This window comes from Coturnix japonica, chromosome 9 (genome assembly GCF_001577835.2).
Source record: "Coturnix japonica isolate 7356 chromosome 9, Coturnix japonica 2.1, whole genome shotgun sequence".
NCBI lineage: Eukaryota > Metazoa > Chordata > Aves > Galliformes > Phasianidae > Coturnix > Coturnix japonica.
Window position 1 is genome coordinate 9,366,751 of NC_029524.1, and position 72,089 is coordinate 9,438,839.

The following is a 72,089-nucleotide window of genomic DNA, read 5'->3' on the forward strand; positions in this document are numbered from 1 at the left end:
ACTAGTTTTTATAAGTAATTTTCACTAATGTGGTCATCATTTTAAAATTCCATCTTGATGTATCATCAGGGTGATACATCCAATGCCATCAGCCAGTACACCACGTTTCAAAGCAAATTACAGAATGATGTGAGTGTGAAAGCTAAGCCATGCTCTATTAAAAGCCAGCTTTTATCTGAGAGAGTTGTTTTTTTTTTTTTTTCTAACAGCGGAGAATATTTATGCTGAATAAAAATAATGGTGCCTCTGAAAGTAATCTGGCCAAATTAATACTGTCAGTTTCTAGGAAGCTGCATGAGGAATTTTTTGTTTCATGCTTCTCTTTGCTAAGCTCTAATGCCATTTTGTCCCACTTTATGTGTTCATGCTTCTGCAATGCTTATGATTTGACCACTTAGGGCTAATCTGGTGCATAATGTATAAAGTGAAAATATTTCCGTGTTATCCATTTTTATCCTAATTTGAATTCTAAAATAGTTGTTCAGCTGGCTAAATGGTGGCTTATTGGTATTTCTTTATTTGTCACATACAAGTTGGAACTTTCTATTTGTTACTCCAATCTCCTAATGCAACTGTCTGTAGGATTTTAATCACAGATTACTTCTTCCAAGAGCCATGAAGAAGTAAATATGTAATATATGCATGTTGCCTTTAAATGCAGGGAAGGTATGGCATTTAGATGAATGATAGGAGTAGAATTATTTTATGCAACAAGATGATCAAAGGGAAGTTTCTGGTAAAATATCAGTTGATAGAAATTTGTGCTGAGCTAAAAAAATATCTGCACATTTGTGAAGTCTTCTGAGAATCAATTTAAAATGTGAATTAATCTAGTACTGGCAATCATAAAAACTAAAACTGGGGAAGAAAGAGGCTCTATCAGCATGTTAGGGCAGTAAGATGATGAATTTTTTCTTGTTGGATTATAAAAGTAAAACCTGGTAGTCAGCTGACTGAGTGAATGCTAAGATATTATCATTAGAGGTAATGTTGGCACAAAATCCTATTACCTATTTTCCACATCTTTCTAGTTGGGAGTATAAGTACTCAAAAGTTTGTTTAAAAAAAAAAAAAGTAGATGATGTTTCGCAAAACAAAGTTACCCCATTTTCTCTCATCCAGTGGATACATAAGTGGTTACTAATGAGAAGAAAAAAAAGCTTGTCTTTGTCTGCAAGTCCTGGGGAACATTATGCTATGTATTATTGTTTTTATTTAGGAGAATTGGAATACTTTAAAAAGCAGAGACCTATGACATTATTAACAATACTAATTAAATCTTCCTATCAGGAAGCATCTGAAAACTAATTTAGAAGGACCGCTAGGACTATCTAGCACCATGAAAGCCTATGCCAGGATAGGCACTCACTGGTGGCAATGTGATCTTGTACTTGTTTAGTAAGGGCTGCAGTTTGCAACACCAGTCAGCACTGCCATTTTCTGTCTCTCTACCTGACTTGACCTGTACAAGTTAAAAACAGATATACTGATATCAAATAACAAAAAATAATCCCATTATATGACTTGCTGACATTAATGAGAACATGAGAGGAGGAGGGAAATTTCATAACTTGTAATAAGACTACGTAGGTATTTATAGGCTGCAGGGAAATCCTTTCTTCAGCAATTTCTGTTTGCATTACTTTCCTCTGATAACACTGAAAGTCTTTATTTTTATGAGAAAGTAAAGTAAACAAGCTAATTTGAGCTGAGGTCAAGTTCCTTATTCCTAAAAGGCCTCAGTTGTAGGTCACCTGCAATGCCCGTTCAAAGGTCTGGGCATGTGCATGGATCTTGCCAGCCTCCCACGTCCTTGACCTGGGACCTGGTAAAGAGCTGAACCCATCTCAGTCACAGAATTATGGCATATCTCAAGTTGGAAAGGACACGTAAAGTTCCTCAAGTCCAACTCCTGGTTCCACATAAGACCAACCGAAATTGAAACCATATATCTGACAGTATCATCCAAACACTACTTGAACTCTGGCGTGGTGCCATGACCATTGCCCTGTGGCACAGTGATGCTTTCCACAGATGGCCACACCCCGCTATTCATTTTCAAAGTCACAGGGATCTGATGACCTAAAAGCACTGAGTCTGCAGTTTCCTGTTCTGAACCAGTCTACTGACTGCTTTTTTTCCCCCTTTTTTTAAACTGTACCATATGGGATATCAGAATTGCAGCTTGATGTGACCATTTCATTAAATCATTATTTTTTGCTGCTTGTTTTTATCTTCCCATTTATTTATTTTAAAGAGAGAGCAAAATGTAAGTTATACATTTTTCTAAGGGGAAAAATTGGCTATAAGATGGGAAAAAGGATTTTGGACTTGTGTAAGACTGAAAAAAAATAAATAAATAAAAATCACTTGGTTACTCTTGATCCTCCAGTGAGTAACTGCAGGAAGAAAAGGAAGTCATGATTTTCTGCGTGCTGGGTGTTTATGTGCTTAACGGTATTCAGCTTCATAAGCTGCAATAGAAACTTCTTCTGGTAGGTCTTTCATCTCTATAAACAGCTTACTGCAGCCATCATGGTTAATTTGATTAGTGGCACTCAGACGTAAACGCGGTGAAATAGCAGCTTAAAAGCACTTTTGCAACTAGCAACTATATTGGGAATTCTAATCTCCATCAGAAATACACAGGAGGACATCTACATCTCACATTTCTGAATGTTTCTAAACTATTTTGAACACTTATGTGCTGCAGGAATGACATACAAAGGGTGAGAAAGATTATCACCTGACAGAGCTTTCTTGAATTAGGTCACTGGAGGCTGTTTCGTTTAACAGTTGTTCTTATGTGCTAAAAATCAAGCTTTCACTCTCCCCTCTTGCATAACACAGGAAGGTATTGATGTGTGAATGCAGCATACATGACTGTGGTGTAGGAGAAGGAACAGCAATACCTTTCTCAAATGCCCTCTAAAGGAAGGAGACGATCCATATTTCTTACATTATTAGGATTCTGCGTATGTTGCAATTATCAGCATGGCACAATGCTGTAAAATGTTTTCTCAAACTACAAATGCCCATTATTGGTAACTTTTATTCCTGAAATTAGATAACATAGCAGATATGTTTGTCTGTGGAGTTGATAAAATGACCTGATTTTGTGGATCCTATGGATTTGTAAATTGAAAATCTGAAATGCAAACTGTTGCAGTAGAAGAGAAAAGGAGAGAAGAGGTGCGTTTTTACATCTCATTAGGAGAGACTTTTGGTGCACAAGGGTATTGGCATCAATTTTGTTTGATACGGAGGTGGCAAAGGCAAATGCTGGTACACGGGAAAGGATATATTTCCTTTTTCTTCTCTGTTGTGGAGGCACAGTTATAAAAATAAATTTAAAGGCTGTACCTCATTGTATCTTGCTACAGGAAAACTGAATGGAATTAGCTTTTACCATAACATCTCCATTTTCCTCAAATAATAGTGTAGTTTTAATAATCACCGGTTTAGTATGTCTGCTAAAATGATCAATAGTGAAACAGTTAAAGTGACAGTATTTAAGCACTGCCACTTGATTTTACAGTTAAGACCTGCTGAGATATATTCAAGCTGCTAGCATGAGTTGCTATGAAAAATGAAAATATTCCCATATTTAAACTAAAGTTTAACTTCATTGACTTGACAAATATTAGGAAAGAGAAAAGTAACCAGTAGTTGATATGATGGAACATAGATGTTGTGCATGAGAGGAAAGGTTAAATTTCAGAAGTTTGTGAGGCCTGAATTGCCTTTCTGCTCATACCAGGGATTCCTGGGGTCCTTGTAGTTGGACAAAATACAGTGTTGCCAACATCCATACTTAGTAGAAAGAGAGAAGTTTTCTCTCCAGGTCTTTTAGTCTTAGTACTTTGTGGATACTGACCACAGAAAATTTAAGATGAAAAGGAAACAAAATGTTCATGATGAACCGCAATGCTTCGGTAAACATGACTGCTGCTGAAGAGAGATGCCATCAGACACCAGTTTTTCAAGACTTCAAAAGCTCTTTCATTAGAACTCTGAAAAACTGCTGTATTGAAATATACCTGGCTCTGCTTACATAATCTATCCACCTATCATAATTATGTATTGTAAAATTCAGGTTCAGCAGGTTCAGCATACTGCATGTACATTCCTGCTTGCAAGTAAATTGTGTATTTAAAAAGTTACAAGTACGGAGAAAGAAGAACACAAAAATCTTCTTGGGAGAGTTTGGAGGATTATGAAACTGATTCCCTGTCTTTAGCTGCAAAGAGAGTTCTTTCTCAGAAAATAAATGGTACTTTAAGTTCTAAGGTGGCACAAGCCAGCAAATTTAGGCAGCAAGCCCATCTAAGAAATCCATTTTTTGTAATCACAGTAAACTTGAAGCTAATCCTTTGAGTATTAAAAACAAACAAACGAACAACAGCCCACCTTTTTCCCTTTGCATTTATATAATGTAGAAAACCATTCTTGTGAGCAGACAAAAAATCTGACACCGATCTCTTGATCTCTGTCCTGCAAACCAAGAATGGTATCCATTAATTACTTCACCCAATACCTTTCTGCACTGTTTAATGAAGTCTACTGCAGTGTAGAAAAGCACTTGCTTCTGTATTTTGCTTCTTTGCAATTGAGGAAAAAGCCTTTCAAAAATTCTCTCTATGGACATATATACGTACTATCTTATGTGTACGTCTATGCGTGCGTATAACAACTACTCTCTACGTTGCACTCACAATGTGTTGACCTGCTTCCCATTTATGAATCATGGGGATTCTGCATATGATAGGGTTAAAATACAAGATTTTTCTTTTTTTGCGAAAGGCTCTCTTTTGCAGATTGCAGGCAGAGAGACTTTGGGAACTGCTGAAACTTTGAAGAGTTGTGAAATACCCATTTCTTTACCGGAAATTTTTACTTTATCTTTCTGCTCTCTTGTTTTAATTCTTTCTGCTTCTTAAAGAATTTCTCTCTGTCCTGTTTGAGTTCTGTAGTTCCTAAATTACTGCTTCTATCTGTAGTTCCGGTCATGCATTGCTGTGGTGTATGATTTTCAGGGGAAAAGTAATGGCTGTTATTTTGTTTTTATTTATTTATTTTTTAAAAGCAACTAATTTCCATACTTCTAATGATTCAGTCTGGGATTATGTAAATATGAGACTAATAAGTTTAATGAACCTATAGAATATCTGTATGAGGAGAAATGGAAGTAGCATGGAGCTATGGAAATGCATGTTATCATATGCTGTCCCAAAGCATTTTTTCAAGGAAAAATGAAATAATTAGGTTTTGAACCTGGCTACTAAAGAGCCCTCCTTAAAGGATACCCCTAGGCTGCTGCACCCTCCCTGCCCCAGCAGCAGACTGCAGTAGGACAGCTTAGTTATAAAAAAACCTGCAAGGGCAGTGGTAAACCAGCTTTGTCTTCTGTACATGCAGCCCTGAACATCAGATGCCTGCAGAGGCCAGCACATAACACCCAGAGGCACGTAGGCTGATTTTGATGATAATCTGAGGAGTGCCCTATTTAGTTTACTTATTCAGTAGCATAGTTAGGGAGTCAAAGTCAGATGAAAGTGTAATTCAGTGGTACTTTTTTTCTGCTTTTAGTGAAAGCTGAAAAAATATCCACCTGTTGCAGAGCATACTTGAGTATTTTCAGTTATTATTTCTGCTCCATTTAAGGGACTAATACCATGCTTGAGGGAAAGTATTAATCATGCATCAAGTAATACTGGAATTTGGTTAGTAGCAGGTTAGTTCTTGTTCACAGCAGATGCTCTTTGTAGCAGGGAGGCTTGGGAGGCAAATTCACAGTTAGCAGAGCACTCTCCCGTTGTTGCAATTGTTCTTTTGTGTTTTTCTTTCTCCTGAGTCAATCTGTGTTACAGTCATGCAGGAGTACAGGGTGACTAACACACTTCTAGGAGACTTCTTTCTCCTTTCTGGAGCTCAGCGTGTGGAGCAGTGGCTGGCATTGTGGTGAGAGCCCTCCCCTGTGCTCAGGGTGCCAGATCCCATCAGTGCCCTCCTGTGCCCTGTGGGAATCAGCATGACACAGCCAATGTGCAGGGCACCATGCGGAGCACAGAGCTCTGCACATCCTGCTTTTCTTTTCTACTAAAGCATAACCTAACTCAAATGTTATTTTATTTGTATAGCACTGTCCCCAGTCTTGGCACCTCTAGCAAATGCGTAGCGATAGGAACATTAGGAGCGATGCTTTTTATGTACAAGATGGATTTCCCAGAGAATTCAGTGGGTAGCTTCCCTCAGCTTGCAGCAGGCCAAAAGAGCTGCTGTCACCAACTCATTTCCTTTGCAATGACCCTGCTCTCTTTCCCAAGTTTTGCCTCTTTTTATGCCCAGCTTTCACAGTAATTTTTTATTGTTTTTGTGTAGCAGTGAGCGGAGAAGTTTTTGTTTACATAGTGTCTAAGACTTAGAAGCCACTATGGTGTTTATTATCCATGATGTTAATTTCACATCTCATCTGTTAAATGAGTGAAATGTGAAAATAATTATATTCTCATAGCATATAAAATGGCTTACAAGCAACAGGAATGGCTGGGGTTATTTTCAGTCTTCTGTGTCAGTGTCATTTAACACCAAACACTGGAAACACTTTCATCTTCTCGTGGCTTTGCAAGTGCCAAAGCTACAAAACTACCACAGCTCACAAAGCCACAATATTCTCAACAGCCATATTACGTGGTTTTTTTTTTTGTTTTCTTTTTGGTTTTTTTTTTTTTTTTTAATTATTGTTTTTATTTTAAAATGGTATCCATGGACAGAATCACTATTTTTGGATTGCTGGCCTCGCAAATAATCACAATTGGTCAAATTTTTTTTTAATCCATGAACAATGAGTACAGTTTTGACTGCAGCACCTTCCATTCGCTATGTACAGCAGTGTTGGGGTTGGTACCTGATCTCTAGTGAGTAAAGGTATTTGACTGGAAGCTGATTGTATTTCTTTTATTTTGCAATAGAAAAGGCAAAATTTTGGAAGGAAAAAGACAAGACTGTACTGTCCCCTATAGAGTATAGTGTCAAATTGCAGCCAGCATGGTGTTTAAAGATGCAGAGGGTAGATGAATTCATACTACAAAACCTCTTAAGAAAATCACTGCCATGTGAAAGTAGAGGCTAAGAATGGCAAAGTTAGGAAGTACATAATTTCCTAAGGAGTATTAGTGACATTTTTGAAATGAGACAAAGACTTAGGATTTGTTTATTTGGGATCTTCTTGAGAGCAGAATGTGTTTTAATTCTGGCATAATTTCCATTGTGAACATCATCTCTATAACCCTCTTGATTCTCTAGAAATGGTTGGTTCCTTAGAGCACTGCTTCCATGAAGTCTGCACTGTAGTTGAAAAGTCTGTAGGACTGTCTTTTGTTGAACATTATAGACTTCAGTTAACATGTCTGGTGCAAATGTCATGATGAATATTAGGACAACCAATTTGGTTGCATACCTAAATACATTTAAACCAGAGAGCTCCAGGTTTGCCTTTTAGATATCTATTTAGATATCTATGCCTGCTATACATCAAAGAGACACAAAAGTTGTGCTATGAACCAAAAATATTCATAATTACAGAGGGAAAAAAATGATATGTACTCAGCAGAACTGCAGTGCAACTCATTAGAAATTAAAGGAACTCACTGTGTAATCATTACAAAGACAAAGCACCCAAATTCTCTGGCCCAAGCTCACTGCTAGCCTAGAGGAGAATCTTACTGAAGGCTGAATTTATCTCCGGGTTTAAATGTTAGAAGACTGTGATTTTTACATGAGCAGGAATTGCAGAATAAGACACTAAACTTGAGCCAGTGGTATTTCTTTGAATTTGGAAGGGAATCATTCCTTCTGAAGTTGAAGAAAAGATAAAGTCAGATTTTTCTGTTACAATATTAATATGATAAAGTAGGATGCAAAAGTCATTAAAGGCTTGGGTTAATCAAGATATCTGTTATTTATAGACAAGATAGGCCAGAGATCTCTTCAGATTCAAGTGAGCTATGTTCAGTGACATTCTGGGAACATCATACAATGATTCAAGGTCCAAGTTCAGTCCTCTGTAACTATGCATCCATATAACTAAGTGAATCATGGTCAAATTGTATTGCTCCCTTTTACTCCTGCATATGTCAAATTTGTCTTTCCAAAGTGTTGATTTTCATATGGGAAATTATCTATCGATATCTAGATACAGTTAATCTAAAACTCACAGATTTTTTGGTCATGTTTGAAGGTGACTTATGAAATAGAAGACTAACCTGAAGCGCACAATAGGAAAAGAAACAGAAAGTCAAGGAACTTAGCTGTCAAATTCACAGATAGTTTCAGACATGCAAACGTGTATCAGTGCAGCTAACTGAAACTTTATGGTTATGTTGGACTTAGTTTCTCAAGTTGTGTATGGTAATAGTTCAATGTGGTAGTATTTTTTTATGTGGAGTAAGTTACTGTTACAGGAGATAGTGATTGAGTGGAATGGTTATCTGTGAAGGTAGAAGTATCACTGGAAGCTTGTCTTCTTCAGTCAGATTTGAAACCTCATCCCCTTGATATACAGAGACATACTTTCTAGCTGTTGTGCTCATCCTTTGGTCAAAACTTATGGTATGTTAGTCATCTATCTACAATTCTACATAGAAAGGAAAACCTTTATTATAAAGTACTATTTTGTTTCTTTTGAGATCAGTTTTATACTTTTGCTGGAGTGCAATGAAACAGTGTGTAAGTCACTTTCTATAGCTGTCTTACACAGAGTAATGCAGACAATTTTACATCTTCATTGTTGAGCTTAACTAACTGGTATCTAGAGTCTTGATGGTGGGGAAAAATGACTCAATAGGTTATGGAACTTAGGTACCACAATGAATAAATTGTGCTTCCAGTTATGTCATTGAAAATCCTTTCGAAGTCAGTGAAGTTGCATGGAAGTCAGTGATTGTTGCATAGGTGTGACTGATGGTAGGATATGGCCTATTAACTCTGCATTAAAGAAATGAATAATCTGAATAACTTTGATTACTGTGACTGAAAAAAGCTGCTCCTGTGGTGTATAGAAATTAATTTTTCTTGCTTTAATTCCCTCAACGGCAAAAATAAAATAGGAAAGCCAGTTTTCTTCCTGAGTAAATATCTTTTATGGAATATCTTTAGTTTCCATTTTCAGAGAGGCTGGTGTTTCAGGCCCAAGCAAATAAATGAATATGTTTTTACTTAGCGATATTGCCAAAGCCTTACCCCTGGAATTATGGGGCTGTCAGGGAGTGACTAACCTCCTCTATAGCTATAATAATGCTTTTTCTTTCTTTCTTTCTTGTTTTTGGTAGTATTCCAAGCCTCAGAGATGCTGTTGATTCCAAAGTAAAGCATTAAGAGTATCTATAAATAGAAAATAAACCATGATAGACCTGCAATGAAAGGGTTTCTTTTTCTCAGTTTTAATGCAGGCTAAAGTTTGTGTGTTGTCTTAGTCTTCTCAGAATAAGCCTTGCAGGATTACTGTCCTGAAATATTCAGGAAAACAATTTTGCAATCCACAGGGAATTTTTGAGTATCACCACATATTCCTGTTTCTCAGTTTCATGGAATATATTTCCCCTGGAGATTGAAGTGCATGTATGAAATAGAAATACAACTGCAAAATAAATCAATCTTAAAGTTTTATCATTCATTATTTTGATATCATTGCACACAGTAATTCAGAGAAATCCTGGGAAGAAAGTATCTCAAGCATTTTTTGTGATAGCTTTACTACTTTACTACATTTTCAACTTCTAATGCAGTTTCTTAGAAGAAAAATAGGTTACAACATAAATTTGCCCCTTGTATGTGAAAGTACAACTGTTACTGTGTTTCACAGCTATCCATATCGTTTTCTGACTTATTTCTTAGATCTCTAAGTTTTCTGTAAGTCTGAGTTTAAAATGGGTAGCGTTTCTCCCCTAATCATCAGGAGAGTTTAATGAATCTTTTAATTGGTACTGTTCAGAGTGACTGGTATCTGTATCTGGAATTAGGTACAGATTCAAACAATGAGGCATCCAGTAGCATTCAACTTAAGGAATTCTGTCTATGTTTTGAAATAGAAATAACTATTATTAATGGTTTTCTTTGCAAGGCTGTATGTTTTACAGATCTGTACATGTACCTGGCTAACTGGCCATAAGTGAAATACAGTTTAAGCCTGATCTAATTTATCTGGGCAGTTGTACTTTTCAGCTCAAAGAATCTTTTCTTGCTGCCTTTTTGGGAGTTAGCAGGTATTGCAGAAATAGAACATTTGTATTTTGCAGTAGCATTTGGCTTTGTTGTATGATTCTGCTTCCATCTTCCTCGAGCGCTGCTTGGTCCTTGGTTTCAGGATAGGCAGGAGCATGGGAAAAAGTCAGCTAAGCCTTGCCAGGAATAGAAGAAGCAAGATTTTGTGCAGTCGTCTGTAGTGCCAGCCTGAATAACACAGCTTGTTTCTGCACGGACTGATTCCTTAGAAAAATTTGTCAGTTTGAGGCCTTTTGCACTGGAGATGGAAAAAAATCCTTTATCTTGGGGGAGTCCTGTAACACTTTGTGCTTGAACATAGATTACAATATGGCAGAGCTGGAGAACCTTTGTTTATCTGGCAAAATAAGCAGAATTTTACTCTGCACTGTGCAGTGTCTTATCACTGCTAATACACACAAAGTGTTCCCTATGGATCTAAATATTTATTCAACAGGATTCAGTATGCCAGTGCTATGGATGTTGTGTTTCTCATGGTTTCTGTTTTAGAATCTTAGAATCATTTTGTGTCAGCTTGGTCAAATGAACAGATTTTCTCTCACTTTCTAGTTACTGGGCATATCTAGAACCTCTGACTGATTATTTATATGATTTATTTCATAGTGATTTTCTTTTTTTCTCTCAAATAACTGCCCAGAATTTGTCATTTAGAGTCTTTTCTACTGTCAGTAGCAAAAGAGAAGATAATGTTTTATTAGAAATGACTAATAGAACAGTATTGGAAAGGGATGAGGTGTAGAACTGGGGAAGAATGCTCTTGTCATCTCAGATTCTGGTGTGGGCAAGAGAAGAACCATGGTGTTATGTATTATAACCTCAGAGGAGACACTCAGAATTGTAATAGCAGAAATGCTTCTAATATGACAACAGTGATGCTGCAACTTAAAATAATTCATTAAATAGGCATTAAGCTTCAGGTCTTATCAGTTCTCATGCCAGCTGGTACATTTGAGGAGCTAAGTGTAACATAGTAGATTTTTGTGTATTCTTTTTTCAGACTCTTAGAACTATAACTTTAGGCTTTGGTGCATTAAGAGATGGAAAACCTGCCCTTTAATAAAAGTAGTTTGTAATGTAGGGGGAAATTTAATCAGAAGAATATTTCAAATCACTACTGAAAAGAGAATGAAAAGGTTAATCTATTTTGAATTATTTTGACTGTACAAGAGTTTACATAATTGAAATATAAGATGGATCGATTAATTGCATTAGAGCTATTATATTTGTGCTTTTTTAGTTTACTGTAAAAGTAATTATCAAAGAGTTTTTAATGAAATATTCTGTGACAAACCCAATGTATCTCACATTATCTTTGTTACAAAATAAATATTCTCTTATGCCCTAGTTTTAAATTCTTGATCACACTATTCATTTAGACTCCAGGAAATAAATGATATTAAATGCAACTGTCTCTTTTAAAGAGGTTTTTTTGTTTGTTTATTTTGTGAATACTTCAGGGATATGATGAAATGCTTCCACCAGTGTCGCCCAAATGATCCTATACAAGTTTTTTCATAATAGTGAGGGCACTTTAACTGTGTTGTTCCTGGCTATGTGCTTATAATATACCCTAAACTCTAAGGCAGATATTCTTTCCTAAAACTCAACTAAGTATTTTTCCTAGTATTATTTATCGTTATTAAGTTTCAAAGCTGACATGTTTAAAGAAAATCACGACTTCTGAGGGTAAGTCTAAAAGATTCTTAGAAGTAATCTAAGACAGACTATTTTTCTACTGACCTAACAAGAGAGTTAGAAAAGAGATAAAATGTATGGCCAATTTTGTCTCTAACTTCTCTGCCTAAGACTTTAAAAAGCTGTGTTGATTTAGTTGCTCAAACTCCACAGCTTTGTGGATTAGTCAGAGGATTTAATGGAAAAAAAAAAAAAAANAAAAAAAAAAAGAAAAAAAAAAAAAAGGAAGAAAATAGAAATAGAAATGCACATATGCATGCAGCTTGGTTTTGTTCCTCTAAGGCTAATCTAAGTAAGTGTCCCATCAGGGATTTTATAGAGCATCTAATATTCAGAAAGCATTAACCAGAAACTCTTTGAAAATTGAGTTTAAAAAAAAAAAAAAAGAAAGCAAGAAAAGGCTTAAATTCAGGCTTCCAAAAACATTTGAATGTTTGCAATGATTGTGCTTGGTCCTATGCAGCTGTGAAGACAATCCGTGTCCTGGAGAACTTGCACAGCAGATTGTCTCGGACAGAGTGTTATGTAATGGCATACTGCTGCCAGCACTGATGATAGCTTCTGTCTACAAGTGATCTCACTGAATTTAGTGAAGTACGATGCTATTATAAATGAGCCACAAACGGGACATAAAGTCCTATAAAACTGAGGGTTTTATTTGTACAAGTGTCTTATTTATGCTGATAATTCTTGAAGAATGTCAGTGTGTTAGGAAAAAAAAAATTCTACAGAAGCCTTTTACTTCAGATAGTTGAATTTTCAAGTATTGACTCATAAAGTTGATGTCTTTGTAGTGACACTGGCAAGTAAGTAGGAAACATCATTTAGGTAATTTCCTAGTGCGAAGTTAGCACAGCAGGAATAACTGCAGCAGGCTGTAGGCATGACTGAGTCTAGTTCATACATCTTTGGCAAAGAATCTGCAATCCCCGGATCAGTTAGAACTAATCAACACTTTTCAAGATACGAATACTGAACACTTGTCACAGTCTGACTCCTAAAAGTTACTTACTGAAATTATGCAGTGAATTGATTGAAGTCGTACCTTCAAGAAAATTGTGTTTTCTTGCTGGCAGCTTTTGAACAGGTAAAAGTGAAATTAATTGAATGAATGATTTGATAGGAAATAATTTCCCTGTGATAATTTAGATGTAGGGAGATGCTATTTCTTTTTCTTACTTCACTCAGGAAAGTACATTCCTGACATAGGAACACAATCTCAGAGTTGGCCATTCTTTTCACCTTATTGAGCACTTTGCTTCAATCATCAAACTCTTTAAAAGTGTGCTCATGAAGCAGCCTATAGTTGATATGATTTATGAGTTTTATATTGGTTATTATTCAATTAGAAATAGAAAATATTCATTTTATTATTTTTTACTGTTCCTCAGCTATACCATATTAACATTAGTCTACCACATAATGCTAGGAGGTGAGTTTGTTTCTGAGCAACATTTTGATGCGTTAATTTAATGCAGATTTTGCCTGATATCTGAAGTAATTCTACATCTAAAATATCATTAATATTAACAGCTGCCTACCATTTTCAGAAGAGAGAAATGAAGCACTCTGTCCTTGCTGATTAGCATAAAATTTCCATTTCCCCAATGTAATGTGTTGTGGTTTGCCTTAGAAAACAATTGTTCAGCCTTTATTAATGAACACTTACTTAGATTTAATTATTCAGTAAAACTGCAATGCATTCTGACTTGACTAGATTGAAAGTGGACGCCACATACCTCCCAGATATACCGTGTTCTGAATACAAAGGTACTTTGCATTGTATGGTCTTGGTTTGTCTGTAAAATATGTCCAAAATGTAAAATAAAGTCCTGTTTGCTTGTATATCTGTAAGGTATCTATCAAGATGACATCTTAACAGTGACAATGGGGTAGGTATGTTTTTTAGACCTGACTGCTTTTCACCTGCTCTCCTTGCAAGTTATTGCCCTTCTGTGGTGGATAATGCTAGATGGTTAGAGAAGTTGCATATCTGGAGGGATTTTGACCCAATTAATGAATTCCTCCATCCCTGATGTTACTGTACAGAATATAGGCTATGGGGAGCATGTTTAGAAGTAGCTATTGGCCTTTTCCTCCTGAAATCACAGAAATTTTACTGTCCCTCTTTGTGTTATGCTAATATGAATTCTTTTGAAAATCTGACTCTACCTGTCTATACAGGAAAAAAAAGAATTGTGGCCTACAAAGATGAAAGCTTGCTCAGAGAAACACTGGCATCTCAATATCACACTTGGGAAATGCTTGTTAGTGCTGTATTATTCAGCTTTGGAGGGCAAAACCAGGTTGCTTTGCTGTCTGCCAAACTATCTGAGGAATCCTAGAGCAGGATAGAATAAATATCCTCAGGGCCTTTGAAAAGATCAGAGGTACTATGGCTGAGATTTGAGACTGCAGTTTCCCAGGTTCTCAATTCTTGAAGCTCAGATTAACATTATTTAAACTAGAAGCTTTCTTCTTCTGTGAGAACAGTTTTGATTTGTTAAAACAAAGCTAAAGAAGAGTTGAGTAAGGAACAATTAAACATCCTCTTCCCCTGCCCCTATCCTGTGTAGGATCGGTTGTATTATTCTTGTCCTAACTAATTGCAGTAAGTTTGGGTTTGTATTTCCAGCAAGACCTATGGTGAGGAAAACCTTTGAACTGCTCTCCCACCACACAGTGCCAATTCTTGTGCTCTAAATCTAAAATACTTGCCTCTATTGTCAAACAGTGCAAATCAGAGAAATACTAACATTTCAGCTCTTATTTCAAGCTGCAGCTTCTGGCTGATTTGACATTATTCATTAAAGCTAATGTTTCCTTAGAGACCATGATGCATGCTTAAAGCAGGGACCACGCTGTGATCTGCGTATCTTTTTAATGGATGAACTCATTCTTATACCATGTGTTCTAAAAAAGGCACTGCTGAACAGGAAGTAAAACGTGTTTCTTTTTCTGCATTTTCTTGGGTTTAATTTGAATAAAGAGGATTACAGAAAGTTTTCTTTTTTACTTTTAATGAAGCAACTTTGAATGATATATGTAGCCAAGGCAGATAAATAAGCTGGCCTGTAGTCTGGGTTGGCTGAAACAGTCTCATGTTAGCTTTTCCATGGGCAGCTGTGGGAATGCCTTGACTGTTGTCTGATGGCTCTCTGGAGAAAAGGTATCTCACTGATCTGTGCATTCCTGGTTGCTGCTAGGCCTCTTCACCCCACTATTCTCAGACTGCTGAACTGTAGGTTTCTTTCAGCTTTGCCTAGTTCTGGAGTTTCCGCAAATATGACTTTCAACAATTATTTAATTTTCTTCTAATTATGATGGCTTTGATTGTGCCAAAATTATCTGTTTGGTTTAAATGTGCTTCCTGGTCATGTTCTTGCTGCCTTTCCAAAGTTCCATAGAATGGGGATGCTGCCTGGGAGGGCAAAAGCTGGGCTGGGAGTGCTGGCCCTTATTCTTGGTTTTCTCCCTGGCAGATCTGCCCTGATGTCATGGATATCAGGTTCTGAGGCACTGCTCTGTAAAAACCATGTGTTTTTTTTTGTGAGAAAGTAGGTAGTTGTCAAAATCTCATCTCCGATGAGATTTTTCAATCTGTTATTTTGACTTTGTGTTTTCTGCAGAGCTTTTCTGTTGAAAATATACGGTAGTTGTAATTCTAGTACTGTTATCTGCTTTGAAGATATTGAAATAGAGTAGCTGAAGAAATTTCAATTTCCCTGCTATGATTCCAAAAGAAATGTCATCCTTCCTAAATGCAAACAAGTCAATATATTTGTTTCTATACTTTGAATTTAAACCAAGTCAACTCTAATTGCCTTAAGCTGAGTTTTACATCAGTGAAAGATACAATATTTGTGAACTGTGTAATGGACAACAGAGGCCAGCTTTAATTTTTTGTTTTTTCTTTTTTTTTCTTTTTCTTTTTCTTTTTCTTTTTCTTTTTCTTTTTCTTTTTCTTTTTCTTTTTCTTTTTCTTTTTCTTTTTCTTTTTCTTTTTCTTTTTTTTTTCCTTTTTCTTTTCTTTTTTCCTTTTTTTTTTTTTTTCTTTTCTTTTTCTTTTTCTTTTTCTTTTTTTTTTTCTTTTCTTTTTTTTCTTTCTCTTTCTTTCTTTCTTTCTTTCTTTCTTTCCTTTCCTTTCCTTTCCTTTCCTTTCCTTTCCTTTCCTTTCCTTTCCTTTCCTTTCCTTTCCTTTCCTTTCCAAGGAGAAAGAGACTTCAGAGACCCAAAGAAATGCTCGAGTGAAATAAGTGAAATAAATGGGACTTTTACTGCACTGAAAAACATTTTGCTTTTTCTGATACATACGTTGTTCCAAGCTCATTTTTCCCTTGAGCCTCAATGCAGTGTTGCCGCGTGATAAAGAGAATGGATCAGCAGTCAGTGCATGAATGCTGTGAGGGGCTCAGACTCATAAAACTATGGCCATATTACTAACAGACATACATAACGTGAAAGCTGTTCCACCAGCGTTAACCTTGGAATGTGCTGACTGTTGATTGCTGAGACTTACTTAAAGCTTCTGAAATTGTAAATTCTGAGCAAAATATACAATTATTTCAAGCTCTAATCTGCCATGGGCTGTGATTTAATAATATTGTGTGTGCATAAAACAGTTCTGCAGTGTTTCCTCTGACTAAGGTAGAACAAAAGAGCAAAGGCTGGATTTGCCATTATGAATTTGCTTCCAGCTTCATTAAGCACAAGACCTTATCTCCAGGGTGGGCCAATAGCTTATTATTCAAAGTCAAGCTAACACCACAGCATCAGTTTTTCCATCAAACCACGTGTTTTACTGCTGGTCAGAACAACAACAAAAGCTAAGCTTCAATTTTGCAGTAAGATTTCTAGTTCCTGTACTATGAGATACATTTTCTTGTTTATGTACACAACAACAGATTTTATTTCTGATCACTGATGAGAAAATCAAGTGTTCTGGTTTGCTTTTAAAGGTAAGACTGAGTTCCCTGAGAATACTCATTTAGGTTTCAGCTTTCTTTTGAAGAAACAAATCAGCCTTTGCAGGAACCCTGTCTCCTGACTGGTTATTTTGCCACCCTGGTGCCATCACAGTCAAATGCAAGAATGCCAGAATAATGCTGTACTGATTATTAGTTGGAATATAGCTATGAAAATGTACAGATAAACATTGCCATATGAAATGTATGCAAAGGAAGCAGTCAATTAATCTTTAAAAGCATTTGGAAGTGAAGTGAAAAACTGAAGTGGATAAGGCATTTATGAAGGGCAAATTCAGTACTTGGTTTTGTACACCACATTAAACTTGGGTGCAAGAGGAGTGCTTGCTGAGTGCTGAGACGACTTGCCATTGTTTCCCAGGAAACAGTGATAGCTAGGAACGTTCAGAGGAATAAACTTGTCACCTCATTGTATTAAAGCTCACTGCTTTAGACAGGGGCTGTGTCTTGATAGGAAAGATCAGAACAGGACATCAGTTATTTTGGTATTCTTTTAAGAAGAAGCATGTGTAAACTCTTTTCTCAAGAGTTTTGGTTTTGTGCCTCAGACCAGTTCCAAATGAGTTGTGAGCAAATGTTTGAGTTTCATCTTGCCATTTGTCTCAGACTTTCATGTCAGGCCACCCAAGAGGATGCTTTGTATGTGGAGGGCTTTTTCCACCTCTGGATGGGTGCTTGAATGCAGAACTTGGGCTGCTTAATTTTGGAGTTCTGTGTTGTGTTTGCCAAGTGAGTGCAACAATGGTGTTACAGAGATTCCTAGTGTCTCTCAGGGAAGTTCTTGGGTACACCTTACAGGAATTTTCAGCTATTGAATTAAGCCCTCTCATTAGTTTTCAGTAGGTAGGCTAAACATTATATATTGGAATGCCTTGTAAAATTTACTAGTCATGTGAGTTGCTTTCATGAAAGATTTACTTTGATGACTAGATTTTTTTTCCAATATTTTAAATTTTAATATTGCTTGCCATTCTAATAATGTATAGTCACAGATTATCTAGGGCTTTCAGGGCACTGAAGTGCAAAACCCAGCAAATTACAAGGCAATTAATTTTTGAATTATTTGGTAACTACAATTAGAGTTACTAAATGATGTACATAATTGCTTCATTGTATGCAAATATGTATTTGTGAAGTAATTACAGAGTGTTACTTGTCCCAGGTAAACAGTGAAAAGAGGAAGAATACACATGCATAAATTTGACTGAAGATATAAAATAACCTCCAGATAGAGGCAGTCTACTTTGAATTGCTTTTCTTTATGTCTGAATGTCAGAATTTGAATTTATATGATATGTGCATTTTTCTTGCTCCTAAATTAGTTAGCAGACTAGCCAGAGGGAGACTGCTCAGTCAGTCTGGTGGGTCTTCTTCTTTCTTCATTTGTTAATTATTTGGGTGTGGGTTTTTTTGGGTTTTTTTTGTTTTTTTTTTTTGATGTTGTGTTTTGTTGGTTGTTTTCTCCTTTTTAATATGCTTGTTCTCATGTCCCTCCCTCCATAATGTTCAATAATTACCTGAATAGTTATGAGAAATTTTATTTTTGGTAGGTAAAATGTTTGAAGAACAAAGCAAGTCTGGGGCTTAAAGATTTACTAGCAACAGTATAAACTTTACCACCCTCATTTTGTATCCCTCTTGGCATAATGGTAATAAATTCATTTTGCAATCACTTCTTCTCATCACAGGCTTTCTCATAAGAGCAAGGGAGCAGACTGAAAGCCAGGTATTTGGTGGGAAGTGCTATCCTGTGCTCTGTAATAGTATTCCTCAACATTTTTGTTTCCTCTAAGAGGAGCTTTGGTGATAGGTTGCCAGTTTATTATTATGTGTTTTTCCAGAGATAAAGGTGTGACATTGGTACCTTCGAAGGTCGGTTTTACCAGGCTTAACAATTTGTGTTATACAGATGAGTGCGAAGGTGAAATCTTACCATGCTGGAACTTGTGGTTATCCTCATGTAGTTCTGCTCATATATGAAGAACCGTCTAGGAATTTCAAGAAAGACTGTCATAGAAATGTCATTTCACTGTCACTCCACGTATGAGTGTACAGTGTCCAAGGAAGTGGGAATGTGTGAAAAAGGGAGAAAGCTTGGCTTCCTTCTCCACTTCTCATTAGCACCAGTGATAGGCCCTTGTGAATTTTAAACCACTGTCTTACAGAAATACAGTGAGATAAGAAACATATTGTACACATGACTCGATAGTAGTTGGAACAGCCAACACCTCCTCTTGCCCTGAAACTTGCATTGCAGATCTCTGATAGCATTGGTCCCCAAAACTTTCAGACAGGGGTGTAAAGAGACAGGATTTACCTAATCCTTTCCTACCACACTGCTCCTGACAATGCCTCTCAGAGGTGATTTTATTCCAGCCTATTAACTGTATTGCAACCTACAAGCACATATTTGATGTATACCTTGTTTCTGCTAAGGATTCAAGGCAGCTGAGTATGTGGACCTGCTGTTCCATGGGAGATTTAAATGGTCAAAGATTGAAAAAATACTGGGCAGTTTTTACCAGAGAGGCTCTAAAAGTCTTTTATGCCTGTCTTAACGCAGAAATTATAATCAGAACACTTTTCAGAATTGGCATTGCTTTTCCTTCTTGGAAAAGCACTTACCTAGCAAAGCAAATGATTTCCCTACTACTTCAAACTGCAGCTCCTTTTGAAATGTAAATTAGTAAAATGGAGGTCTCAGCGCTGGGAAGAGCTCTGATGATTCATTTGTTATGATGTACCTCCCTGCTGTGCTATACCTAGAGCCATACAATGGGTCTGCCTTGCAGAGTTCAGCTGCATCAAACAAGGGGATACCACATGTAAAAGATAAATCTACAGGGATGTGTGTTTCTGCAATTTATGGAAATGACACCTGCAAACAGCTACAGCAATTAGCTGCTTCTGCTTCAAAGTTACAAATTAACGAGCTTGCCAGTTTACACACTTATTTCAGTAAAAGAATGATATGCCACCCGAAAGGGACTCCAGCTTTTCGTCGATGTAAATACAAAACTACATGTGCAAAGAAATTTCCCATTGCTTTATCACAAATAAGAGAAAAGGAGCTGAATTATGCGACGGTGCTTTCCTAATACCTCAATTCCTGTAATGCCAAGTATGTGGCCGTGTTGTATAACTGGAAACTACACTCATTAGTGAGCTGTAGTTAAACACTTTTGTAGCAGTTTTGTTTTATTTTTAAACTAGTAGAACATAGGCAAAATGATTGCTTCCCTGGGAAAATGGTGGCCTTCTTAACATCACTTTTACAGTGGTCAGGCAGCTAACAAGTAAACCCTTGCTTTTCATGACGATTCTTTTTAGTCTGGCAGAAATATATTATTTCTAAACCGAAGAAGGACCCTGCTCTAAACTGCAAAAGGACACTGGGAAATAAAATGCTGATCTGTGAAGGTTCTCCTTATGCCTGCAAGTGGCAGCAGGTGCTATTCTATACATATCCATCTTTCTTGGTATTTTTGAAGTGTCTTTAAGAGTAATATCTAGTGCACAGCAGTCTGTGGGGAGTGCTCAGGAAGGATAAACTGTTGGTCCATCAGGTGCCTTGCTGTGGGTCACAGTGCAGAAGCTTGTGCTCTTGCTGTTCTGCTTATTTGAGAAAGTTTGTGTACTGATTTGTGGAAATTTGGCTAATCTTGCATGATATGGCTTTGTGATAATAGCATGTGGCTAAATACTGACTCGAGATGTTTTTTCCCCTCACCTGAGGGGGAGCAGATGTCTTTGTCAGCAGTGAGTGGAAAAGGTACTGTCAGCTGTCTGTGATGTCTGTGTTAGTATTTATATCATAAGGCAGACTTGGTACCTTTTTTTTTCTCAGAGGTGAACCTCATGGACACAGATGTTAGGCTCAGCATTTTGGTGTAAGGGAGCTTCTAGTGCTTTGGTGATGTTAATGAGTACTATTCTAGCTCTTGGCTAAAACCAGAGTTTCTTCACCCCTTCCTCTTTGGTGTAAACTGATCCAGGGTGAGAAATTTCACACATAGACTACTGCCTTATAAGTACCGTTTTAACTTTGCTTTCTGTTTGCTGATACAGTAAAAAGTACTGATTCCAGCAATGTATTTTCTTGTTAATCCTGTACCTCTAAAGTTAAATTCTTCCATATACATATGCCTTAGCCATACCTATATAATAAAGTCACAGAAGTATCTCCTCCAATCTTCAAAACATTTAAAAACCTACATAAAGACAGTGGGAGTTATATATGTGCTTAACTTTTATCTTCTACAAATCCTGTTCCCTTCCAAGCACAAATTCTCCTGAATCAGCAGATGTTCAATTATGGCTGAATTACCAGAGAGACAACCAGTGAAATCTGTAAAGATCATGTGCAACTGAAAAGTCTCAGATTGCCATGATCCCCAGGTTGTGACATTATATGTTGTTTGCTGTGTGACACACATGGCTGGAATAATTTTATGAGCTGACTTTGGGTGACTGCAATTTGCTTTTTGTAGGTATTTTTTTGGTGATGTGTTGGACTGCCACAGTATGGGTACTTTTAATTTGGAGTGTGGTAACAGTTTCGAGATGGAAGTATGGGATAGAGATAGTCTGATGGCTTTAAAATGTCATTATTTGTTACATCTTATGAAATTATTTTTGCAGGATTTATCATAAGTCCCTTAAATTTCAAGATCACAGAAACCCTGAGGCAATGTTAAGTGTACTGTTCAAATTCAGTCCATTCTGAGTAATAGCACTAGACGGCTTAATAATGTGACTAGCCTGAGACACCCTGCTCTGGGTGCAACATAAACAGCTCAGTTAGCGGTGCTGCTTTATTTTTACATAATATTCACTTAAGAAAAAATAATTTACAGGTAAGTTATTCTATTTTTGTCATGTTCATTGGTTCTCATTTCTGATTCATTAATTTTTTCCTGCCAGATGCAGCTGAAATGTTAATCATAAAACCTGTATGCCACAGAGAGCAGAGGTCCTTTGAGTTTGCAACAGGGAGAAAGATTTCCACTGAAAGTAAAAGTGGTTTTCTGTCACTGCAAAGAAGAAAAGCCTATGGAGTCTTGCTCTTGACCAGACATGCCTAAGATTGTTATTCCTGACCAGAATCTACCCTGTCAATTAGCAGTCAGCATGGCAGATACTGCCAGGGACAAAGCTAATGCACTGTGTCATGATTATTGTACTCCTCTGAGCATAAATTGAATGGGGAACGGTTAGTAATTAGCTCAAGCCAAATAGACTCCACACTTGTCTTCTTTTGTCATTAAAGTCCAGGCTGATAATGAAAGAAGCATCGGTAATTAGCACAGAACTATGCAAGGGGTTTGACTATGCTTCAAGAAGGCTTTTGCACATGCTTTTATTTTTTCTAATGAAAATTTGACTTGAGAAAACAACGGTCGATGGTAAGATATTTGAACATTAATATGCTTTTTTTTTTTAAAAAAAAAAAAAAGAAAATCAATTTAAGATCCCTTTCACTTTATGGCAAATAATAATTAATAGAGCAATTATATTCAGGTTTATAGTTATAGATCTACCATGAAATACGTGTATGCATGCAGCCCTCCCCCCAGCTCTCTTGGGCAGAACAAAAGAGAGGATTTTTGCATTTTACTGATATTCCACACACCCAGCAGTATGGTTTGCAGAATTACATTTTGTGCAATTTTTTAGAGAAAAGCTGTGTTTTGAATGATTTGTGTCATATAATAATACTTTTTTGTTTTATTTCCTTCAATTTGATCTTCAAGAGTGTAGGAAAAAAAAAACAACAAAAAAAAACACACCACCCTAATATTCTTTTTGCCTGAAAAGACAAGAATTATGCTTATTTTCATTGACTCACAGTTCCAAGAGCTACATAATAAATGTTTGAAGCCCTTAAAATTGCATAGTGCAACTTTTTCCAAGCATAATAGTATTACAATAGTAAGATCCAATTTCCCATCATGACCAATGGCTCAGCTATTGGAAAGGTGCCCATATGAAGTCCTCCTCAGAGTTGATGCTGGTCCTGGTCAGAATATGTTCTTCTCTATAGCCCAGCATAATTGTGGGCTTGATGTGCATAGTATGAAATAGTATGTTAAGTCAAACGTTAACAAAGGTTATCATGTTTTGATAGCTAATGGTTTGAAGACTCCAGCACTCTTTCAGGTCTGCAAGCTCAGTAGTGACTTACATCATCCTTGAGTTTCTTCTACCTCATTTATTCTAAGCAGTGGCAAATGTACATGGCAGACGTTCAGCTGCATTTGGTTCCTGTCTCTCCTCACCAGCAACTAAGACTTGCAGCAGAGTACCCCTGCACCTGTGCCAATAATGATGAAGCCTTAATGTCTACCTTCACAAATTGTGAATTAAACCCTCATAATCCAAATGCATTAGTGATATCCCAGAAGGTACTTTAAAAAACTACACTAGCCCTGGAATGGATAAAGGCTGTTGGCAAGGCTAGTTGATATTGTTATCAGTAGGGTGGGAGGGAGTTTTGTTTCTTTTAATAATGAGCTAATTTAATTTTAGAAGTGCGAGATTCCCTTATATTGACACTTAGTGCATTGTAAATAAGGTGAGAACTGATGCTTCCTGAGATGTTGAATGCTCCTTCTTTTTGTAAGATCTTTGGAAAACTCTCAATGCTGTCTCCCTTAGTCTCCATAACTAATCAGTAGAAAAAGTCTCTGGTTTCCTATATATATCTTAATGTCCAGAGTGAACCGTATTCCTGAAGTTTGTTCCTAAATGGTGCTTTAGGTTTGGTGCTTAGTCCCAGTTGTACTTGCCTTGTACCCTGAGTTGGTGCTTCTGAGTCCCATGTAGGGTGCTGCAAAAATTTCGCCCAAGAATTTCTGGGTCTTGGTGTTTATTGGAAACTTTTCACAGTGTCTGCTTAACTAACACCCCCACTAGGTCCTGCACAGCAAATAACTTGAAGGGAATGAAGCTTCTTCATATGTAAAGTCCTTTATTTGAACAAGAGGTGGCCAAATGTAGCTGAACCGTAGCACCAGAAGTACAGATGAAATTTTCCCCATATATTTGAACATGGAATGTCTCAATTTTTCATCCAAAGCAGCTCTATTTTTATCAGAGAATGGTTCAGTTAAGGTTTTTTTTTTTTTTTTTTTTTTTCTGTTCACTTGTTTTTAACTCATAAGAAAAATCCGAAGATTCCTTCTTGAGATAATCTATCTGAGCATTTTGGGACAGTAATTGAATTGCACATTACCATCTTTCTGAATTATAACCATTGCATCCCAAACTAATGTGAAAGAACATGGTGCATATTTTAGGAAAACTATTTTCTTCTGTGCCTCAAAGCCATTGCAGCCTGCTTCTTCACTTTGATAAGAATGTTTACACTTCAGATAGTAACAACTGGTACTAAAACACATGAAGCATATATATGCATGGAATGCAGTGCAGTAGTTTTATCTGTTTTGGCAGCTTGGATCTGACAAAGCTTCCATGTTTTTAAAAAAAAATCTATTTAAGTACACTTTTCATAGAGAGATCAATAGCCTCCTCATGTGTATAAACTGATGAGTATGGCTTACAAGAAAGATGTTATAGAGGAAAAACTCTGGAACTGCTGATGTAAATTCATTAAAATAACCCATTTATCTGATCTTATTGATGTGTTCTAGTTATAGATCTCCTTTTATTATAGAAATCCATTGCTGTTTCTATTTGAGTAATTTTTATCATTAGCTTTTGTCCCTATGCAGATGGCTGTAAATCAATTCTCGAAAGATGCAGAGATATTTTGGATTTAAAAGAGAAAATGCTTCTGTCACTTTGGATGAAAGAAACAAAAATTTATAGCCATAGTCATTGGGCCAGTGGTGTAATGTCTTCAAGTACACTAAAAGAAAGCAGTGGAGCAGAAATGACCCTGTTGAAGACTAAACAAAGGATTTTGCAGCTTCAGTGTTGACTGTTGTAATCTCCAGCATGTTGACTTCCTTTCATTCAAAATCAAAAAAGGTGACAGACCACCTTTAAGGCTCATGGGGTCCTCTTAGACGGTTGGACTGGATGATCTTTTAGGTCTTTTCCAACTTTGGTGATTTTATGATTAGAGTTCTTATAGGACATACAAGGGATGGTAGTCTCTAGACCTCTTGCTTTGGTTTAAACTGGCTGAAGATGCATATGGTGCATGTGCAGATAGGTCCATGGTTGTTTAATCGGGCTCTTCTGCATGGGAAATAGATGCAGACATGTATTTGCTTCATGGCAAACCATGCACTGACTTTTCCATCATTATTTGTATCTCTTCCCATGTCTGTTCTTGCCTACATTCTCTAGATGTGGTACTCATATATGTAGGATTATTTTTCACTTCAGAGGAGCTATTTTGACAGGAGTGGTATTTTCTATGTGAGTGTGTCTTAGACAAACATATCTTTATAATAAATATTTGTACTTCTGCTCTTAATATTCTCTTTATCTGATCAACTTGCTGGGCTTCTTTCACACCAGACACAAGATTTAGATAGGAGAGCACTCCATAAGAAAAGGCAGTTTGATTAAAAAAAAAAAAAAAAAGAGAGAAAAAAAAAAAAAGGAAGCATTAGATGTCAATGATATTTGGATTTTCACTTATTTCATTTTGCATAAGTCTTTAGTGCCATTATTTTTGTCAAATTTATTAAAAGGATGAATGCAGAGATAATAGAGATCTGCTGGAAAGGCAGATGAAATGAGCAAGGAATAGAATGAGTGCAGTTCCATCCTCTGTTGCATCAGTGTAGGTCAGAGTAAGTTCACTGCCTTCAGCAAAGTGCTACTTCTGGTATACAGCCATGTAAACAAGATCAGAAACTGTTCTTCTTTGTTCAGGATTATAATGGCAGGATATCTCATTCGCTACATATATATACCACCTGTCATGCTAGAATAAAGTTGCTTTTATTCAAAGGATACTGATGAGTTCAAAACCACAAATATTGATAAAATTCTCACAAACTATCCAGGGAGAAAAGCAGATAATATTTATCTCCCCTATTTTTCTTTGCAAAAATGTAAAATTGAGACTTAAAAGTAAAAGCAGTTTCTCTGAGGAAAGTATCTTGCCTACCCCTGAAGTTCACTTTTTTGAAGCTGTCCGCATATGATGTGGAATTTATTTTACGAATAAAACATTGTGTTGAATGCCGAAGTAGGTTCTTGTTTTTAATGCTGTCATTGGCACCATGTTACTCCTAGCCCTAATATGTATTCAGAAATTTTATTCATCCAAACAGGAAAGGAAAATGGATGTAGCTCATGTCATCACGTAGAACCTCATGTGCATTTTTAAATCTTAGCTTGGAAGAATGATGGTAAGAAGTGAAGTGTTCAATGTCAGTGACAGAAGAGATGAGTTTGGGTGGGTGCTGGTGCCCCTTGCTCTGCTTTGGGAGGTGTCTGTTTTGCTGAACATGCAATTTGGCTCATCATGGTCATGGTCTACATCACGTAAAGCAGAGATATGTAACTTCTGGACAACTTCTAACCTGTGTTCAGAACTATCCTTCACAGTTTTGCAACTTGCTCTCTTCCTTGGAAGGATGCCTTTCTTTTTCTGCATATGAAACTCTATTCTTAGATTTTATCATGAGTTTAATGCTCTGTTTGTAACAGTGCAAATAAAAACAAGAAAATATGATGAATAGTTCTAATGCTTTCATTATGCAGTTAGTGCCTACATTAAAAGTCTGTTTCTAGTATGTCACTCTAAGTAGCTCTTCAGCACAGATGATTTTATAGCTATCAAGTCACTTTCCAAATTTTTATACGGGTAAATGTCTGGCAGCATGAGGAAACCTTCACACTACACAGAAAAACATAACTGATGCTATATTAAAACGAGTAATTTTCATGGCAGCCTGGATTGTATTTTCATGTGACTAGAAGACTGTGTAGAGGTAACAGACCTGGGGGTATTGGTCAATGCTTGGCAGAAGATGAGCCAGCAGTGTGCCCAAGTGGTCAAGAAGGCCAATGCCATCCTGGCATGTTATCAGAAATAGTATAGCCAGCAGGAGCTATACTATATATATATATATATATCATCCTTTTGTAAATCAGCTCTGGTGAGGCCACATCTTGAGTACTGTGTTCAGTTTTGGGCCCCTCCCTTGGAGCTAGTGAGGCCAAAGCTAGTGAAAGTTCTGGAACCTTATGAAGAGCGGCTGAGGGAGTTGGGATTGCTTAGCTTGAGGAAGAGGAGGCTCAGGGGAGCCCTTTTTGCTTTCTGTAACTCCCTGAAGGGAGGTTGTGGGGAAGTGGGAGTCAGGAAATATTATTTCTCTGAGAGAGTGGTCAGGTGCTGGAATGGGCTGCCCAGTGTGGTGGCAGATTCATCATCCCTAGAAGTGTTCAAGAAATGTCTATATGTTGCAATGAGGGACCTGGTTTAGTGAAAAACATTGGTGATATGTGGATAGCTGGTCTGGATGATCTAGGAGGTTGGTATGGGAACTGCTGAGTTGTGGCGTAAACTGATTGAGCACCTGGGGAAAGGATCCAGCCAGCCCTGGGAGCACAGGTGAAGGCAGTTTTGCTGTGTGACCAGAAGGGGTGGAACCTGGCTGCACCTCTCTCATTTAAGGGCTGTCACTAGGGAACAACATCTTTCTACAGATTCCTCCTTGGTGAAGTTTTCCCCCACCAACCTAGAATCTTCTGGTATAGGTGAGCAATCTTCTTCCCTTCCTTTCTGTTGTGCTGTTCCTTCTGTTATTGCACCTTTGTTGTAATGCCTTTCCCATCATATCAATCTGTTCAATTGCTACAGAGGTCTTTTTCAACTTTTGTGACTCTGTGATTCATTGCACAGATAATATATATCTGTGTTTAAATGTGTATCAACTGTCAGGTATTTTGAATGGAAATAAATGAGTGCTGATGGAATTTCAAAGGAAAGGAGAACATATTTGTGTTTAGCACTTCTGCAGCTGCTTTACCTAAAACTGCAGACTGCTTTTTTTCTTTTCTGTTCATTGTCAGTTTTGATCAAAGTCATTGTAGGCAGGGGTCCAATGCTGTTGTTTTGGTTGTCAGTTGTTTGCTTTTCCAAAAGCTTTTGATTGTAATCACTCATGAAATGGTTTGAGTACCAGGCACATGGATATAAGAATAAGGGTTGATACTCCAGATGGCATCCACTAAGAATTTATTGTCTGATTTACTGCTTGTGTTCGTCTAGCTTTGCCCAGGCCTATTTTTTTCTGATGAGATCTGACAGATGCTGGTTTATGTGAAGTGTTGAAAGATTCCGACTTAATTATTGTATGTGTTTTCCTAGGAAAAAACTTACAGGTGTTATTTGGAGCAAGAAATTAAGTGAATTAAAGCACTCCTATTAAGGAAAGCCAATATACACGGTAACTAAGAAAGGATTCTTACTTTTAGCAATGTAGTTTAAAATATGTTAGGTGGCTTTGCTGGACTATCAGATGGCAAAGTTGATAACATTTAGATGAGTAACTATTCAGTTTTAGCTGCCTTCTAGAGTAGATTAGAAAAGACAGGTTGAGTCTGAGTGAAACAGCCAGAACAGCTGATATTCTCAGCTGTTTGCTGAGGAACAAGTATGGTGGCTGCTTGCTGCTTTCTGAGCAGGAGTGATGAAACCATTCACATAACATGTGCTTTTATTAGGAGTTCATTTTTTGGACACTTATAACTCAACCCTAAAATGGCCTCTGTTTATGAATTTATCAATAGAATTAGCCTGAAAATAATACTTTTCTAATCAGGTGGGAATGGAAATGGTAAGCAGTGAGTGACTTTAGACACTGGTTTGCCATGGTAGGTGTAGCTGGCAGCTTCTGATTCCTTGGGCAAGTAAATTGGTATGGTCTTTACAGTCTTTTACAGAACTCTGCCAGGTAGGAACTGAGTCCTGCAAATAATGAGAAATTGGATAACTCACTAGAATTTAGCAGGAAAAGCTTAGAAAATGGAAAGGGAACAAACTTGACAGACTTTCTTTTTCTTAGAGAGCTCCAGAGTAGCAGTGCATGTAGCAGCTCCTTCTGCTCAGAGTTTGTGGCAGACTCACCTGCCCCAAGTCTCTCACTTTGATGTCTCAGCTGTACTTAGTCTATTGATTTTGAAGAAATGAGGGAAACTAGCAATCTACTGTGAACTGGCTGAAAGCCAATGTTTCTTTCCTCATCATCCCCTTATGCCAACTTTTTAGAGGGCATGATTTAGGCATGCAGCAATGGGAATTGTGATGGTTGGCAGTGAATAAGTTCCAAATACAGGGTAAATTGAGATGTCTCACATTCCTTCTTTGGATAATTACTAGAAGTTTAAATTTTCATTTGATGGCACTGTATTTAACACACGGTGATAAAATCTTTGCATTCACAGCTCAAAACAGCCAGAAAATTGTTCAAATGCCCTTACAATAACAGGGACAATAGGGCATCAAAACTGTTGGCCCAGAGCTGCAGAAGACTGACAGATATCCACTCATCTCTTCACCATCGTGGATTATAGGAGGTCTACAACAAGCCAGTCAATAAGAAATATTGGCACACCTAACAGCTTTATAACCTTTTAGTACCTTCACCAGCACCACTTGACATTCACAGCTTCTACTAGAAAGTGTGGGATAGCATTCAAAATACAGGAATTTGCAGTAGGTTCTGGTATGCCACGCAGTTGTAGCAGCTCTCCCCGAGTTTTTAATCTAAAGGAGCCTTACATTTGCAGATCAAATTTATAAATACCTATGTAAAAGCAGTGTCTGATGCCTTAGGGATGGAGTTTGTATAGATACATGTATGGATAAATGTGTGGATATTTTTTAGCATACAGTTGGTGCTCATGTCCCTTAAGATTATGGTGGAACAACAATACCAAACCTAATTTACTGTTTTCTTTTGTTGTTGTTTTTTGTTTGTTTTTTAAATTATTTTGTTTTTCCATACATAGAATAAAATTCAATGGCATCCATTCTGCCTAATCACAGCCTTTTGTTCTTAAACTGATGAAATAATTAAGAACAGCAGTAACATGCAAAAGAAATAATAATAGAGAATCTATTCCATCACAATAGAAATCTACTGGAGTTAGCTCTGCAGGCTATCCTTTGTGTTATTTCAACTGTCAGAATGACAGGCATCATGAAGAAATTAAAATGAACACTAAGAAAAAGTCTATTCAGTGCAGCAGGTGGGAGATTTGGAGAGTACTGGGATTTTAGGGAATATGTGGTTCTTAGGAGGCTTATTCCTCAGCATGCTTTACCATGAAGAAAGAAGTCCAATTTAAATAACTCTGGAGATGTATTATTTTAATTTATAAATTAGTGTCTGATGTAAAATATATGTATGTGTGCTTTTATATATTTTTTTTATATATATATAAATATATATATATATTTTATATATATATATATATATATATATATATATATATATATATATATATATATATAAATGCCAGTGTTTTTCATGCCACTCTTTCATGCTGAAAGAGAATTGTTAATCTGGCCAACAGTGATATTCTGGACTTTGTAGGGGATGCTTTCAGAACAATAACTTGATCAAAACATTCTCAGTATTGTTTATAAATCTGGGAATATATGTCAACTGAATTGTCTCTGTGCATTTGATATTAATTGAAACAAGAATAAGAATCTGTATAGAATCAGAGAGATTAGCATATACAGATCTCCAAACAGCACAAAAAAGAATGCAGAGGAAAAAGCTGTTCAGAACAGTCTTCCTTCTCTTCTTCTTCTATGACTTATGCATGAGCCTTTTCTTATGCTCTCAGAGGGTTAAAGAATGGTGCACAGGAAAATGTGCTCATTGTGGGATTCAAACTACTTGTTTAGATTATTTCTTACCCCCATATGATCCTGATTGGGGAGCAGGATGCTATATAGAGTTAGCATTTCTCTCTAGACAGTCTGTTAAAATAGTTGTCATCTATTTCTTAAGCTTTCATCATGTTCAAATAGTCATTGAGTAAGCCCAGTCAATAAAGGCTTATTCAATTAAATTGTTGAGAGTGTGTAGTGGAAGCTGTTCTGGTACTTGTTGCCAAGGATGGCTCATCTCTGTATGCAGACTGCCAGAAAAAGGCAATAGAAAATGCATTGTTGTAGCACTTTTTCTTTCAAGATGCGAGTCACAAGTTTTTTGCAGGTTTTAGAGTATTCTTCAAAAAATATCTGAAAATCTGCTAATGTAAAACTTGTCTTCCACTTATGCTCTGAAATATCTTTCCAGGCTTGTGGTAGCATAATGGGAGGCGTTGCTGATACTTTTAATCTATTGTTTGCTCAAGGTTTATGTGAAAGTGTAATTACTTATCTGAAACATGACTGGCACTGCTACTGAGTTTTGTTGTAAATGGACCAAGAGTTGTGTTTCTGAGGTTTGAAATGATGTGTTCAGAGCAGGTGACCTGTGAACTCTGAGCTGCACCACCACTTTGCTGGGACAGCAGACCCAGTGGCCTGGTTTTGACTCCTCAAGACCAATTTTGACAAATGAAGTAATAGTTCTGTATGATCTTTGCATGAAATTTACTACCTCTCCCACAAAGCTGCCTTTGTGGTGTAGTTTCAATTGAATGCATCAGTGGGTTCCACTTTAGAGCTCTCAGTTCAAAGTTAATTATTATATTCTAGGGAATTATTGTTTCCCTTCTCCATTTCCTCCTCTGTTCAATTGAGTGAAAGTGTACAAAGGGGAGAAACGGTCCTAAGAATGGGATGGAAGAAGAGTTCAAAGTACGAGATTTAGATACTTCCTTCTTCCTAAACCCCTCCAACAGTGAAATCATTTATCTGGAGTTTGAGCAGAAAAGAAGATTGGGCTGTATATCTTACATGAAAGTTGTAATCTGCTTATCTGCTGTGTTTGTCTTCCTAATTTAGGTTTGACTTTTCTTTTTTAAGTGCTCAAATAATAGATGTATTTAACTGCTAGCATTCCAGATTGATAATGCAGAATGACTGCAACATAATGTCTCGATGTTGCATTTTCCTCCTAGAGGTACACAGAAGTGTCAAACCACAGAGCTGTTATATTTGCAGAGTGGGAACCTGGATTAATGAAAGCCTGGATTAATGGGAATTCCTGCTCAGAAACAAACTGACTGAGTGGATAAGGAAAATTACTAGGGCTTCATCTATAAATACTGTCTAATTTCAATTCACATCAGCATGAAGTTTTAAAGATTTCCATAACTTGAAGTAAAAGGTGTTTCTTCTACGGAGGATTAACTCATGCTGCATTATGGATATGGGAAAATGGCAGGATAAGAGTAGCTTAAAGTATTGGTTGGCGTTTGTGTACTAAAACTGTAAGAAAATATTTTAGTCTAATGGTATTTTAGCTCCTTATCAGTGTTGCATTACAGATTTTGAAGATGCATTGGCATTGAGCAACTACTGATCTTATCACCAAAGTAAATGAAATTATCATGGCTGTTAAATTAAATTACCCACATTAGAAAAAAAGATGGACAAGAATAAAGAAGCAGAATTTATAATCTGTTTTGGAGTGGAAGCACTTAGAACAACCTCAATGCTTAATATTTTTTAATTTTGAAGGAAAATTAGAACTTCTTTAAGAAACATTGAAGATATTATGTATACCAGCTAGAGCTTGGGTGCTGGAATAGTTTACCCAGCCATGATCCTACAAATCCATCAGATCAGGTCTAGTGCTTTTGCCAAGCAGAATGTTATTTGTATGATCTCTTAGGGGGACAGCTGTTAGGTGACAGATGTCAGGGAGAGGAGCTGTGCTTTCTTTACAAGGCCGTTGCTTTTGAGCATTTTCTGCAAGCTTGCTTTGTAATGCAATGGCCTGTGTGAGGTTCTACAATCCAATAACTTTCAGAAAGTTTCACATTCCTAATAACTAATTTAGCAAATTCTTGTTTTCTTTCTTTCATACATTACTAGTGAAATGCCTGATTTACCTGCAAGACTCAGTTCAGAGACTACAGTGAAAAGCACACCATAATAACTTCCTTTTCTTCTCTTAAAAAAAAAATTAAATAAATAAATAAATAAATAAGATGGGTACTTATGAAGATCATGGTATTTTAGATTCTAAAGACAATTGCAGTACCTTGAATATCTGTTCTCCTTTGTCACTCCTGGATCCAAATCAGACTGGAGGCCTCGTTTCCATGGAAGCAATGCTTGTTATTAAAGATATTTCTTCTACAAACAGACTTGTCAATTCTCACGCCTTTGGTTCAAGCTTTATAGTTTCAAGCCTTATCTGGAGCTTTTATGTTCTGTCTTCTTTGATCTTCTGCCAGAAGGCTTTACATTGTAGGCTAAGGTTATGATGTTTGCATGTTTTACTTCTCAGTTGCTCTGTGAACAGCAAGTAAGAGATGAAAAACTTATGCCTCTCTTTCTTCCTTCACACAGCAGTATTACAAGTCCTCAAATGTGGACAAACCATGTGTTTTTATTTTATTGCTCTTACTATTTGCCCATTTTTCAAAGCATGAATATCTTTTGACAAGCACCTTAAGTTACTGCTAGGTTCCTCCCTTGCTTTCTCTCAAGAAATAACAGAGTTGTGGAGGATTGAGCTGGCAAAACATTCCTCTGGAATGCTTTTCATCGTGAGCCCTTTAAATTTGTTCATTTTTCTTTGTACAGTTTCAATATTTCTGCAGTTTGGATAGAAGAGTACAGTATACATTTTTAGGACACGAGGGCTCTTTCAGATCGTCAAGTCTCATATAGAATATAATTTCATCTACAACGTCTTTGTATTGCCAGAATTGTATACATCAGTTTTGTTGCCAGAATCATGGAATTCCAACAGGCATTTGGGTTTAGACAGAAGGTAATCCACCACTGCTAGTGATAAACTGTTGCAGTGGCTAATTCTCTCTGTGCTTATTTTAGCTTTCCTTTGCTCATCACTCTCCTTTCTTTTTATGCCTTGTACAGACCTTACACTGTGGGTTTTCTTCCTATGTGGCCATATATCTTGTTTTGGGCACCATTCAGACCTTTCTGATAGATAAACAGGTTGAACTGTTTAAGCCTCTTACTGTAAAGCTTTCTAATACCCTAGAATCATTACTGCTATTCTTTATGTATGTTTTTATATGGTTGTACCAATCACAATCAACTGAATCGTGCAGTAAAGGTTTTTTGGATAAACATTATTGTCCTTTAGAATTTTCTGATCCTCAGTAAGTGTTTGAAAGGTTTTTATAGAATTGTTCTTGCTAGGGCACAACTTTAATGGTGGTTAGATGCAAGGAGTATCAGCATCAGTTCCTGAGCTGAATGAGAAATATATATATATGCATATATATATACATTAAAAAAAAATCAATATCCATTTTATAATTGGAACAAATAGTTATTTTGAAAACGGATTAAAACAGATAAAAAATGATCTGAAGACCTGAAGTAACTAAGATGCTTTTATCCTGAATAGTCACGGGATATTAATGGTACTTGGGATTTCCTCTTTCCCTCTTTCAGAGCAGATGGGTGGGTTTGGTACCTGGCACTCCAATTTTTATTTGCTGAGTTTTTAGAATTTGATTCATTGCAGTTAATAGGATAACACCATTTTGCCTCTAAAGAATAATGAAAGTTGATAATTTTCTGATTAAATGGCCTTAGTTCTTATGTTAGTCAGCAGAAAAGCAGTTGTTCTAATAAACAGAACCTTAGAGCCACCCAGTGATTATTAAGATGACCAAAACAAGAAAGATTAAGTTGTGAGGAAGATAAGGAAAGCTTACTGGCAGAAATAGGAAATTCCTGCTGTGAGCTGGATTCACTGAGATGTAATAGAAAAGATCTTTGGAACTGAAAGTTTGTGTTGTCTGAGTCCTTTGAAGGAAGAAGAGTTGTGTTGGCCTTTATTGTGCTTAACTGTGTTGACTGATCTTTGTCTTGACTGACCAATTTCTCAGAGTGAACTTTACTACTTAAACATGAGATTTCTTACCTATGAAATCTTCTGTACTACGATTTCCTCTCATTTCCAAAATGAGAGTGTTATTTGCTTGCCTCAAAGTATCTCCATTGCAAACCAAGATATTGTTTTTTATAAAGTTATTCTAATCTGTGATGTATTCCTCTAGTATGCAGGTAAAGTTGTCAGTCTGTGCCCACAGAGGGTTTGGAAGCTGTCTGTCTATAACTGTTGAAGTCACATACAGGATATCTCACATTTTTTCTGTGCAGATATTGCCTAACAGTGATAAAAGGATTTTAAAAGTAATGTCTGTAGAGATTTTAGGATTCTTACGGGTTTGACTTTGCAAGTGAAAAGCAGAATTTTGGTTTTCAGGATTATTTTACTTTGATTACTAGTCTGTCTTTTTGAGAAACTTACCACAGAAAGTTCACATGAGGATACTAAGCTTCCGACAGCCTCTTATAATCAGATTTTGAAATGTATTTATACACTTAAGAATGCAGAGAAGTCCGTAGCAGGATTTCTAGAAGCCTCCAGGCTCATTCCCTGATTAGGATCAGATGATTATTTCAGGTTCTAATTTAAGAAAAGAAACACATGCAGCTCTGTTGTTGCTTCAAACAGGTTATTGCCTGGTAGCTAAGACATCACAATTGTCTTTGTGAACAATATAAGGTCTGTTGTAAGCTAAGATAAACTTTATTGTAAGAGCCTTAAACAAAAGTATTTTTTTCTAACATTTAGGTGGGCACATGGTTTAGACATAAACAATTATAATGGCTCTGCTGCTAAATGCTATCTTGATTACTTTCACTTGTGCATCCTTGGAAATTAATGATGTAATTATATGCTGTTTATACTGATTACTTGTACTGATAGAATGTTCTTTAAATATTCTCTGATAGCTTTTATTCAAATATTATTTTGAATGACAGTTTTTCTTTTACTTGTTATTTCACTGTGCTCTTTGTATAGACAAAAATAAAACTATTTGTTAAGTGAGCGAGGGAATGCAGAGGTTTGTTTTTCTGCTAAAAAACTGACTTGATGGTCTGGTAGGAGTAATTCAGGGCTAAAGCTTATGGAAGAAATAAAAAGATAGAGAACTGTATACCACCAACTTTGTTATAAGTGAAAAGTTCAGCCTGAGTATTTAATCCATAATTTAGGATTTCAAATGTGTGTTTTCTGTTTTAGACAGGCAATGGATTTTTTTCAGAGAATCAAACTAGTGCCTGCTTCCTCCCCATAAAAATATATATTAAATGTCTTCTTGTGCGGTCCAAGTACTCTGCTTCTCTGAGGTAAACAAGATTTCTTTCCCTCCTCTTTTGCAAAAGATTTGAGTTAGGTTTTATACTTCATCTTTGCTCTTTATTAAGCATTGCTGACTGGAAGCTTAAATTCAAAGTTAAGTGATTATTTACAACTTTAAAAAAAAAAAAAAAAAGGGAAAGAAAAGGATTATAAATAGCACTTCTTCCTGCTACTTTTATTTGTGATATACTGTTTTGGCTGACGTTCCAATTGATCTTGATGGGCAGATTAGCTACTTTTGTAAGGATTAAGGATGGGAGTATATGGAAAAAGAAGAAAATCATTTCAAGGTTTGCATTTTCCCAACCTCTGTTAATGCTACTCAGTCTTTAAAGAAATTCTGTAGACATTGATTGCCCTTTTAAGCATCAAAACATTTTATCCAAACCACGAGTCATATTTGTTGAAGTTTTTCTTGTTGCAAAAGGCCAAATAATTCAAACATACCTCTTTGCTTCAGCATAAGTCTTTTTCTCTACTTGTAAACAAATTGCTTTCATTTTGTTTTTAACTTTTCTTTTCCCTGTGTGTGTCAGGTGGGAATAGCTTATAATTTATGCTTGCTTTCTTCAAAATCTATCTTCAAAATATATTTTGATATAACATCTCACAATTAGATATTTTGATAATTTCATTGGGTTTTTTTTTGTTTGTTTTCAGACTAGTAGAATATAGTACCAATCCATCCAAATAAAATTAAGGCAGCCAAACAGACAACAAACTAGGCATGTTCGTTAAACTCAAATTGATACATGTGTGGTAGGGGAAAGAATTTCTCAGTATAAAGAAAGAAACAATGTTACTAAAAGAAGTTATGTTAATTAGTAGTTTCTGCATGGTTCTAAATGTTCTCCTACGGTATATTTCAGCAAAAAGGATGTATAGGGGTAGGAAAAGGTGATAGCAACACTTTGGATTTTAGAAATATTTTCAAATGAGGAAAAGATTAATAGGAATAGGGTCATTAGATTTAGGGGGAGTTTCACAAGTTTTGTGTGATGAGCTCTTCATAGCTAGCAATCTAGCCATGCTGGTTTTTTTTGGTTTTTTTGGTTTTTTTGTAATGGGAATGGTATTAGGCTTCCTTATTTGTAAGAACTACAGAATGGAAATGGACGTGACAGTACTTTAAAAAGCTATGACAGCTTTTAAAATGTTATTAATAGACTATTAGAATAATTGTTGCTGTTAGAATAGATCATTAACACATTCTAGTCTGACTTGCGCTGAAATAATACAATTGACATTTCAATAAATGATTGGAATAATACCTCATGCAGTTTCTGAGAAATCTCATCTCTAAGTATTCTGTGAAGTTCTGTTGAGTGAATGCTAATGGAGAGGAGGGCAAATCCAACTCGTTAACGTAGGAGGTGTAAAAGATACTGTGTTACCCAATCAATCTTTTACTGTTCCTGTTGCCTATTTTTCACAAGCTGCAAACATGGAATGTCACCTAAGTAATAATGCTAGGGGGTTCTGGTTCTTTCACAGAGTGACTGTTTCGTTAGAGTTCTGTAATGTTTATCCCCACTACAACTGGAGCATACTTTTAAACTTACCCTGAATGACAGTGAAGTCTGGTAGAGACAAATTTCAGGAGAGAATTTAAATGAACGCCCTATGGGTAACATCTGATTTCTATAGTTTACGTCACTTCTATCATCTATTATTTTTATCAGAACAAGGATATAATTTACCTCACTTGCAACATAATTGTGCAGTCAAGAAGGACAGAACATATCAATGGAAGGATGAACACTCCCGAGTTTGGTTGTAGGAAGAGCTATGTCTTCATTGAGGACTTGAATTCAAGAGCCTTGATAATTACAGCTCTCACTCTTCTATCCCACTTGGGTGTTGTTATTTTCCAGGCTACTTCTGGTTTTGCAAGATTAGAAAACATATTTGTCAATACACTTTCTATTGAAAAATCATTGCATTTACATTTTAATTATGTGCACAGAAGTGCATTTATATCAGAAATTAAATGTGAACATGAAATCTATCTTTTCCCTGAAACGAATGTGTTTGAAAAAGCTTTGAAATGGTTTAGCTTTCAACAGAAACATGTGTATTATGTGTTTTCAATCAATTATAAAATAGAAATGATTTTTGAGTTGAGTACAAGATTATTGGATGTTTTTTACTTAGGAAATAGCAATGGGATTAGAGTATGCTCCACTGGAAGAGGCACTGCTCTGCAAGGCAGCTCTCATTTCAGAATGATCTTGCCAACAGATGTACTTCTTGCAGTGCTGTAGAAGTGGAATACTCAGAAACCAATTTCAGTGTCACTGTTTCATGGGAGGGAGAGTAGGGGGGAAGAAAGAAAACATTCTAAACACTACTGAAATGCCTGCTTTGACACTGGTATTCCACAGCCTCTAATTTATGATGTGAAATCACATTACTTTTAACGGAGCAGAAATATTTCTTACATTAGTCCTTAGATTTTATTTTTAATATCATATTGAGCATTCATAGCTGAATGAGTTTCTTTGAGCATTTCCATTTTATCCTCTAATTTTTCCCATTTGTAGAGCATAAGTGTCCAATTTAACATCAAATTTCTCTTCCATGGATTTAATAGCACTTAGTTTGGCACTTATGGAAATTTCATAGGTAGAACCAATCTCTGCCAGCTTCCCTAGGGTGGAAATTACGGGATGTAGGAGAGAGTATGAAGCAATTGAGAGAGAACTCCCTGGAGTGATCTCCCCATCTTACTCTCCAAAGCATATTAACTATCATTTCTGAAGTGCCACAGCTATATTCAGAGGTTTTTCCTTCACAAATGCAAGGAAGGGGATAAAATCTTCTGTAAGTTCTTTTAATCTTAAAGCTTTGCCCTCTGAAGTCTTACTGCTGGATCAGTACTGATAATTATGAGCAGTTCCAGCGAAGTTAAAAAGACACCAGTAAGTCCAACAGCATTTACAACAGTGAAGGTCACTATTGGAGAAGAACAGTCCTTTTCTGCAGCTGTGCAATTCTTAACTCTCAAAGTGTGGCAGGTTTGTTTGTTTGTTTTTATTTATTTTTCTGCTTTTAAATTAATGCATAATTGTTGATTAAACTCAAGGTCACCTGAATTTTACAGAAAATGCTCTCAGACTGGATGAATGCTGGTTTCTGTGGCAACATAATTTACATCAAAAAAACTTCTTATTGTGAAAGTGAGTGAAGCTTTTAGCTCCATAACCTGTGTTGGTTTGTTTTAAAATTGCTTCTTACTCTTCTACGGTACAGTGTAGTGCAGTTTTTTTTTTACTTTATCAGTGCATAGGAGCTTTGTATATCCTTTGTATTAGATGTTGCTAATAAAATGTTTGTGTTGATGGATTATCACCACTAGAAAAGCATATGTACGATGGCATGAATGAACTGTCATTGCCTGCCACCTTATGCTGGGGGTACTGTTCATGCAGTTAGATCTTTAGCTCTTTTGAAACAAGCTGGATGTTGTCACACCATGACAAGAAGAGTGTCTTTATCAGCCCATCCACTTGAATTGGCTAATGGTGGTGACCACATTGAAAGAAAAAAAAATAAAGCTGTTTTGTAGCTGAGAAATTGCTGTATTAAATAGTGTTATTTGTGGTCTTCATATCTGTTGTTGTTTCTGTGGATATAAGTAAGAGGATTTACTTTTGGATCAACCTATGTACATGTATCAAATATGGAGAGATTTCTGTGTTCTTCAAGTACTAGATAATGTTTTCATCTGAATTATTTTGAAACTGTTAGACTTGCATCTTAACTGATGATCACAATTAAAAATAAAATTATTTATGCTTTTCTTCATGAGATGGCTGCAAGTAACATAGAATGAAGTCAGAAAAATGTGAATGTCTCTATTTACTGTATCAAATGTGTCACTTGCTGTTAGTTGGTGAAATAATGTAGGTACATACAAGCAGCTTTTCCTCCAGATAATGGCAGAATTTTTTAGAAGATGGACCTGGTGTAGGGAACCTGCTTTGGCAGGGGGGTTGAACTCGATGATCTCTAGAGGTCCCTTCCAACCCCTACAATTCTGTGATTGTGACTTTTGCTTTGTCCTAAGCCAGGCAGGTGTCATATAGAATTCACATATATTATATTTTATTCAGTCCCCTTCATGAAGGTCCAAAGTTTCTTAAGTATTCATTAGTAGCAGAAAGAACCTATTCACTGATATTTTATTGTTCTGTGGAAGGTGTTCTTCAAAACTTCCTGAATAATGCTCAGAAACTGGGAAGGCTACTATGATATACTCTTATCCTGGTAAGCTGGTATTGCAAAAGCACACCCCTTATTCATGTTTGCTGTTCATCTGTCTGTAGACAGCTCTTTCTATTTCCTTCTTACTCCTGTTGTGTTATTAATGATATTTTTTATTATTTTTACATGAAAATATAGAAACAAAATTTAAGTTACCCATTTTGTTTGTTTGATTCTGTATAAACATAGCATTACTGGAGAATCAGACTGTTTTCAGAAATACATAGTCCATTTTATGGGTGATAGTCACATAGCTAGATACTGAAAAAGTTCTATGAGTCTCTTTTCTAGCTAATTGGGATTTGTATGCCCTTTTCATGGAAGAATATTCTATTCATAAATCCTAGTACATCCAGGGCTTATGTCGTGTTGCTTTTATTATTATTGTGTCACTGTTTCAGTAGTTCACTTTTAGAACTGCAGACATAACTGTCAGGGAGATTTACAGTGAAGTGTTTTCCCAGCCTTTTATAGCTCAGTCTGCAGTACAGTTTCTTTAAAGACTTTACACTTATCCTCTGACTTCAGTTTAAAAATACAGTTTTTGACTTTGTATCAATAAAAGACTTTGATACAAGATACTGGGGTGTAATGGCTTTTCACCTTCCATCCTTCTTAACTGTTTCATTTTCCAGAAATCATATTTTTGTTTCTCTGTTTTCAAGAAATGAAGGGCTTAATCACTTCCTCACCTCTTTCCAAATATAGCAAAAGTCCTTTCTGGTGATTCGTTACTAGATTAACATGATCAAATTTGACTTAGAACAATCCATAGTTAAGTTGAAACTTACTTTTTCTGATTTTATTTATTTATTTGGTACTTGAAGGCTTTATTTTTCCCTCCATAAACAATGGTGAAATAAATAAGTGTATTATCTCCTGAAATACTCTGCATCAGTATAGCCTTTATGACAGCAATACACAACAATAAACAAGGCTGCAAACGAACATAAATAATATTGTTATTCAAATCTATGGAATAGTGTGCTTTTTCTCACCTGAATTAATTGCAAAAATAGCCATATCTCAAGGTAAAAAGTATGAGTATATGCTTTTTAAGATTCTTTGCTGAAAAAAAATTAAATCTGCTTTGCTGCTAAACTTCATTATCTTTCTTTTCCTTTTATTTTTTTATCCAGCTTTTTGTAATTGTTCTTCAGATCATAGAACAATCACAGTGTTCAGCATTTTTCAGCCTCTCATGAAGATATACTGTCTAATTTATGTGTTTTCATGCTCTACCATCTTAATCCATTGCTTGTTGTTTTGGACAAATTTATTTTCATGTTATAAAATAATTTGCTGCTAAGCTTTGACTAAATAAGACTCTTTTACCCAATGTGCTTTTGATTTGGGATGATGTCAGTACATTTAAGAAGGAAGAAAAACTAAATGGGAAACCTGTGAAACATGCAAAATCTTGGGAATAAGTTTAATTTTTTCATATTGGAGAATCTTCTGATGACAAGGTTAAATTCATTTCTGTCATTCAAACAGGACTTCAGCTTCATAGAACATCAAGGTAATCAAAGACTGCAATCAGTAACATGAGCTGTCTCAGAATTCTAAGAAATAATTCAGATAGAAACTCAGTACAGTACACAACTTCTTGCTTCATACATAATCTACCTTAGGAAACTGTCTCTCAGTCCGTTCACTAATTCATCAAATTTTTAAAATCGTTTTATTCTTCTTTAGGTGAAGGATTATTTTGAAGTCTCATCCCTCCAATAATTTAGAATTTAATTTTAAGCTCCAAAGTTTTCTTGTATTGAAACTGTATTTAACACAAACATCCTTCTCCCCTAATATTCACCCTATTCTTGCACCGTCTTCACAGTCTTAAAGTGGAGCTGTTATGTCTGCTATTTTACCACAACTTTTTTTTTTTTTTTTTAAATATGAGGAGGTCTGTATTTAAGGTAGTTCTTCTATGCACCTATATCAGCATGATAACTTGAATAAAAATAAATGAAAGCTTACAGCCTAATATTGTTAAAGGAATAGTCCTAAGACATTCAAGAGTTATGTAGCTATCCCTTAAAAGTACGTACCCAGCTCCATATAGGTTGTAGAATGTCATCTCTCTAGTTGTACAGGTAAACATGATGGTTTATGTGTGCTGGATGACAGAATATAAATGTTACATAATAAATAATTGCTCTCTAAATAACCCAAGCAGATATACTATAGAAATGAAACTCTTAAGGAAGCACAAAAATTCACTAGCTGAGTCTTTGACTCTGACTCTATTTCTTGTTTCAAATAAATAACATTAATGTGTAAGCCCTGAATCCATCTGTATAAAAATAGCTCTGTAATTGTAAAAGGACTTTGCAATATTAATAGATTAGAAATCATACTTCTGGCATGTTTTTGAGTGCTTTGTCAATTTGTTTAAACTATTTCAATGCCTAAGGTTCTCTAAGTCATTGCAACTATTATAATGTATTTTGATGATTGCTTTGGTTAACATTTGCTGAAGTCAGGAGATTTCAAGGTGTTTGCTATGTTAATAATTAAATGTGGATATAAATACAAAAATTGAAACAGTAATGGGAATAGGACAAAATTCTCTGGAGAAGACCCATGAAAGTGTGCTAACAGGTGCATTTGTCAGGTCTAGAATACCCAGAGTCATGTTGTCATAAAAACCCTAATGAGGAAATGAACAAAAGTTTCATTTTAAGCATAATTTATAAAGTTAGAAAAACCTTGACTGTGATACCTACAAAATTACTGTATTGAGCCAGAACCTAAAAGCTTCTCACCAAAATAGTTGAGAGCACAAACCCCAGGGAAAGGGAAGTAAGAGTTTTTGTGAGTCAGAAGGAATAGTAAAATTACCTGCAGAGTTTTATCCCCTTTATTATTATACAATATACATATATAATACAATATGCCAGTGCTGGAACAGGCCATAGTTTGCACAGGAAAAAATGTGGCACAAGCTATAGGTTTTCAACTGATTCTCAGCAATGGAAGATGTCATCTGTAAATACTTGTGCTAAAATGCATTATTGGAACAGTGTTTTCTTTGTAAAGGCCTCACGGCAGGAGCAGTTTCAATATGCATTAGGAGAATTTGCTGAAGAGTTTAACTCAGAAATAAGAAAGAAATATTGTGGGTAGCTGATTGTATGATATTGTGTTTAGTGTATGATTAAGGAGGCTGTGGTTGAGGTTTGATAACTACAGTGGTTATTTAGTGTTAATAATAATCAACATACAAGGAAGGAATTTATGAGAAATCCCTCAGGTATCTCTCCCAGGGACTCTGGAGATTCAGAGCAGTTTTTCTTCTCAGGTGGGTAATTTGTAGGTTTGAGAGAGGCCTTCTAAAAGACAGTCTCCTCATGCTGCCATTTTTGCCTTTTTTGGCCCTTCATAACAGTGATATTTTTCAACTCCATAATTGCAGCCTTTAGGAATTACATTCCTTTCTAAAGCCACAGATTCAGATTTGCATTGTATGCAGGAGATTGCTGATGAATTCTGCTGTTTATTAATTACTGCCAGGAGCTTGTCTTAGCAGCCTGCTGAATGAACAGTCTGTCCCACTCACTGTTTCCTTCAGGCATTGCTGGATAATTGGCAGCACCTCCTCACTTGTCTCCTTTCTCTTTTTATCATCACTGCAGAAGTCACTTAATGATCCTGTCCATTGGTAACTTGGAAGATGTTCTCTCATCAGATTGTAAGAACAAAGGGGAACTCAGCAGATTATTTATTTATTTATTTAAAGCACAATTAGATCTTGATCCACAGTGTCAGACTGCAGAAGAGTTTTTGCTGTAATACCTCAGCAAACTTCCTGCTTTCTCTGGTTCACTTGTCTATTCCTGGTAAGCCAAATGTGCTTTGTCAGCATTCTCAGGCAGATCTGAAGAAAAATTCTGCTACAGTTGAGTGTATATGATCATACAATGTAATTTGCCTTGTGGTTTCTTCTGTGAAACAAGGTGTATGGGAACTGTTAGGATATGGCCTGAAGCAGTGATTAAGAACCTGTTGGAGGGGCATGGCCATTCTTAGGAGTACAGGTGCAAGCAATTCAGTGATGCAACTGGAAGGAGTGCACCCTGGGTCCACTCCTCCCTAAACTCATTTTAGGGCTAGCTGTAGAATGGGGGGGGACCTCTACTTTTAGATTGTCACCTCTGGGAGCTTCCAGAGAGCCTTGATCCTCAGAAAGGGGTAAGATATTCCTTTTTCCTAAGTCAGGTCACAACCCTTTCCTCTCCCCCCGCCCCCCCACCCCCCCAAAACAATTCATCACTATTGCTTTCTCACCCAGAGATAAGTAAGGAAATGATGGATGAAAATTACCACATTTAAATTATCAGTAGAAAATAAATCAGCCAGTCCAGCAGGGTAAAGAAATGTCATAAATTCAATAAACCTCCAGCAGTATAATGTGTGTATGTGCATATGAGATACAATATCAACAGAGATCAATTGATCAGATTTGAAAGACAGGAGCACATAAAAATGCATGGCTGCTAAACTCTGAGGGAGACTGTTTGCTGTGGACAAGCCTGGCACAGGGTATCTATGGTATCTATGCTGGCAGCAAGAGGAGCTGGGAATTCTATAAGGATAGTCATGTGGTATAAGTGGCTGATAGGGAAATCAGAAAAGAGAAGCCAAATATTTTTGAGCGTATTTCTCTCAGGCATTACTGACTTTCTTCATCACTAGTAATAATGGGAAAGATTTTCCAAACTACATTAATGTCTTTGTTAAACAAATACCTTCATTTAACAGGAAATGCTTCTTGGTCAGTATCTGATATCTCTGAGATAGATGAATCTGTAATTCTTTACTCGTATATCTGTTCTACTGGTTTCATTACGACTATTTGCAGATGTCTCAGTGCAACAAATGTTTAAGACTACATTTGAAGTTTAACAGCAGTGGAATGCTTTGCTGGATCCAGTCCAGAATGATGATTTGTCTGTTTAATGACAGACCCTCAGAGCTGCTCTGTTTTCTTGGCAATGTTGGTAGCCTGTGGCAAGCAAAAGAAATCTTATGTTTTACACTGAGTGAAGAAGTCAAAAATGATTTGGTCTTTTCTAGAAGTTGTGACTTGGAGTGTGACTTCAGTAGGGCCTTCTTTTTTTTCATTTCATTCTGGATTGTGAGCCTGATAATTTCCTTCAAATCTACAATAACTTGCAACCATTTTTGGATGTACTAAATGCTTTCTATACAGCTGTACACTTTTTTTCTGCTCAGAAGATAAATTGAGTTCCTGATTTAATTGGATTCTGAGTGACACAAGTTAGTACCAAGTGTGCTTCAGAATGTATGGACGTGAATGCATCTATTGAAGTTCAACAGCTAGTTAACATTTGTAGTAGAAATACTGAGTCACATCCTAAAGCAGTGATAGAGAACCTGGTGGGAAGGCAGGGCCTTCTCAGGGGAGCTCAGGTGCATGCAATGTACTTGAGTGACTGGAAGGGGTGGAGCCAGGATACACCCCTTCCCAGACCTCATTTAAGGGTTGGTAGTGGAGGTGAGGGTATCTCTTGCCAGAGATTCCCACCTACCTGAGGTGTTCTGATGGTAAGCAGCCGTTTTCAGTTGTCCAAATTGCAGGACAGGAATTACAGGAATGTAAAGTACTGACAAGTTTGCAGATTGTTGAGCTTTAACAGAAATTCAGGATGTGACAGTGAAGGTAATGTCATGGAATAAAAGTTTTTGTTTTTTTTTTTTTGTTTTTTTGTTGTTGTTGTTGTTGTTTTTTAATATATATTTTCATGAAAATCCTTGAGGATGATTATTGTAGTTAGGATGGAATTATGACTGAATTTCCATTGCTGCTCCAGTGCAAAGGACAAAAAAAGAATGAACATAGTGCCTGTTTTGTCTTTGTTCCATCATTCCTTCTTAGGATAATTGTATGAAGTACACTTTGAACTTGTAGGCTAAGACTGCAGATTTTGATCTTGATGGTGGACTCAGTGACAGGTTATTATTCTGTGGCCATGCCTCCTATCCACTGTATTTTGCAACACTTGGGCCCCTCTACTTTCTAAAGCTACAGTAGAAATATTGTCCTTCAATTAGAGGCAGTTTATTGAGATTCATTTTCTGTAATAGAATTTTAATAAGGAATGAAAACAATTGTTTTGTTTAGTTGCACTGAATTTTGGAAACACATAGATTTTTCCCTTGAAAAGTTTGAAATCAGCTTACTGATGTCAGGCCAGTTTGGTCATGTTTGGTTTTTCATAACTTGTTAGGGCTCTATTCTAGCTGTGATGTGTGCCATCCTTGCTTTGAAGTCTCAGTTATTGGGGATTTTGTGTTTGTGAAGTAGTTGCTGCTATGAATATGCTGGAGTTACTTTCCATAGTGCTTTCACTACTTCAGTGGGAGCTGCTCTTACTGTCAGTTCTGCTTAGATTAAGATTGCTTAGAAGAGACAAAATAGCAGCTGTGCCATTAAAGTCACTTTGTATCTGCAGAGCTTCAGGGAGAAGAACACAATGTCAATGTAAAGCAGTACAGATGTCTTTGTTCTTTTGATTGGTAAATACCAGGACTTTGCTTTTGGAAAGAAAATGCTTTTATGAATACATTTTAGTTACTGCTAATAGTGTTTTCATTGTGTCAAAGGTGTATTGAATTTGTTCTATTAAAATTCTGTCTCCTGAGATGTAGTTTTAGTGGGAGCGTCTCTTACTGTCACCTCTATTGAGATCCTGATTGCTTGGAAGGCAAGAAATAATAACTGTGCCATTAAAGTCATGTCACTTCTATATGATTTGGAAAGACTACCATGTCACTGGAAAACAGCATGTGCATTTCTTCTGTCCTTAACTTGTAGGGTTTCTTAAATGAATAATAACACACATAAAAGGTGAGCATAACATTTTAAATCCTATTTAGCTTCTTCAGTTCTGTTCTTTTGACCCAGTGCCTAAACCAACAGCATCTGCTGAGCTGCATTTGAACACTGAGACCTATTTAGACATTTGATAGCAAATATGCAAATTTTTTTTAAAAAGTGGATTTCATTTGTCTTGTGTGAGTCACCACCAATAGTATGAGAGATCAGATGCAATTGTGTGATTTTGAAAGTGGAAGTGTTGTAAACTAAAAGATATTGCATTACCCATGAAAAATGTTCAGACTAAAACACCATCTATTTCTTTGAGAGGTTATGTTGAAAATTAATTTTACAAAGAAATACTTGCTGTATACAGACTGGCTCCCCAGAAACAAGAGTGCAATCTTGGTATCTAGTTTTTCACACCCTCGAGAGCTGGCCCACTATATCAAAAAGCTGGATCAAAATGACCAGGAGTATGAGGCCTACCTGGAGTGCAAACTGAAAGGAGTAATTAGTAAGATCTAATAACAAATAGAGCATTATAAAAATCCTTAATGGCTTACAAAAGATGTCTTTCGTTGTTGTCCTATTACTAATAAGTTGTCTTTTCTCTGAATTGGTTTTCTGGTCTCCTAAAACCGCTGCCATCCATGTCTCCCAAAATGCAAGTGCCTTGGAAAAGGATTAAGCAGTTTGACAAACCAAAAGGAACAGTTTGACCTTTATGGTTTTGACTGTTCTTTCCTAATGCCAACACAGAGAAAAAATAAACAATACCTGATGGCACTCGCATATCAGGGAAGATTGCAGTATGACATTATTCACACTTGACATTTTGAGTGGCAGATGGGAAAACAATTTGAATGGAGCTTTTCTTGTCAATGTTTAATTTAAAGCACTTAAGCTAATAAATACAGTGTGTTCTAGTTTTACAAAACAGAAATATGCTTCTTTGGCATAACTGCTAATATTTTGACAAGAACTAAATCAGAACTGGACATGAAAACAGACCTTTTCCCCCCATTTTCATACAGTGAACTTGATTTATTATAGCACTGATAAAAATCAGAATCTCATTGTCAAATAATCTGTGATGTTTTCAAAACATTTGTCTTGGTATTTTGAGGTATCTTATTGAAAAGCACTGCAAACCAGTGGCACTGAATATTTCACATTTCAGTTAATTTCTCTGGCATACGAAAGTACAATGTTTTAAATTTTAATTCAAACATTAAAGAAGTCACCATAAAGTCTGTACTGTGTGTGAACTGTGTAAATACAAACTAATAACTCTGTGTATCTTGCACTGAGTCTAGTAGCTGCCTAGGCCTGTGTCATTTCTTATTCCTCCAAGCTAGGTTGCTCTTTCTGTCATTCTTACCTATTCCTTCTAATTAGGCTTGCTCTTTCTATCAGTGTATGGTGTTTTTGTTTTGTTTGTTACAGGACCTATTCTTATGTAATTAAATTCCTCCCCAGTCATTTTCCTAAATGTATTCCAATAGGTTTTGGAAGTGATTTCCCTGTATTCTGGATATAAAGCCTCACTGAATACAACTTCCTATTAGTTAAGCAGTGCTAAAAACAAACGCTTTAAGATACAAGAATATGGATTTGGTTTGGGTTGAAGCTCAGCTGAAGCTGGGATTCTGCAGTTCTTAAAGTATATAAGCACCTATAAATGAAAGGAGTCATTTAGTAGATGTAAAGACCCCCACTAGGACCATCTAAGCACAGCTGAAAGTCCCACAACATCTATTTCCTTTCTCTTATCTGATGGCACCCCAGAATTCCTGTACAACCTGGAATACCATACCAGTGAGAGAGGACTTATTTAGACAAATTAACATCTTGTATCAATGCTAACTAAAATAATGAGATTGTAATTGATATATACTTGATCTCACGCTTGGCTTGTGTTTGCTAAGTCATTTTTCTTTGATCCCCAATCTCTACTTGGAATTTTGTCAAGTATAAATATATGAAATAATGTATATATGGTTTATTAGTGTTTGATACAAACGTGCTTCAAACTGCTTGGAAGCCATCAGGAAAAGCTGAACTACATTGTCATGCTTCCATATTGTTTTGTTTTCATTTACCTCTGCAAACACAGGCTAATTCAGGTTAAATTTATTGATAGAGTTTGAAAGAAGTTGGTTGACTCTTAAAACTATGCTATTTGTAATTCTCAAGACATTTCTTCATATTAAGTTTCCATATATGTCTCACAGTTAGTATCAGTGTCATGTAGTCACATAATCACTCATTTATGAACTTGTCATATGAAATGCTAGTGTTTGTGTGTGTGTTTTATGAAGTACTGCTCTTATACTGCCTTTCCGTTGTTAAAGGTATGAAAGCTATTTGTGTCTTTGGAAAATAAATTGCGCTCCTTAAGTGCACCTCTCTTTACTGCCTGCACCAGCACTGGTTGGCAGCCTGTCTGCAGATTCCATTCTAACTTGCCAGCAAGCACTTTACCCAGCTTTGTAGCTTGTACCTTTTCAAGGAGCAGAATAACTTTAGGCACTTCTCATACAGCCATTAATTGGTTGAGTCTTGTGGGATCTCCTCACTGAGCATGTTTTAATGTTTGTGATGTAGGTCGCAACTCTGCATTGCTATTTTCTCTAATTACCAAACTTCAGTGTTTTTGCTCTCAGATGAAACACTGTGTTCTCCCAGGCACAGTGTATGTAGAAGTGGATATATCATAAAATGAGAGGAAAAAAATAACCTAATTGTCATCTTCATGGTCTAGAAAGGTCCAATTAACAATTCGAAAAATGTGTTGAAATAAAATTTTTGCAAAGCTTTTTTGACTGTTTTTAAACTATTAAGTTTGCTGCTCGGATGTATTATTGGATTAGCTGACTGCTGATAAGGACGCTTTTAACACCAGAGCATTAATGGCTCTGAACACAGATGGTTTGAGTTGTTTGAAGTTGCATGAATTACTGAACTATAAACTATAGTATCATTGCAAAGTTGTTCACTGTTCAAAGTTCTTCACTGAGCCTTGACTGGAAGTGTATACATTAATGCATTCTGCACCATCACTGGGTGTGCAGTGACTGTAAATGAATGTAGACCATTGCAAGAATGCCCAAAGTGATCTCATGCATTGGTGGTTCTGTGAATGTGCAGGTTCTGCTCATTCTTGCTCCTCGTGTAAGTACAGAAAACTGATCATACAACATAGAAACTACAGTAAGAATAAGGTAATGACATGGCTTCATTCTGAGATTCCATACTTCATAATGAGTTTAAGAGAGTGGGAAAAACTGATGTAGAAGAGAAATACCTTACTGCAGGTTTGACGGCTGTGATGATACATTGATGGGCTCCCTCCATTTTCAGTATGAACTACAGCAGAATTATGAGGCACAAAAGGTACAATCTGCAAAAATGTTTACAGATGAGGACCGCATTTCAGAAGAAAGTGAAAAATGATCGTGCTGCATCTGTGATCCATAGGCAAACCCATAACTTATATTCTGAGGGTTGAGGCTTTTAAATAATAGTCTTCATTTATCACTGATATTATTATGTATCTGCTTTGGGAGGTGTCTATATCAATCTTTGTGCTCTTTCTCTACAAATCCTGAGGGTAGGCATAGATTTTGAGAGCATACAGCTTGAATCTGGGAAATCTACTTGGTGAAATATTATTTATTAAAACATCTGAGGGAAAACTGGAAAATAGAAATTATAACAACAAAATAGTAACAAGGAATTTGATACTGCTTCTACAGGACAGGTTTTTTTGTTCTTTCTTTTTGTCTTTGGCATTTTTGTAATCAGAACCTATGATGTTTTAGCTGATGGGAATCTATTCTTCCCACTCCCTGAAAAGCATTCTGCTATGCTCGGTTGAGGTGGGGTAAGCCATACTGTATGTTGTATTATGTGAAAGGCACAGAGAATAATACCTGCATTTTCTTCCTTGTTTGGGGCAGAAAAAAAAAAAACACAAAACACCTAAAATCGTGTTGTCTTTTCCTCCATATATTATGTATATCCATTTTTCCATTCACTGCAGAGCAAACAGGAGTGGACTGTGTGGAGGTGATCAGCTGTTAAGATAAGAGATGTAGATGGAAAGAAAGTGATGTAGGTAGTAAACATGAGGTATGAGAATAGGGAGTAATTTTTTTTTTTTCTAGGAAGAGCCATCTCATCTCCTTTCTATGCAGGAAAGAGCAGAAGGCCATTGTGATTGGAAAGGGAACAATCCAAGAGATGAGGCAAAAGGATCGTGGTAAAGAAGATTTCAAATAGGATAAAAAAAATAAGTACTGGTCAAGTGAAACACTATAGAGTTAGAATGTGGAAATATGGCATTCCTGTTATTTCCAAAACTGACGCTTTCAAGAAACAAGAGAAATAAGCATCTGTCAGAAATATTGAGGAATAGCTAATCCTTCCTTAGGGCAGGAGAATGGATTTGGTCGTGTCTTAAAACCCCCTTCACTACTCATTTTTCATTGACTGTTTTAGGATTTTACAGGGAGAGTTTCAGCACAAAGGATATTTACTAGGAAGTCCCGTGTTCTGGCTTTTGTCTGAGAATTTTTAGGTGGTTTTTCTCCAGGAGTAAATGGAAAGTGTCTCATGGGGAATGTCTAGTCAAATAAATGAATGTTGAGAACTGCAGTGTTTTACAGATGCGCACTGAGCAACTCTGTAAAGAAAATACCTGTGGTTGCTACAGTCAGTGTCAAAAAATCCTATTGCATTAAGTGGTTTGAGGTGAAAACCTTAAGCTACTTGGAAGATCTTAGTTAATCAGTTTGAATAAAATTATTATGCTATGTGTATCCAACTTAGCAACAGATTTCTTTTCTAGAGATGTGACACTGTTTCATGCCAACTATTCCCCACCATTCTTAGTTATTCATTTTAATTAATATTAGTTAGCTTTGGCTTGAGCAAGATATTTTGCTAGCCAGATTTTGTGAAAGATTTACCATTCTTGATGCTGGCTTGCTTTATCACCTTAGTGCTTCCATTTACAGAAGAGATAGATGTAATATAAAATATTCATTCATCAATTTACTGATTTTTAAAAGTCTTTTGTCTCCTTTCTTTTCATCCATTTGGGCTCCACACCTCTGCCTGTTCAGCTATTAGAGGATGCCTCACAGTGACCCGTGCTCTTTTCTGGGAGGCTGGCAGGGGACATCAGGAAAAGCCTGAGGCAGGTGGACCTAGGCTGGTAGCCAGCTCTGGGTGCTGCTATTTAATAGGAAGCAGGTTTGCCTGCCAGGGTTTGCAGAGCACCCTAGCTGTGCTGTGAGGTTGCTTCCTTCTATTTCAGATTAAAAATATCTCTCGGGTTTGCTCCTTTCTGAGGTGATGCCTCAGCAGGCCTACTGCAATCCTTTCAGTGACTGTGAATTTCTCTGTGCTCAGGTTTATCTGCTTAATGTCAGCCAGGACTGTGCACCGCTGAGGTGTACAAAGCCTGGGACAAATCAACACATGGTTGGTTACAAGTTACAATACAGCATATGAGCTACCCATTGGAGACTTCTGTTTTAGTGATGCAACTTCAAAAATGTTACTCAGAGTCTTGAGAGAGGCTGCATGGCTAAATTAAAAGTGAGATCCAGCTGAAGGATCATTGTTTACTTGCTGCTGCTTAGCAATATCCTAGACTTCTCTGACTTGGATTAGATTAGACTCACATTTAGCTAGTCTCCTCAGTATTGCTCTGCATTTGCTCTAGCAGATCATTTCTTTCTGTAACATGACCATTCCATTGAGTTGATCTTTTTTGCGTTTGAGAATTGGGCATGAGAGATACTAGGCATATCAGTAAGATATTTGTGTTAATATCAGTTGGACAATTAAATGAAAATCAAATGAATAGATAAATCCAGTTTAAATAAAAAAAAATTAAAAGTGAGTTAATATTTTGTTTCATATTTCCAAATAGTGTGGTAGAAGCTAAAGTTACAGTGCTCCTCACTCGGTTTTTGCCAGATACTTCTGGAGTGGAGAAAACAGCCCAAGGACAGCTGAGGTTCCTTTAGTGGAAAGAGTAAGAAAGGTACTTAGCGACCACAGAAATCTGCAGTGAGTCTCAAGATGAAAGCGTATTTCAGATTAAAGAGGGACTCCTAGCTGTTGGAACATGACTGTCATTACTTGCTTAGTAATATTTATTACTAAACACTTAGGTTTATTGCCTAGGAAACTTTAAAGGCTGTTTTATATGACATTGCAACTGGAAGCAAAATACGTTTAAGTCTTAAACTGGATTCATATTTAGTGTTTCTACTTATGATGTGGGATACATGGAGCAATATAACATAGAGGGTTGCAGCCAGTTTGAGCAAGTTCTTGTGTTGAAGAAACAGATATGTAGAAGGATAGTTGGCTCTATGCAGGACATACCAAGTGGAAGAGATTCTCCCTCTTGACAGCACCCAGTACCCTTTGATAATGCTGTGGCTGGCAATGCTCTGCATTTCTAGAAATTGCACATCTCTCTATTTGCTGTACTTGCTCAAATGTTTCTCTTAGAATTTATTGCTAAAATCAGGGCTGCCCCATTGTCCTTTGACAAAGACCTCAGGTTTGTTAGTCCTGTTAGTCTGTTACCATGGTATTTTCTTCATTTATATTCCTTTGTGAGAGATGTTCTTGTTCATATTGAATCTTACGAACTGCGTTTTTCAGTTAAATGGTATTCTGCAAGACCTGCACGTATATTTTTGCTAAACTAATTTTCTTTTTGGTTCATTGATCTCTTTAATGAAAGTCTACGCATTTTTATAAGCCAGAACCTCATTATGCTGTACAGAGGCTGTACTTTAAACCTATCTGTTAGGTTACTGTACATTTTAATAAAACTTTATTAGATTTCCCTTCTGATGAAAGGCAGCAGGAAATGTTTCCTTCATTAGAAAACTTGAGGTGCTGGGAAACTTAATGCTGCATTCTTGTTTTTAGATTAATTATGGGTTTTGTTATAGCTAGTTAATGAGCCTTCCGTGAAAGGAAATCAATTTAAATTATCTCATGGAATATCACTGCATTTATGTCAAGATTATCTTTACACACCTGATCACATGCCTCCTTTTCAATGAATAATGTTATTTTTCTATGCTGGAATTGAAGTTTTCCTGTTGTATATGTATATGATACTCATTTTATAACGAGGTATTTCATCTAAATTTAGTTTCTATGAGTGATGCTTCACTTTGCTTCAACAGCAGATGTAAATCTACTGAAATCTATTTTCTTCTTTTAGTGAAGACTTTAAGTGGCTTCCTATGCAACATGGGGTGCTGTAATCTGTTCTATTATTTAGGTTGCCAGAATTCTATAAAATTAGATTCCTATTTCATAGAAATGAAAACATTTTTTATGTAACTTAATTTTGCAAATTCTGAGTAGTATCAGCAGGCAAAAGAAATTATGAAGAATTATAAATTCTGGAGGACTTGCTCAATACGTGGAATCCAATCCAAAGCTTTATTTTTCCTCCTATGATCACTATATGTATGTTTGGCATACTACTGAGCGCAGAAGTACATGCTTAACTGCAAGCTACAATAGCTTCTTGCTCTGGTGGTGCTTTTTCTTTTTCTGGTTTGGTTTCTTTGCTTGGGGTAGGGAGTTGTCCAGACATTAACAACTTTTTCCTCATTCTCACATTAGTCATATTTTATTAGTATCCTGGCTTAAGTAAGAGAGGTTAGAGAACTACTGGCCTTTTCCTTCCCTGCTTCCGCTACCATGGAAGGCTGTTAGTCAAGCGTTCTGCCGTGCTTTCAGTTGCAGCAGTTACTCCTTTGTACCCAGCTTTGTTTGTGGATTATTCTTTTTTGGTTTTGTTTCTAATCAGGAAAATATTCAATAATGACTAACCCTATTTGAGTTAATTGCGTTTCTTTTATATAAATCTTGCATATTGTTCATTGAAAAGAGGGAACTGGTGATCAGGGTATGTTTAGCTGTCACAGACTTGTTTATCTGTAAGTAATTTGCATGAGTGAGAGCCAAATGTAACTTCTAAGCGTGTGTGTGACAAACAGCATCTAGCCATGTGGATACACTCAAAACCATGAAGTGGCTTGACCTTAAATTGCAGCCAGACTCCCATCTAGTGGCTTCTTGCACCACTTCCCCCCTCTGCCCTCATACTTGACTATTTCTCTGGTATTTCTGCCCTTTCTTCATCGTATTTTCCCTGAGGAGCCTCCAGGGTTCTGCTGAGTGCAGCTGTGTGGCATTGGTACTGCTGGATCCGGCAGTGCCCAGCATGGTGCAGCATGGTTTCTCCTCACAGAGCTCTGCCAGTGCTTGGGCACGTGGCACAACCTCTCCTGGTGATCACTGTTCAGTGGTTTGCCATTAATGATCAAACCCTGTCATGTTTTTGAACATGGAAATTTTCCCAATAACCACAGCCTTTTCCTCACTGTTCCTGTTGGTGTTATCAACCCAAGAGCTCTGATATGAGGGGGCTTCCAGTGTGGGTGGCACTGCCCAGGTGCATTAGGGCTCGAGGTAATGGTGGCAAACTGTCATCCAGCAGGGAAAAGAGATGCGATATCTACAGGTTGAGTCAGGTGACCTTTTTTGATGAGTACCCCCTCAGCCCTGCATAGTGGTAAATATCTGCAGTGTTGAGGGGATTTGGGCCTTTTCTCAGAACTCCGTGAGAGAAAGAACAAATGGTACCTCGTGCAACAGTGGATATCTAGTTTTTCTGGAGCCCTTCTGTTGGCTCTGCAGCTAGGAGGCAAGGAAGTCTTAGAGTGAGAGGCAGGAAAAGTCGAATCTGAATACAGAATAGTTTGATTTTCAGCTGGGTTTTGATTTAGTAATGCATAGGGATAGTGGACTGAGACAGATTCCACAGTAAATGTTTTCTGTACCCAGAAGGCAATTTATTATTGATCTATGCAGAATACTTCCAAGTTTTGGTTCCTTGCAGGAGTTCTGTCACAAATAAGGAAGTATGCTTGATGCAACTACTCCAGACATTGTTCTGAAAGATAAGCCACTGCTAATCTGTTGCACAGTGAGTTTAATGTCTGGCCTTTCACTTCTGAAGGACTGTTACATCTGCTAGTCAGTGATTCATCCCACGTGCTCTGACCTCAGAGGCTTTTGTTTTCAGAAAGATGTATTATGTTGTATACTGTGGATTTTAAAATAGAATGACATTAGTGTGGTGACTTGAATAGTGCTGATGTGAATTTAATCAGAAGTGAAAACCAATTGTTCCCTCCTCTTTGTTTCCAAAATTGCAGTACAAAAAGTGAAGCAATAGGATGTTTGTTGGTGTTTAGTGGTAAGTGATTGGGGATAATTATCTTCCTAATAATGTCTGAAATATTTTTGACATTATTATTTTTTATTAATTTATTATTATTATTTTATATAGCTTATGACCAAACTTTGGTCCATATATTCTGCTGGCTTCCTGGCGCTGCTTAATACAAAACAGGACACAAGGTCTCCTGGCTGTGGGTCAGTAAACAAACAATTAGCACACTAGGAGCTCTGAGCAGCATGCTTGAAGTTGTAAGGCACCTTCAACTCATCCCAACTCCTTTAACTCTTTTTTTTTTTTATCTGCAACAAATTATGTTCTCCAGACTGAGGAATGCTCTGAGCTTGTGTTGAATTTTCATTAAAGTTTAGTAAGTGCTCTCTAAGTTGATCATTAGTGGACTGAATTGGTCTGAAATATACATGTTTTTTTGGGGTGTTTTTGTAGTCAACATTTAGTTATATGGTTTTATTTTGTAAATTTGCCTTAATCTGGAAAGCATGCTTGTACTTTGTCATCTGTTTGGACAGCCTGAGGTGTTTTTTGGTGATATCATACATGTGATATTTCAATTCTCTTCTATCCAAACAAGGCAATTCAGTCACACAGTTTTCTGCTTAGTATTTCCTTATTCAGTGAAGATGCTGATGGAGCAACCTCTTGATCAAACCCAAGCAGCATATCTGTTAATCAGATGAAAATTTTCAAGAGCAGTAGCGTGCCTTTGAGGTTTGGAGCTCTCACTCACATGATCTGAGGTGGTACCTAGAGCTGGAGCAGCTGCACTTGCACTCTGTTGCAACCATAATTCTGTAAGGGCTCAAATATTTTATTTTTCTATCAGGAAGGTGTTGAGAGCTGAGTCTGGAAAAAGCTGGCCCCTTCCAAAGGTTCTGCTGACTTACTGCTCAGTAGGAGCCTTTGCTATTGCAGTCACAACTTTTCTTTCTTCTGTGAAAGAAAAGTTCTGTGCATATCCCCTTGGTTTAGCATTAATTTACAATGAGAAAAACTTTGGACAGGGTATTGTTGTTCCCATACTAAGACAATGTTATATATGTGCTTTTCTTTTTCCCTCCCAGCTGCTATATTTGGGAGAGGGTTTTACTGAGTTTTTTATTCAAACTAGCTCATTTATCGTTTCTTTTTACTATTGCCTGACTTGTTTGTTAAACTTACAAACACTCAAATGCATGTCAGGTAGTGCCTAATTAGCATTATTTTTAATAAGCTTTTCAGCTTTGAATCTTTTCTAGAATAATTCTGCTGCCCAGTCCAGAAGCTTATTGAAATGCATGCGATGAGACAATATCATAGAGAACATCAGAGGCAGAGTCCTTGACCCTGTTCCTGCTCAGCAATAGCTCTTAATGCTGTTCAATATTCTGTATGAATGAGAATAAGCTTGGTAAGTCTTATAGGGTGGATGGGTTAATGGATCAATACTGACCTTTACCATTACAACTGCAATTAAAGCTGCATATGAACTGAAACGAGGGGAGCAGTCTCAGTGCAAGCATGGGACTTGCAGGATGATGTTTTAATCTAACGTTCTTTTAAATCATTTTAGATGTCTCTGAAAATGTCACAGATAGAAAAATTAAGATGTGTGAAGAATGCTGTGGGGATACGGATGTTTCTTAAATCAAATCTATGTTGCATGTTTTGTTTTTTTTCCTCGGCAATGGAAAACCTCATAGCAGTGAGCTTAAGCTGTCTTAATATCAGCTAAATTTAAAATCTGTGGTGTTTGTTTTTTTTTATTATTATTATTTTATTTTTTATTATTTGATTTTTATCTTTGCATTTACTGTGTACTTTAGATGAAGAAATGATGTTTAGCCCATAGAGATCTTGCAAACACTGAGCAGACTGGATTAGCACCATAGTACTATTTCTGGGCCATGACAGTGTGAAACCAGAACGCTTTCCCTGCTATCATAGATCCTTCAGCAGGCTTAATCCTCCATCATGATAACCTTTGAACACCCTTTGGTGGTTACGTCTTGGATGACCATCTATTTCAAATGTTAGAAGCGGTCTGGTAATTCTGAGACATAATGAGAGAATCTTTTTTTCCAGCAGGTAGGAAATGTGCTTATTAAAATGTGACCTCTTTGGCATCTGGAGAATGCCCAAGCATCATTAGAGGCTTCTGATTTTTATTTTTTGATGTGCTTAATGTTCTGATTCATGTTCATGCCTAAGTTATGTTGTTTTATTATGTTTCTGTTGTTGCAGAAACAAAAGTTTCACGCACTTTGTGTTAATATAGCATGAAAATGAATCAGAACAAAAAAGAAAGTGTGGGAGGGCAGCTTGAGGACAGTCAATCCACTTCAGAATGTTTTGTTCTTAAAAAAAAGAAAAAATTGTTTTCAGTTTGTACCAAATCACAAAGCCTGTCTCTAAGTGGAAAGTGAAGATTTTCAGGTGGCTTCACCGTTAGTCCTCTTAGCCTCTCTTGGCTATTACTATGAAGTGTAGAAACATGAGAAGGGCTAATTCTTTACGCAGAAGCTTGAGCCATTAAGTAGGTGATTTGCATTCTGTACTTTTGACCAGTTTGGTCATAAACCCAAGAAGGCTATGCATACAACTAGAAGGGAAGAGAAGAATTCTCATCACTTCTCATGTTTAATGCTTGCAATGTACTAATTAAAGGATGAAGTGAAACTAGGAAACTGAAAAACTTGAAAGGAAATTTAATAGTAGCTAGGCAACACTAAGTGAACTGATTGTCAGCGGCACAGTTTTGTCATTGAATAGTGCCAGATTTTTCTACCCTTCATTGTACTGTGTACTGTTTTTAACTTTTGCAAAGAATCCCTTTCAACGCTGCAACCCACTTCTGATGGAAAAGCTACTGCCAGCACCAAAGTATGCATTCCCATTTGTCCACATAAATTTGTATGTGTGGAAGGAAAGTAAAACAAAATGTGCTTTCCAGGAAGAATTACCTAGTCTTCTCAGGCAAAAATTTATTTCTGCTGTACCTTCAGCATCCCATCTTTTCCCAATCTCTGCTGCCAGCTGGGTGGCTAATGTCATATTTGCACTGATATGGCTTTGTGAGAAGCAAGCTAAAGGGCCAAAAGAGATCTTGGATAAGTTGACGGTGCAGGATGCTCCCCAGTGTAAATGGGAGACACAAGTAGCATTGATCTGTTTTGTGAGAATGCTAAACTTGCACTGAGCAGAAAAATCTCATTAAAGCTCTTCAAGATGCCCTTTGCAGCTATCTGTTGCTTTTTAAACATTTTCTGTACAACAGTTTTCTTTAGATCAAATGGCCTCAAGCGTAGCAGAATCAATGCAGTTATCTGGAGACTTAGTTTTGGTAAATAAAAATAATTGTAATACAGCGAATAAAACCTATTTGTCTTGTTACCTAGTGAAGAGCAGGGCAGAATCTTTAATTTACTCTAAAGTGCTGAAAATCTATAATGCCGTGTCTTTTGGTGATTCTCTCTACTGTGCTAGAGCATGCTCTCAGTGAGGCAAATTATCCACCAAATCAAAATAACTGCAATTAAAGTGGGAGTGTAACCACTTATATCTCACCTCCATTCAAGCCAATCTGTATCAGACTCTTTCTTTTTTGTTTTCTTGAATTATTATAGCAGCTGTTAAATAAACTCATGTATATCTTATGAATCACAGAATCATTGGGTTGGAAAGGACTTCTGGAGTTCGAACTCCCTGCTAAAGTAGGTTCCCTAAAATATATTGCAGAACAAAATCCTTACAGGATTTTGAATATCTCTGGAGAAGGAGACTCGACAACCCCTATGTTTTGAACACAGCTTGTTCCTATGCTCTGCCATTCTCAAATAAGATTTTCCTTTATGGAAATTCCTGTATGGAACTCCCAGTGTTCCAGATTTTGTCCATTACCACTTGTCTTGTACCAGGGTTCTGCTGAAAAAGAGCCTGGCCCCATCTACTTAGCACGCTCTCCCTTAGATATCTGCATGCTTAGATAAGATCCCTTCTCACAGTTTTCCAGGCTGTACAGTCTTAGGTCTCAGCACTTCCTCAAATGGGAGATGCTCCTAACCATCTTTGTAGCCCTCCACTGGACTCTCTTCAGTAGTTCCCTGTCTATCTTGAACTGAGAAGCCTTGAACTGGATACAGTACTCCAGATGTGGCCTCATCTGGGCTGAGTAGAGGGGAAAGATCACCTCCCTTGATCCTCTGTGTATGCTCTTTTCAATGTATCTCATGAATGCGATGCATGAAATCTTCCTTTAGATTGCTCCATGTAACAACAAAAAAAGATTTTTTTCTCCTTCCCTTTTTAGAGTCCATGTATAGATATTTGTACCTGTATCTCCCAGTACATGTCTAATTGTGATTTAGTCTTAAACCAAACCAAGTTCTTAAATTGTTTCTGAAAATTGATGTTCAGGTTGAATTTGATATATCACATACAAAGTAACACTGTTGCACTGCTTTTATCTAAAGAGTGGAAAGTGCTTTGTAATTGTCATTTATTATGTACTTGTGGTGTTGTATGGGGAGCTTTATGGAGCTCATGGCCACATTTACAAGCAAGTGCTATGTAAAGAAATCTAGGCAGAAAGAGCGCATCTACACTTTTGCACTTATTCTATGGGGGGGATGATGCTCCCTATGAGCAGCAGCTGACTGACAATGCTATTTGATCTAAGTTCAGCAGAGACAGTTAGAAGTACAAGCTGCTTGCTACTTCAATTTACGTTTTTGTTCCACTTTTTGCCTAGTATGCAGACGTACCTGTACAAATGCAATCTGCCAAATCTCAAATCCTCTCTGGGGAAAAATTAGGAATGAGTAAACACCCAGAAAAAGAGCAATTTCATTTTTCAAGCTGGTATACCAAGGGAGGACTTGGTTCCTTAAGAACCATCACCTCCAAAAACAGGAATGAGGGAAGCTCAAAGTTTCCTGATTTGATCTTGTTTCTTTTTTTCTGTGAATATGGCAAACTTCTAGTAGTACAGTCCTATAACCATCATTTTTACTTGACAGCAGTTAATTGCTCACATTTTTGTCAACTTTCTGACCTTTAAATGGTGCTACTTTTGACAGCACTTAAAAATGGTGACTGCTTTTAGAGGAAGCAAGACAAAACAAGACATGCATTTCCACTTTAATTAGGATTCATAGTGCATTAATGACAATCATGTTGTCAGAAAACTTTACACACTTGCAAGGTTGTCATGACGGGCAGTTGTTATTCCTTATCATCTTCCTTTCTTTTTTCTATCCGTAAAAGTGAAGAGTGTCCCCTGGGGTAATGTGACTTGGTGTGCAGAGCAGAGCTGGTTTTAATAGAACTCTGCTAGTGACAGGAGAGGAAAGCCAGTGTCTAATGTTCTGATAGTCTGCATGTAGAGAGAGCAATGGGTAAAGTAGGATTTGTGCTAATCCCCAAATTGCAATGTCTGCATGTTCCATGGTGTGCTTGAGCATCTCTTGCTCTGCATGTATAATGTCAGTCTTGGTAGATTATCTGTACAAACAATTTCTCAAGGCAGGAGAGAGCTCCATGCTTGTGCTTCTGACTGAAAGGCCTGAGAATATACAGTTGAGGTCTATTCTGACCTATGCAGTAGGTCTGCCTCTGCCACAGGGTGATAACTGGTAGAGTTGAGATATCTCTTTGCATCTTTTCTCAAACAAGTTGCTTGAAGCCAATGGCTGCTACCAGTATGGTTTACTTTTCTCTTTCAGAGATCTTCTCAAATGCAAGCTCTCTATCTCTGTGTGAACAGGTGGCTATTTGCTACATGTTAATGGAGGAAACTGGGGATGAAAAGGCAGCTGCCATGTGAACAAGTCACTGAGTCAAAGGCTCTTCAATGTTATCACTGGCAAACTGAAGTCTGTTTGTGAGGCTGGGAAGCACGCTGATTGCTTAGTTTCTCCTTGCTCATTGTTATGCTTGTCTATAACTTGAGATTTAACCATGCATACACACCAGTCAGACCTTACGGAGAACTCTCTACCTGTGACTATTCCTAATGTCCAGCCTTTTTATTCATCTTCTTACTGCATAGTAGTGCAGTACTATGTGTTTTTTTCACTCCCCCCAACCCTCCAAAGGCCTAACAAAAAAAAACCAAAAAAACAATAACCTGGGATGAAGAATTATTTACCATATTAGTTGATGTGGATGTGAGATGTGGATTGGAAAAACAAACAAACAAAAAAAAAAAGGTGGAATACTTGTGCAGATCAATCTCACTAGATTTGAATATTACTTAAAGGAAAAAGCTCATCTCCCGGCTGTAGTAATTTCTCTTTGTGAAAGAGGAGGCAGGAAGGAATGAAATCTCCATTTAGCTTCAAGAAAAATAAATCTATTTATCTCCAAGCAAAGTATTTTTTGTAGTCTCCTGCTATAGTCCAGAGAAATAATGGCATATGAGTCAAAGGACATTTGCTGAATATTTATCAAAGGTCATCTGCATCCGGGAGTTATCAGATGTGTACTCTGTTATCTGGAGAGTCATAGATCTGAGCTGCTTGTTTTGGAGTTTGCAACAAAAGGGGAATGAGTTTCTGTAAATAATTACAAAACGTTTCTTAAAACCTTAACTGCTCCAGTGTCTCGATGCTGTAAAGAATGCCCAATAAAAGTTGCTCCACTGTGACCCCATAGTTACACTCTCTTGTTGGATGTCTTTCTTGTCTAAAAATTACTCTGTAAAGGCACATGTTACACACACTGAAATGTAGAATAATGGTTTTATTTTTCACTGCTTTTTTGTGCGAAAAGGGGGAAAATTAATCTTTTTCTTGAGAACAATTCTTTAGCCCAGTGAATCATCCTCTACATTTTTCTCTCCTTCCTTTTCTTATTCTAGAAAAATTTCCTTGGTTGCAAAGTCCTTGGTAACTGTAATCAATGTATCATCATTTCAGTAGGATGTACTTAGAATTCATTAGGAATTCTGGGCCATAATTACAGTCAGCAGAGAGCTCTAATAGGTGCAAGACATCCATTGTCTGCCTTGTCTTAGGATAAGGTATCTTTTCAGTTTTTAAAACTGAATTGTAAGCTCTTCTCAGAGAGGCTGAGCCTCCAGGCATGGTTATAAGATTTCAAGAAATGATTTACAGATCTGCAAAATACTTGTGCACAGCCAAATGCAATTATCAAGATGGTTTGTGTTACTCTTAATATGATAGTGTTTTGACATGTTTCTGCAGATATTTGTCTGAGGAGTGGATAAACATAGTTAGTCTGTTACTTCATTGCACTTTAAAGCTGTCTATATCTATTCATTTAAAGATTGCCCTCTGATTTTGATGTCTGTCTGTATCTGCTAATGTTAACATATCTCCTACTTTGGTGGATTTCAGAAACTGGGTTTAAAATCTATTTTTACCTCAATGTCAAAAATTCTGTTAGCCTTACATATTATACAGATGTGCAAAGGCAGTAAGACTTCTTACAGGTGTCTTTTGTTCTTAGTGTTAGGTCAACAAGTTTAAATGGACATAACGGGAATTGTACAGAAGTGACATGATGGACAGACAATGGATGAGCGGGTCACAATGATGATGCAAAAATACAGTTAAAACATGCCTTGCATACATTGCTTTTCTTCCTGAGAATTATATGCCATCCCTGTTTTTGTTTTTCTTTTCTTTTCCAGAATACTGGAGAATATGTTATAGTGTATAGCAAGCAAAGTTACCTTTCAAGAGCCTGACCGTTACCTCAGTGTCTTGAGGCAATGGATTTATTTCCAGTCCTAAATTTGAAAAGGAAGTTGATATGTAGTACAGTTTCTTGACAGTGACTATGCCGTGGTTGTAAGAAACTTGGCAGATAATTAATGGTGAATTAACTCTTTTGCTTTGATCTCTCATGTAAGATTCTATGGGCAGATAATGATTTTATTTTTTTTTTTTCGGATGGATTTGCTTTTCATTTTCTATTGAAACTTTTTCTTCACTGTAGGTATTTTAAGCTTCGCTTCTATTGTTGCCATATGTGTGTCAGCAAAAGTGCTAGAAGGGAAGAGTGTAGTATCTCCAAGAACAATTACTACTTAGCCCAGTAACTTTAGCTTTCATTTTGTAGACTGGTGAAAGAGCTAGAAGCATGACCGTGTCAGCATGTGTTGTGTTTGGCAGCTCTGCAGTTGTGCTGCAGTCTCAACATTTTATCAGAAAATAATTGTGCCTGATATTTATGACTTATCACTGTAATCTTATTTAGGGACTCAAGTAGTTGCTTCAAAACCAGGGTCACCCACCTTCTCCAATTTTCTCTCTTGGGAAGGTTTCCTAGTAATTCTCTGTGTCCATAGATATTGCTTTGATTTTCTTCTTCCACACACAGTATTATGGATATGGACTGCACTAGCTGAAATGATTGCAACTATTTCTCATTCTGCTAGCATATTATTTCTTCTTGGCTGTATCTAGGCATGCAATGTGACAGGCACAACATTTAAATATCATTTCTTTGAAATCTGCTATCCCAAATACCAGTGGAAAATCATGCGAATCTCTAAAAAATAGGAGGCATTCAGATACTTTATCATGCTTTTCTTCATTTAGGAAAAAAGAAAGCAGGAAATAGAATCAAATCAAAGAGCGGAATTTGCTCGATCATGTCAACAGTTAATACAGCAATTCTGGCTCTTTTAGTGTGATGCAAAGCAAAATAAATGAAGGTAATATATGGACCCCTGAAGCACCCAAGAGTGCAGCTGGCTGCACTCTGGAGGATAGTGGCATATATTACTGTGAAACATCCCAGAAATAAATAGGAATATTGAGGAGGGTTTCTTTAGAGGGAGCCCCTTTGAAAGAGGGTATTTTAAAATCGGTTAACTTTGAAAATGAGCCTTTTCGAAGATAATACATCTGTTGCTTTAAATGGTAAGCATGCATCTCTATTTTTGTTATTTTATTTCAACCTCATAGACTCTGGCTTTGCCATTTGTTGTTGTGAGCTAATAGGGTGGAGAACTAATCCCCAGAAGAGTCCTTCCAGGAGCTCACCTAACTTCTGTTGAAGTAGACTTCTGTCGAAAGGTGATCACATCTCTTTTACAGTATGACATGAAATTATGACTTAGGGGTCCACAAAATGCCTTCCAGTGCCTTAAGATGGAGTAATTAGGAGTGCAGATGGTTAAGCTGGGTATTTTCATTGGAATTCTTCTGGGATATGTTTGTGATTTAGAATTCTGTACCCTAAGAGTAGATACAGAATTGTAAAAGATTACTTTTTCTTTCCTGGTATCAGAGAATCCAGCCTATTTTCATAAATTGCAATGCTTTCAGTTTTGTTAAAAAAATTGAGACTGAGATAGAGGAAAAGTTTTTATCTGCCCTTAAAAGAAAAATATACTGACAGGGCAAAATGACTTCATTTGAACAACTTGTTTATAAGATTAATGACAATGTGGAATAAAAAAAAAAGTCTAGTGATCTGGAAACAATTGATATCCCATTCAGAAGAGGACAGTTATATGAACACAAGACAAAATATAGGGTGTCATTAGGCAGTTAACTTTGTTGAAATACTACTTAACTTAGTACAATAGGAACTATAAGTAAGCTCTGTCTTTTCCACTAGAAAGGTCTTCATAACCTGCAGAATGGCTGTAACAAGCAGTAAAATTATTTGTTAGTACAAATCTTGTCTGCGGACAGATGAGCTTCTTCTGTTTTACAGTAATACATCACTTTCACGTTTTTCAAGGTGCACATTAATTTCTACAAGCATTTATGTGAAACATGGAAGAGTGAATCGACAATTATTGTCATTCTATGATATAATTTTCTAATCTATTTAAATTAATCTTTTCTTCAGAAAGAAACCAACTTTGAGGAAAGTTTTACTGCAGGCACAGGAAACTGTCTTTGCAGACAGCTTCTTTGTGAAGGAAATGAGATCCCTTTACCAGGCTGGTGGCTGGACAGAAAGGAAGACATTTATGGCTGAATGATAGTCCCCTAAGTGGCCTTTCAGCTGTGTTAGTGTGGAATGTCTACTTTTACAGAATTTGAGATACTTTTGTCTGAACATTAAGAAAATATTTGGAACTCCCTTAACTTAATGGCCTAAGGAGAAAGGTATTTTCTGCTCACTTCTTCTTGCAAGTCGTATGTTTGATCTCAGACCCTGAGTAAGGGAGAAAGGGAAGAGAAATGCTAAGGGGATTACGACTTCCTTCTAGCTTCCCCAGTCAGGTGGCTGCTGATCACCTGCTGGGAAAGCAATTGAAACTCAGTGTCACACATACCTTTCTGTTATCTGTTGTCACATTTAAAGCATTATACTGAAATACAGTAGAGCGGAAAGAGGAGCAGCACAACACCAGTGGCAACTGAGTTCTGGTTTTGCTATCAGGACAAGTCTTCTAGATGCCCTAGATCTACATATTTTACACTACTCGGCGGAGTTTAGTTTTACTGATTATGTATCAGTTCTTAATAAGAAAATCTTAGATGCATATGTAAGGCTAATTTGGCTGGATTTTGGGAAGTTAATGGTCTGGAAATTGTTAGACAAGTATTTCTGAACTGATTAGTGAGGTTAATGGCAGAGATAGAGGAATATACAGAGGTGACTGAAAGTGAGTCTAGATTTCCAGGCATTGCTAAGTAAATAAAACAGAACTTGAAGTGTACAGGAGAAAAGTCAGAAAACAGAAGTCTGGCAGAAGGGCTGAGGATGACTGGATAAGGATGAACAATAATTTCTTTCTTTATGTCAGTGAGTATGAAAGGCTTTACTAGACCTTCACATATTTCTTACTCCTGAATATTTTTCTTGTTGGTTTACTTTCACAAAGCTATTCCATTTGATTCCTTATCAGAAATTCTGAGTTTTAACAGATGTACCCTACATATTTTGGTACATAACTATACCTACTGAAGCTTCTCATGTGATTGTTGGTCTTTATTGTTTCATGATCAAAAGTAGGTATAAATCTGGTGGTTTTTTTTGTTTGTTTTTTTGTTTTTTAACAGTTTAGGCCAGTGGGTTGTTTTGGTTTTTTTTTTTTCGTTATCTTTGATCTAGTGTAATTGCAAGATGTGAAGTAAATTGCAGAATACAAAGCAATTCTCATTTTCAGATGAGTTGCATGTATGTTTGTCTACATCTAACTGCATTCAAATGTAGCAGCTGTGATGATAATCCGTATTTTTACTACATATATCCCAGTGGAAGAGAGCTGTATTAAAAGTATACAATTTCTGTTATGATACCTCTACTGGAATACAAAAATGATTTAAAACTGTAGTGTGGAAGGATTACTTACAACACTGATGATATTCCAAGTAGTATTCTTCCCTAAAAGGGAATAAATCAGCACACAGTCTTCAGAGGGGGCAATGACACTTGCCACTTTCAGCTTGATAGAATACAAACCAGCAGCCTGTAGGCAAATATCTCTAGGTAAGTCTCACAACCAATCATGTGGGTTAAGCAGGTTGCCAATATTTACTCAGCACAAATATGCTTTTCAAGCAAAGGATATATTGCTTTTTTTCCCCTTGTTCATGTAGTTCCCATTAATGTCAAAGGGAACTATGTGTTTGCAAAAAGAAAATGCATCCCCTGAGGGTGTCAAGTTTTATAAGGTAATGTTCTTCTGTTACATTTTATGCACTGCTTATTTTTATGAGTTGTTGTAATTGTTTAGTGTGTATGATTGCTTCAGAGCCTGCTGTCAGGTGCAGAATCACTGCATTAAAAGGGTTTGTGAATAAAATATGGAGAATACAGAAAAGTAGGATCTTCTTTTTAATGTCAGCAGAGCAAATATAATATATTCAGAATCAGAACTTACCTAAAGAGCATCAGAAACTGAGAGCTGCCTGAGAAGTGTGAATAAAAAAATCCTAACTGACCAATTAAAACATACAATTATTGACATTTTGGTAATTCATTTAAAGTCTGTATCAGCTTTGAAACAACCAGTCCACTGGGAGGAGTGCTTATATAGGCATCATTGATTAAATACACTGAACCTGAGAGACCAGATTAGTGGCCATATTTCTAATTTGTAAATCAAACATACTTACAGTGTAAACAGCATCTTTATTCCTGTTTTTCTGGAAACCTTTTGACATGAACTTGGAAATGCTGTTATCTGAGCTATAAACATTATTATGAAGTAATTGTGAACCTTTTGTCTCTATTTATACCATCAGCCAGCGAAATTGATATTTTTTTAATGAACAAATGATTTATTGAGCTGTTATAGTTGGGCCTTGTCTTAAGCCAAGCAATTAGCATTACTGCTGTTACTACTCTTAGATAACCAGTGGACGAGTTTCTTTCCCACTTGTTGGCCAAGAAGATGCACTGTAAGCACAGTGAGAAGGTATCTTGAGTAAGAGTTACTCTAGAGGTAAATTAATGATGGATAAAGATAACTTGTTGGACCAGATGGTCTTGGAGGTTGTTTCCAACCATTGTGATTCTGTAACTTTTAACTTTCATAAGGGAAATTTTATACAAACACAAAGTTTTCTTGTTATGTGGTACATATTGATTTACATACTTACCTATTGTCTCATTTTCAGCGTATGTAATAGCTGAAATAAAACTCAACCTTCTGATGTGTTACTGAAGCAGCTTTTTATGTTTACCACAGAAGTTCCTTATTCAGTAACTGTCTTCTATGCTCTGAAAACAAAAATGATGCTGTGTCAACACTTATGTTTACTTCTGATGAGTTACAGACAAAAGCAAGTACTGTTGTTTGCCATTGTTTGCTTGATTTATAAAGGGGACCATCAGTTTCTTCTTTCCAGAAAATGTAGCAGTTCGCTTTGTCTTTCAAGTGGATCTCTGATACTGTAACTAGGTCACCCAACTGGCACAATAGGCAAGACAGCTGGCTGGCCAAGTCTGTGTTATTTGGCGAGGTGAAGGAGTAAAAAACTCATTTTCACAGTTTTCTGTGGCTGGCTTCACGTCCTTGAGCTTCTTGCAAACAGCAGATATTTTTCTTCTCACTGCAAACTAAAGACTAAAATCACAGTAATCCACTTATCCCTAACTTCCTACTATAGAAATCAATTCTGTCAGAAGCCATCTTTATGTTCCTTTTCATATCAAACTGCTTTTCCATTCTTTCCCAGTAGTTCAAGAAATACTTGGATAGAATGTGAGCTGCTGACTTAATTTCAAATCAGTTTATTACTTCAGTGACCACTTGGGTTCATCACAACGGTACTTTTCAGTATTTCAGTTTAAATAGAACTCTGTAAGAATCAAACAGTTATTGCCTTGTTTTGAGGAGCAGAAATAGAAAATCTAAGGGAGTATGTGTTGAGTAATCTTTTCTCTGGCAATACTGAACAAGCTTCCATCTTCAGAGAAACACCGTATTCTAAATGTGTTGGCTACTCTTTTAATTTAGTATGCTGGAATATAAAATACCTGGTCTCTTGTAGTGTAGTTGAGCTTTTAGTATTTTCTAATTGCTGAATTCAACATTTGAGGCTTAAGTTTACCAGAACAGCCTATAGCTTTCTAGAAGGAAAAATGGCATCCCATTAAACAGCAAGCTTGGGCTGTGCTGTGAGCAATCCCACAGCCCCGGTGGTGCCAGCTGTGTTTGTCCTTATCAAGTCTTCTGAGGCTGGTGACTAGTCACAAGCAAATACGCAGCAGGAGGGGTTAAGGTGAAGAGAGAGGCCTTAATATTTCAGTGTGTCACTTTGCTTTACAGTATATAGCTTGATTTCACTACTTGTAATGCCCAGGACTGGAAAGTTCTTCAAATGCTGAATTTTGTCTGAACTTTTCCTGGCTACAGGATTTGAAAGTTTTCACTAAATGTAGGATTTGAATTAGTTTACTCCTAAGCATTTTTTAGTCTCTTACCCAATAGAACTTCTAAAGAAACAAACTTCTGTAATCTCATTGTACAGGTTAATGCATTTTTTGCATTTGCGGAAGAATTTCAATTGATCACTTTAGCATGTTTGCTGGGATGTCTTTAATTCATGTTGATTTGTTCTTTCTACAAAAACTGTTCTTGCAGCTTGCTTGGAAATACGCTTTTGTTTTGAAATGCATAAGGATCTTTGTTTCCTTTTTCTATGTCCTTAGCATGATGTGTACTGATTGGATAACTTATTCTAAAAATACAAGTTGAAAATGACTGATCCAGGATTCTTTTCTGTGCTCTTAAGCTGAGCTATTTAAGTTACCTTTCAGCTCCAGCCCTAAGGGAAAGAAATATCTAAGTAGACTTTGAGCTCTGTGGATTTGTATTAGAGCATGAATTAAAGATAGATGGGTGTGATGGAGCAGGGAATAATTTTAAGGAAAATTATCATAGCCAAGCAAGTATATACACAGAAAAGCAAAGAGAGCTAACTCTGACTAATGAAGTTTGAAGGCAGCAATTAAACAATCAGAAATAGCAGCTGGTCCCTAGCAGAATTCTCATAATACTAAGATTTTAAAGCTGAATTTTTTAAAACTCTGTGCATGAGCTCTATTCCCTCCTGACTACCCATTTCCCTTGCGTTTTACTGAATAAATCATATAATCTCCCATTTTATATCATTCCATGTTTTATTAAATTTCTCCAGGAGTGAGATGGATGTAGAAAGATGTGGGTTGTTTTATTTGTTCCTTTAGTTGTTGAGGAAAGGAGGACGTGGAATATATATTTCTGAGACTGCCTTGAGGATAGTTACAAGGTCAAGAGGTAATGACCTCTTGTTTTGCTGGGGAGATTCAGTTTGGATATTAATAATAATTTCCATGTCTGAAAGAGTGGCAACACATTGGAACAGGTTGCCCAGGGAACTGGTGGAATCACCATCCCTGGAGGTGTTCAAGAAAAGAATAGATAAGATACTGAGGGACGTGGCTTCGTGAGAATTGTGGAGATGGGTTGAAGGTTGGACTAGATGGTCTTGGAGGTCTAAATGATTCTATGAGTCTGTGCAAGTTGCTCTGAAAATAATGCCTCTTATTTATTTCCATGAAAACTACAACAGATACAAAGAACACAATAACAGCGTTTGATAGAGCAGATACTCAGCTATTGAGACAAACTGGCTTAGCAAATAGGTCAGCTCCAGAGCAAGTGCTATATAGTTGGAAAGGAGAGAGAGACCATTTCAAACATCAGTGAGCTATGGTTTGGTACTGCCTTAGTTAACTACCAAACAACATCCTTATTCTCCCTGCTCAAGTGGAGCACATAGGTTCACATCCTGCTGTATGCTCAATCTCTTCAGGCCTGAGTCTTAGTTTTCTTCAGCAACTGCAACTGATGACTTTAAAATTACCTACTGAAGAGTCACATGTTTAAGCTTCTGTGGAGTAAAGTGACTTACATTCATCAAGTTCACCCTGAGAAATGCTATCTAGTACTATGTAAACCAAATGTACTTATCTTAAATGTTTTCCCATGGGGCTTTAATAGAGACTTTATAGCATTCAGATTACTGTAATAA